The following is a 69,415-nucleotide window of genomic DNA, read 5'->3' on the forward strand; positions in this document are numbered from 1 at the left end:
CATTGAGGTAATGGACGGGTACCGAGTCCAGGAATTAACAGCCACTGGACAAGCACAGCTCATCTCACACCTGCCTCGCTGATGGCTTTGTGTGGCTGGGGGCACTGAGGATAACCCAAGGGAGACCAGGCGAGCTGCGGGAAAGGAAGGGCCCTTCGGAGGCCTGCAGCCCGTGCCTAGCCATCCAGAGGACTTGAGGCACTCAGAAGACTCAGTGCGCCCAGCTTTCCCACACCCAGCATTTCATCCTGCTTTCACAGAGTACTGTACAGCCCCTAGCATGCACTGGTGGTGTGCACTCTGACAACAAACGATTTGCTTGTGGTGTTTCTGAATCACTTCAGCAAGAGGAAGTGTCTTTATAACTGGGAAGAATGGGGCTTTGTGCTGACAGGACTCGTACCTGCGTAGAGCATCTCAGCCTGGAAAACACTGGTCTGGGCAGCCTAGGAGCATCTCAGCCTGGAAAACACTGGTCTGGGCAGCTGCAGACAGCAACAAAGCTGTAGCTTGTCTCCTCCATATCCAGCAGGTATCACCCTGGTGAGAGCGGAAGGCCAGGCAGGCACACATAAATGTGGGTTCCTCTAGTCTCAGGCTGATTTCTAACACTGGTGAAACCTAAATTGGCCAGATGAGCTGCAGAACTGGGGAAAGAGATTCATTTCATGAACTTCTCAAATATAACACAGGTCAGGTGTGGTTGTATATGCCTGAAATCCCAGCGCTGGGGAAAATGAGGCAGGAGGATTATGCATTGAAAGCTAACCCATCTCAGGAGAAGAGATACAAATGGTAAAGAAACACATGAGGAAATGTTCACCATCCCTTGTTGTGAAGAAAATATAAATAAAGACAACCCTGAGATACCACCTTACCCTAGTCAGAATGGCCCACATCCTAAAGTCAGCCAACGACAAATGCTGGAGGGGATGCGGAGAAAGGAACCCTATTACACTGCTGGTGGGAATGTACACTTATACAACCACAAAGCAGTCTGGAGGGTCCTCAGAAAGCTAAATATTGGCCTCCCTTATGACCCAGCCATACCACTTCTAGGCATCTATCCTGAACAACAGGAACCAGTATACAAGGACACATGCACCTGCAAGTTTATTGCAGCACTGTTCACAATAGCTAGGATATGGAAACAACCCAGATGTCCCACCACAGATGAATGGATCCAAAAATTGTGGTATTTATACACAATGGAATATTATGCAGCCATTAGAAAGGACAAAATAATGGCATTTGCAGGGAAATTGATGGAGCTAGAAGAAATCATGTTGAGCGAGGTAAGCCAAGAGCAAAGAGACAAATGGCACATAGTCTTCCTGTTAAGTGGATGTTAAATCCAAAATGTAAGGTGACACGACAAAATTAACAAGGCTTAAGAAACAAAGGATTTCCACTCATCTGGTCGAATCACTACTAAATAACCCCGTGCTGCTGATCACATATATGGCATATATGTGCACACCGGAGGGAAACCAGGAGGATGACACAGAACTAGAGGGAATCAGGGAAAAACATACAACAGCGGGACCCATCAGCTGCACTGGACATTGATCAAAATGAACTAAGCAACTCAATGGCAGCGATGGGAGGGAGAGAATGAGGGGGAAAGAGGGAACAGCTGACGTTATGTAAAACAAAAGAAATGTACATATCCCAATGCGGAAGAAATAACTGTATTGCAAAGCTCATAGAACTCATAAATGTTATAGACCACAATCGACTATTTGCCCCATGAAAGTTAGAATGTGTTTGTGACTTTAAGCATCACTATCCCACAATACTGTGATATTTGGGAAATTATGTAATCAATCACAATAAAGAATTAAAAAATGAATAAATCTAACCTAGGCTACATCGTGAGATGGCTGCAGACTCTATCTGCAGTTTCTGGCCTTGAGTCACTGAGTCCAGCTTTGCCTTCATTTCCTGAGGAAAGCAAATAGTGATAAAAATCCACTCGAGTAGCTCATAAGATGCATGGGGCTCCGGTCCTGACAGATCCTCTCTCCCCTGTGCCAGTGGTCAGAGTGAACAGTACATAAGCAAGAATCCAGACTGAGGGGTTTCCAGACACCTTGCTGTGCCTCTATTCCCCCCCCCGCCCCCACCTCAGCCGGGTCAGCTCTGATCCAGGCTCTGCACTCAGGCCTCTGCACAAATGGTTGTGTCTCCGAATGCAGGTGACACATTCGGCTGAATGCAGAGGTGAATTCGCCTGTGGGAGTTCGCACCACTAGAGGGCGCCACCTCTGGATCTGGTCCGGAGCCCAGGCTAAGGGCTTGAATAGCAGGGACAGCTGGGCTCAGAAGTGGTCCCTACAGGGGACGTGGCATCTGAAGCTGGAGACCAAGGTGGAGACACACGGCGGCCCTTAGCAACACTGCCAGGCCTCGGGCGCGTGCTCCTCTCCCCACAGCGGGCCAGCCTGACTATCTGACTGGCAAGGGCGAGGTGCGCAGTCTGCTGGATGGATTTGTCACCGGCACAGATGGTGCCAGATGGGCTGGGCAGCTGGCAGGTGTTCCAAGCAAGAGCCAGCTCAGGAAGCCAGACTACCCAGGAGCCCAGGCTTGCTTTCCATCATCCAAACAGACATGGAGGAGCCCTTGAGCTTTAGGCTGGGTGGGATGTCATGTAGGACCGGCAGACGCTGGCAGTGTGGTACTCATGCCCCACCCCACGGAGCTGGCTCACTCTCCAGTGAGGAAAGAACCCTAACCGGTCCCAGGGGAAGACAAGTGATCCTATTCCTCCAGGAATCTGTGTGTGTGTGTGTGTGTGTGTGTGTGTGTGTGTGTGTGTGATACTGGAGTTTGAACTCAAGGCCTCACACTTGCTAAGCAGATCCTCTACCACCGAGCCATGCCCCCTGGCCTTTTATCTTTTTGCTCTGGTTATTGTCCAGATTGGAGCTTCACTTCCTTCCCTGGGCATACGCCTGAGCTGCTATCTCCCTATTTCAGGCTTCCTGTCCATAGCTAGGATGACGAGCACACATCACTGTGCTCACCTATCCATTGAGAAGGGAGAGTCCTGATTGTTCTTCTGCCCAGGCTGGCCTCCAACTGTGAGCCTCCAAAACTCAGCCTCCCACGTACCTAAGATTACAGGCCTGAGCCATCCATGCCCTGCTTAATACCACCCTAATGTGAAGCCCACTTGGCAGCTGGGAAAATTCCAAGGTCAGAGATGCTCAGCTCATAGTTTAGGACTATTGGGTTGCAGAGCTGGGACCCCACATGAGCCTTTCCCTGAGGTGTACGAAGGTAGGAGAGAGCCTTCTGTGTGAAGGACCAGGCTGGTGCAAAGCTCCAGGGGCTGCTCGTTCTTATCTGCAGCCCACCCCTGATTTATTTGTGTTAGAAATGGTCAGGTGTTGCTAATGATTTTGAAGGCGCCCTCAGGTGTACCCCCAGCTCCCTCCTTTAGAGGCTCACCAGTAGAGGAAGGTAAGAGGCATGGCAAGGCCCCACCAGCTCATCAGGCAAAAACCTAGGTAGGATGAAGGCCAATGTCTACTGTGCTCTCCCTCCCTCCCACCCCACCCCCTCCTATCCGGGGCCACCGTGGCTCTGGTGAACATGTTGGGCAGCCTGTCCGTCGTCCTGAGCACCTGCTCCCTGCCCATCCCCAAATCACGGGGCTTGAGCAGCAAGTGGCCGAAGCCAGCTCACCTCCCTTGGAAAAGAATCGTGCTGGCAGTGATTGAGGAAGGAGACCTGGGCCGCCAGCAATGGGAGCCAGGGCAGTTCAGGGCCTGGGAAATAGAGATAGAAGCTGGGTCTCTCCAGCATGCCATGGGCATGAAGGAGCTGGTCCTAAACAGTCACCTGTCCTTGCTCAGCATGTACAAGGATCATTAGGGGAAACAGAAAATTCAGGGGGAAACACAGTTGGAATACCAGGACGTAGGTCCCAAGACTTGCAATACTCGGATTTTAAGCAATTCTTCCAAATTATAGAGACACATTAGAAATGTGCACTTAGGTGGTTTTGTGCTACGTAAATACAATAGTGAAGCCAGGTGCCAGTAGCTCATACCTACGATTTGAGCTTCTCAGGAGGCTGAGATCTGATGATCATAGTTCAAAGTCAGCTCAAGCTAGAAAAGTCCTTGTGACTTTGATCTCCAGTTAACCTCCAAAAACCTACACGTGGAGCTGTGGCTCATATAGCAGAGTATAAAAATCTAAGGTTCTGCGCAGGCCCTGAGCCTCCTTCATCCCACTCGCGTTGTAGAAAAGATGTATTAAAATATCTGGTAATCAGAGAATTAACTTTGCTTTCGGACACTATCCAACCCAGCTTTCTTTTATTTATTTATTTTTGGTCAGTTGTGGGGCTTGAACTCAGGGCCTGGGTGCTTCCCCTGAGCTCTTTTGCTCAAGGCTAACACTCTACCACTTTTAGCCATAGTGACACTTTCAGTTTTCTGGTGTGTGTGTGTGGGGGGGGGGTTATTGGAGATAAGAGTCTCATGGGCTTTCCTGCCCAGGCTGGCTTTGAACCACAATTCTCAGATCTCAGCCTCCTGAGTAGCTACGATTATAGGCATGAGCCACCAGTGCCTGGCAAGACACAGCTTTTTCGAACCCTCCCCAGAGTCACCCAATACATGCTGGTACCCCCCTCCCCACCAAGTCCTTCTTTACAGCTTCTTTCCAGATTTTTCCCCTACCCCCATGGGCTGTGTAGTGAAGAATACATCCTAATATTTACCCTACCGAAGGGCAGCCCCTCTTCCTGGAGAAGGGCACTGGCTCTACATACAGCTGGGAACAGCACCCTGGGGAATGGAGAGACCAGGCAAGCCCAAAGAGGTGGCATCTGGAACGGCAGCCGGAAGAGATTGGGATGGCAGAGGCTGCAGATGGGGGAGGGGATGTCACACTATTTCTCACTGTCTTTAATCTTTAAATTTGCATGCTTTAATGTGAAATGTAATTTCAGATACTGAATTATGGTGGTTGAGCGCGTCAGGGCTGACTAATTAATTAGTCAGATCTGTAAGTATTTGGCTTTGGGAGATCTATGGCCCTGATGCGTCATTGGCTTAAATCTCTGAGAAATATCTCTTGAAGAGCCTTGGGGCTGGGAGATCTATTTTAGGGGCTGGTTTGAAAAGTCGGCTGACTCTCCTCCCCTCTCCCCAAAGCAGTTCAGAGACCACATCTCCCTCTGAAGTATTCACTTCTTTAAGATCAGTGAGGATGCTCTCCTAGGAATCTATAACCCTCAAACACACACCACTTGTTCCATACCTCCCTCTGAGGCCATGGCAGACATTACTAATGGATTACCAAATTTCTTCCCATTGAATCTGGACGGGGCCTTAGGTTCCTTCTCCAGTGTCAATCAGTTGGAACTGGCATCTTTTTTCTTCCCTGGCATAAGCCCTCTCTTGCTTCCAGCAGAACAGAGAGAGAAGGAAGGGAGCCAGATTTTGATCCAGAAGTTAGGTCCTTGCTGCTTGCTCGCTGACAGCAACCTATCACTCTGCCTGTCTGTGTGTTCCTTTGTCCATTAGGTTGGTATTCCAGGATGAAAACTCATGAGAGACAATCGGGAGGAAAAGCTCTCTGTGTATCCTAGAGCTAGGGTCAATCACCCACAGATCGAGGTCTGCCAATGAGATGGGATTTCCCCGCAGGAGTACCCAGTGAGCCTGGGATCTTCTCCCTTCCTTCCCCTGTGGCTCTACTGCATAAGCCAAGTGTGTGCATTCAGGCTAGGCACCAGCCAGCTGTCACCCACACTTCCAGGCTTCAAGGGGCCAATGGGTCTGGTGGGGGGGTGTGTGTGAGAGAGAGAAGACCCGAGGGAGGGGGCGTCATTCCCCATGAATGAGCCTTCGTGTGTCTGTCTCCAGCCATCTCAAGGGTGGAGGGCGAGTCAGTGCAGGCAGGGGATTGGCTTCTCATCTCTTCCCTCCCTTTTCCTTCATGTCTGTTGCCAGCAAGCCCTGCTCAAATCCACACCAAATTCATTACAGAAAACTTTAAAAACGGCACATAGTGGAAGCAAACGCTAAGGCCACCCACAATCACCTCGCGTATAGGTGAACTCTGTGGTGTGCAAATACAGGTATATGTTTTTTACAAAGTTCAGCGGATCCCTCACATAGCTTTATTTTTCTTCCCTGACTAGCTGATGAGCGCTATTCTGTAGAAGAAACTATTTGATACTCCTTCCAGACTTTTTTGTTTGCCAGCCAAGGGGCTTGAACTCAGGATGTGAGCGCTGTCCCTCAGCTCTTTTGCACAAGGTTAAGGCCCTGCCACTTTGAGCCACAGTGCCACTTCTGGTTTTCTGGTGATTAATTGGAGATAAGAGTCTTATGGACTTTCCTACCTGGGCTATGTTTGGACGGTGATCCTCAGCTCTCAGCCTCCTGAGTGGCTGGGATTACAAGTGTGAGCTACTGGCACCCAGCTCCTTCCACATTCTTATGGGAAAAGATTTTAGTTATTAAGCTGGATGCCAGTGGCTCATGCCTATAATCCTAGCTATTCAGGAGGCTGAGATCTGAGGATCATGGTTCAAAGCTAGCCCAGGCAGGAAAGTCTACGAGACTCTTATCTCCAATTAACCATCAGAAAACCAGAAGTGGCGCTGTAGCTCAAGTGGTAGGATGCTAGCCTTGAGCTGAAGAGCTGAGGGACAGGGCCCAGACCCAGTGTTAAAGTCCCACAACCAAAAACAACAACAAAAAACTAAATTAAACATTTTAGTTATTTAATTACACATTACTCCCTAGCTTGGAGACTTTGGGTAGCAACACTGTATTGAACAAAGTCTTCGTGAAGCTAACGACTGTCCTACCCTGAGAGAGGCTCAGACTTAGACTTAGAGGCCCATAAGGCTTCATCCCAGTTGCTGATTGTCCTCTCCAAGTTCATTTCTATCTCTTCTTCCCCCATAGAGCAGTCAGCATTTCTCAGCCCAGCACCCCACCCCTTCAAGTGGCCAGCTGGAGAGCCCCAGGCATGGCTCTCTCTCCAGCTGCTGGCATTCTGCAGCTGGACCTCCAGATAAAAGTTCCATCTCTCCCTCCCATACTTACAACACCTTGAGAGTCTGTGGTCTGGCTAGGTCAGGGTTCCTGGGGTCCCTAGTACCCCGCCATCCACGACCACCACCCACTTCCCTTCCCCCACGCATGTCTCTTCCCAAGGCCTGCTGCTCACACCTCGTGGCGGGGCAGTGAGTTTCTGAGTTATAGCAAAGCTTATTTCCCTGTACAGCTCCCATGGAGTTAACAGATGTACGCACGTCTGAGGCATTCAGGCGGCAAGAGGCATTGGGGCCCGATCTTTCCCGTTTTGACAGTGTGTAATCGAGGTGAAGCCATAAATTTTATAAACAAGAAGAAACGATCCTTAGCAACATATGTCTGCTCGACCCTTCCAAGGTGATCGTAAATAAAGGCACCTGCTGGCCGGGGAGGGGCTGTGGCACTGCAGATGGCCACCAGGGCCTGAGCTTTGGGAGCAGACCCTGGGCATTGTTACCAGGGCCTCCGGTGTGGGGAGAGGTCACCTCGCACCCTCTCTCTCCTGGATCCTGAGACAGTGGGATGCCTGGGCGCCATTCATTCAGTCCGTTCCCAGAAGCACCTTTGTCCTGACTGGAACCTGACTGGTGCCTCCTGAGTCTGTAGTATACTCTTTTCCTCTCTGGGGGAACACGGCCTCCCCTCTTAGTTGTCCATGACACTTGAACCCCTTGTCTAGCCCAGGTGTTCACCCCAAGGGAATTTGAGGGTCAAGGGTCTTGTCTAAGCTCTGCTGTTGCCTACAGAAAGACCAGGACTCTGTCAGTCTCTATAAAGAGATGTGACGTCACCAGGTGCCTGTGGCTCACATCTGTAATCCCAGCTATTCAGGAGGCTGAGTACGGGTTCAAGCCGGACTGGGCAGGAAAGTCTATGAGCCTCTTCTCTCCAATTAAATCACAGAAAAACAACAACAACCTGGAAGCGGCGCTGTGGCTCAAGTGGTAGAGTGCTAGCCTTGACAGAAAGGACCCTAGGAGTGTGCCCAGGCCCAGAGCTCAAAAAGTTTAAAGGAAAAAAAAAAGAGAGAGAGAGCGAAAGAGCCAGGCGCCAGTGGCTCACGCCTGTCATCCTAGCTACTCAGGAGGCTGAGATCTGAGGTTGGCAGTTCAAAGCCAGCCTGGGCAGGAAAGTCTGTGAGACTCTTATCTCCAATAAACCACTCGAAAACAAAAACCAGAAGTGGTGCTGCGGCTCAAGCGGTAGAACGCTTGCCTTGAGCTGAAGAGCTCAGAGACAGCGCCCAAGCACAGAGTTCAAGCCCCACGTCCAACCAAAAAAAAAAAAAAAAATTAGGCCGGGCGCTGGTGGCTCACGCCTGTAATCCTAGCTACTCAGGAGGCTGAGATCTGAGGATCGCGGTTCAAAGCCAGCCCGGGCAGGAGAGACCGTGAGACTCCTATCTCCAATAAACCACCAGAAAACCGGAAGTGGCGCTGTAGCTCAAGTGGTAGAGCGCTCGCCTTGAGCTGAAGAGCTGAAGGACAGAGCCCAGACCCAGAGTTCAAGCCCCACTGCCGACCAAAAAAAAAAAAAAATTAAAAAAAGTAGAAAGAGATGTAATTTCCTTGAACAGTTGAAATACTATTTATGGGAGCAAATTCCAGGAAAGAGAATCATGGGTTTTGTTGGTGGTGATGGTGGTGTTTGTTTTTGCTTTGGGTGTGTTTTATTTCTTTTAGGGGGTGTAAAATGGGGGGCTACAGAAAGGGAGGGACAAAAGGTGAGCAAATGCATTTCTTTTTTAAATTTTTTGTCAGTCGTGGGTCTTGAACTCAGGGACTGAGAGCTGTCCCTGAGCTCATTTTGCTTAAGGCTGGTGCTCTACCACTTGAGCCACAGCTCCATTTCCAGCTTTTAGGTAATTAATTGCAGGTAAGCATCTCACAGACTTTCCTGCCCAGAGTGGCTTCCTCAGATCTCAGCCTCCTGAGTAGCTAGGATTATAGGCGTGAGCACAGGCACCCAGCTTTCTGCTTAGACTTTTCAGTCCCATCTTCTCTCAAAACAGAGAAGCCATGGGCCAAGGCAAATGAAAACTGCACCTTAGCTGGACTGCAAAGGTGAATTTATTTCTCTCTACAATCAAGACAGGACCAGCTTGTGCCTAGCACTGCCAGCAAAATGCTCAAGTCCTGTCACAGGGGAAAGATGAGCCACAAATCCTTCCAGGCACTGATTTATGTAGCATTCAGGTGGAATTTATTATACAAAGAATTTTATTCAATTAAACTTGAAATGCGTGTAGGTTCTTAAAGGTTCAGTGGCCATCTCTGGGACAGGGTGATCATAAAACTGGAAGGTGTCGGGGACGAGACGAGGGTGACATTGTCACTGACAGGAGATGCAGAACTGGGGACGTTTGTCATTGGGGGATGTTGTTCCAAGTTCGGGCTGTGGAAATTACTCAGTGAAAAATGCACATTAACAATAGCCATGAAGTATCAGTTAAGGGAAACTGGGCTGAGAAATGAGACAGCAGGATCTATTAGTGTCTGGTATTGTTTACCACAGCCTAGGTGGTGATTAAAATGCTGTCAAGGGCTGGGGATGTGGCTTAGTGGTAGAGTGCTTGCCTAGCATGCATAAAACCCTGGGTCCGATTCCTTAGTACCACATAAACAGGGAAAGCCGGAAGTGGCACCATGGCTCAAGTGGTAGAGTGGTTCAAAGTCAGCCCTGGCAGGAGAGTCCATGAGACTCTTATCTCCAATTAACCACCAAAAAGCTGTATGTGGAGCTGTAACTCAAGTGATAGAGCTCTAGCCTTGAGCAAAAGAAGCTCAGAGACAGTGGCCAGGCCCTGAGTTCAAGCCCCAGGACTAGCAAAAAAAAAAATGTTATTAAGAGATTGGGGGTGGGGAGGCCAGGAATCATGAGATCAAATCTCAGGCCAGCCCTTTCTGCCTCAGTTTCCCTACCTGCAGAATAGAGTCCCCTCCCCCTCCACAGCTGCTGTGGAGTTCTGATGAAATCGGGGCACACTTGGCACTGGGCCCTTCTGCAGTGCCGGCTGGCATCCCTGCTGGGGACACTCTCTTCCTGTCTGGGAGCTGACCTGGGCCAGGGCAGAGCAAAGGACACTCATTTTGGGTGGAGGGGGGAGTGCAAAAGGTATGAGGAATGTGAGACACTCAGTCCTCAAGTCGTCAAGATGAGATGCTTTCCTGCAGTATCTTCTACTTTTTCATGCCAATTTTCACGTCATTTTCAAGTTGAATTACACACACACACACACACACACACACACACACACACACACACACAAAGATCTATGTTTGCTACGCCCTGCGCCACCATTTACATAAACAACAGCTTGCTCTTTGTTTTGCAACCCTGTGTCCGCGTACAATGAATGATGGGTCCTGAGATTTCCTAGAGCTCATACGTACGTTGACTGCAGGATTTTATTCTATATTCCCACTTAGCTCAAGATACAGGCAGATGTGTTGGTCAGTGTATTTTGGGGAATACTTTTCCTTTTGCCTGGGGCTCTGCTCTGGCAGGGCAGAAGAGCAGCCCATCCTCTGTGCCGCCCATGCCAGCGCCGTTCTAACCAGGCCAGCAGCACAGAAACACCTGCCCTGCACCCGGAACCTGAATGCTGAGGTCCAGCCTGCCACAGCTCTGCAGGAAGGACTAGAAGGGTGTTGCACACAATCAGAGCCCATCTCTGATCTTTCCCATGGCGCTGTTGTTTACTGTGTCTAGCTTGCCCATCCCAGGGAGCCTTTGGGGGCTTCTGTGGCCACAACTGAGCAATGGCACTGGGCTATCTGCCTTCCTGGCTGGCCTGGAGAAACTACATAGCATTTAGGTACCTTGGGTTGCTCTTCCGGTTTCAGTCCTGCTGAGCCGGTCTGCCTAACACACCTCCTCCTTCTCACTACGGTGGTAGTGGACAAGGCCTCTTCCCAGGGCTTTTCCTCCCTGCTGGGCACCTGCGTCTCACTCTCTGTGCCCCAGAGCTGCAGACTTCCTAATAGACATGCTCTGCAGGGGAGATGGCGAGGACTGTGCCTGTGGCTGACACCTAACATTTGCTCATTTGCCAGCCGGGCATGATGAGCAGGGAGCCTGCTGCTCCGCGGGAGCTTGATACATAAATGATTGCTGAACAGGGATTGCCAGGTAGCTCAGCCCTGATGGCAGCGCGAGCCTGTCCTTCCCAAAGGTAGACTCCTTTGGTTCTTGGGGCAGCCTCTCTGCCCTTCGTAAATGTGTGTATTTCCAAGGACACAGCTGGTACTGGTAGTGGTGTTGGACTGCAGGACGGGGTGGCGGTGACAGTGGCAGATTGTCTGTGAGAGCCTGGCCGCACCTGTGACCTCACGTCTGCTGTCAACTGGCCTCCCTCTCCCCACAGCCTCCCTCCCGCCCCCGCCCCCACCCGTGAAAGGGGATTCTCCATGCTGCACCCCCACCTTGCAATCCCAGGCCAAGGCTGCTGAGAACTATGGCTCTGAAACATCCCTTCCCTGCCCTGTGGTGGTGATGGGTGGCTCACAGGTGACCCAACGGCCCAGTCCTGCCTGCTTCTCCTTTATAAACCTGACACTGAAAGCCCCACTGACACAAGTAAATCACGCTTACACTTCCAAGGGCTGCATTCCCATCAGAAACCCTTGAACAACCTGAGCTGGCAGCAGGAGGGGGTTCACTCCGGAATGCATTATCTCCCCTCCCCCCCAGACACACACACACATTCTTTCCCACTTTTATTCTTTCTTCTGCTCACCTCCCTTTCCTCTCAGCCATGGCATTGGTGTCTTCTGCAATACTGAGTTGACCCCAGTTCCACAGAGATGCGGGGCAGCCTGGGTAGATACAGGAAGACACAAGGCAGCCCGGGAAAATGCAAGGCAGCCTGGGAAGGCTGGGCAGAAACTTCCCTTGTGGGAAGGGACAGAGGATGAGGCGACCGGGGCCTGCACCCATGGGAGTGAGCTCTTCAGGCCCCAGGAGGGCAAAGAGCAAAGGTCACAGTGGTCACCATGCAGGGCCTGTGAAACCTGTGTCCACCATGGCCCAGTGAGTTAGACTTAGTCCCTCTTCTTGTATATTTTCTCTTGGTTGCCCTCCTTCATGGCTGCATATCTAGCTAGGGTGAAGAGGTAATCGCTGAGCCTGGAGATCAGAGGAGCAAAGAGAAAGATCTGAAATGAGTTAGGTCAGTGGTACCCGGGTCCTGCTTCTGTTAGCCTTTTAGGAGGAATTGTAAACCCCAAGCTCCAGGAGTCTGTGTGAGGAGAGGTGTCAGCAGGCTCGAAACCTTGACACTGTCTACATCCCTGAACTCTACCCACTAGATCCAGTAGCACCCCTCAACATCCTTGTGACAATCCAAAATGTGTACAGACACTACTGATGGCCTGGTAGAAGCGTGGGCCTGGAATATTATACTGCCCAGAACTAGTCCTCCTCCTTCCTCCTAGGAGGAAATTGCTCCACCTGCCCCCCAGGTGCTTGTATGACTCCCCCCAACCCCGAGACTGGCTCAGGAGGTCAGACTCCTGGTCACTATCGACATAGCTGGGAAAGCCTTCCTGAGGCGCCCAGGTGCCCTCCCCGAGGGCCTCGGCCTGCCACCCTGTCCTTGTGATTAGCATCGTCTCTGCTGGCTCTGCAGTGGTCTCCCGCCAGGCCTTCACCTCACAGGAAGAGGGCTCAGCTGCCTTCCCCGAGCCTGGCACAGTGCTAGGCACATGTCATACACCTATAAACACATGACAAGTAGGGGGTGATGGGGGGGGGCAGCCCTGGCACTGTTCCCCGGGCCTGTGGCACTGCTGTTAAGTTCCACTGCCACACTCCCACAAGTACCTGTTTAAGAACTTGGCCACGTTTGCATCAGTTTCCCCCGTCTGGACTAAAGGCACCACACTGAGAAAAAGAGGAAACACAGTCAGGCCAACTGTCCCAGCCAGTATTTCCCAACAGGCCGAGGATGGATGGTGTATGAGAGTGGGAGACGAGGGGAGCAGCCTGCTGAACTCCACAGGGCCTGGGGTTCTCCCTGGTGTGATGGAGTGGCCAGCCTCCGGCCTCCAGCCTCCCCAGGCGCTACCTGTCCTTAGCTGTGACTTAGAGCGGCTGTCGAGGGAGAGCTCGGGGGACCACGACAGCTCCTGTCTGCACACCGGAATCACAGACTGAATCTGCCAAGCACCAGCATGTGGCAAGGCCTTGCCGGGCCCTTCATGCGGGACGCTCTCAGAGCCCATGAGAAAATGATCCTCGGGACTGAGGCTCGGGCTTCTCATCCCCATCCAGGCTACACCACGGGCTGGTGGCCAGGGCAGGTGCCTGGCAGGCCTGCCCCATGGGCACCTCATTCCCCTCCATGCACTGGCGCTCTTCATGCAGAAGCAACGTTGCTGCCCATCGCCCTGCTCTGACAGTCTGCCCCAGGGTGGGGCTGGGGCACTGTCTGCCCCTTGGAGGGCTCAGCCCAGCCCTTTAGAGGGCCTTGGTCCTGCTGATGTGGATGACTTTGTAAACAAGCGATGTTTCATTCTTGTGAAGCCCAAGTTCCAAGAACCCAGGACATGCCTGAGGCTCTGTCTGGGCCTAAGAGCTTTGTGTGCAGGACAAAGCCTTCCTGCTACAGAAAACACTCAGGTTGGCTGGGTACTCTGCCATGGGTGACACAGGTGACTCCAGCCACAATGTCACCTCTGGGAGCCCTCTCTCTCTCTCTCTCCCTCCCTCTCTCTCTCTCACTTTTTGTCAGTCGTGGGGCTTGAACTCTGGGCCTGGGTGCTCTCCCTCAGCTCTTCAGCTCAAGGCAAGCGCTCTACCACTTGAGCCACAGCGCCACTTCTGGTTTTCTGAGTGGTTTATTGGAGATAAGAGTCTCATTGACTTTCCTGCCTGAGCTGGCTTTGCACAGCGATCCTCAGATCTCAGCCTCCTGTGTAGCTAGGACGACAGGCGTGAGCCACCAGCACCCGGCTTTGGGAGCCATCTCTTAACTCCTAGAAAGCGGGCCTCTGCTACATGGTCTTACCATCGCTCAGCACGGCGGCACACGGCCCGGCAGAAATGCAGGGCTGCGCTGCTCTTGCCTCCAGACTGAAAGAGAAGAAAGCAGGTGCTCATGCTGCACACAGGCTCCTAGAGACCCAGACCCCGCCCCACCACCGGGAGAGTGCTGTCCAGGGCCACTGCCAAGTACATGCACAGGGGGACTCTCCTCCATAGTGAGCAGCGCTGGGGAGGGGCAGGGGGCTGGTGCACAGCTCCTGTTCCTATTAAAGCTACAGGGTCCAGGGGTTCTGCCTATACACGGGGCCTGTACCCGCTTCCCTTCCCAGGGGAGGATGCTGGGATGACGTACGGGCAGGATAAAAGCTGTGAGAGGGGGCAGCTGGCTGGTGTACTTGTCGATCCACTGCTCCAGCTCTAGGATGCGGCTTGCCTCAAATGTCACCCGCTCTGAGGAGTCAGGACAAGGAAGCTGCCATGAGACCACGCCCACCACGCACAGGAAACGCCCACATCCTTCCTGCTGCCCCGCCCCCCCAACCCAAAGGCTTCTAGCTGCTGGGAGAGTTCCTTCCCTCCCACCCAAGTCAGCCCTGGGGCAGCACCAAAGAGGATGCCCCCACCCCGAGCCCTCTGCACCCCCCAGCAGGGTCAGAGGATTACTTAAGTGGGCCTCCCGAGCCGAGGAGTGCGGCGTGGCCAGGGCAGAGCCTACGTCCTGCAGGGTGCACTGGATCTGGGGAGCGAGAGTGAGAGTGAAGACTATGTGTGGCAGGGGTGGAAAGGGTGCAGTTCCCTACTGGGGGTGTCACTGAGCCCAGGCACTGCTGTCCTGTGAGAACGCCGTGTCTTCACGGCCCACCCAGCCCTGTGGAGGGCACCTGACATGGCTTTCTTGGGTCTGAGGGGGAGAAAAGGCCCCGAGGAACTTTCTCGACTCTGGCACCAGCTCCCTTACATCTGGGCCTTCCTTGTGAGCATTCTTCTCCTCTCGAAACCAACAGCCTTGATTTTCAAACTAGTTATGGCCAGATGTGATCATAAAGCACTGTAAAGTTCTGGAACTCAGACGCTCTGGATATCCTGGAAGGAGCTCCTGGAGCAGAATCGAGCTGGGCTCCCATATGGACTAATTCTATTCTATTCTATTTTATTTTTGTGCTCGTCCTAGGGCTTGAACTCTGGGCCTGGGCACTGTCCCTGAGCTTTTATGGTCAAGGCTAGCTCTCTACCACTTGAGTCACAGCTCCACTTGCAACTTTCTTGGTACTTTAGTGAAGATAGGAGTCTCACAGACTTTCTTGCCCAGGCTGGCTTCAAACAGTGATCCTTTTACCTCAGCCTCCTGAGTAGCTAGGTTTACAGGCGTGAGCCACCCCGTGCCTGTCTGGACCAGTTCTAGACCTGGGTCAGTGCATAAATGGATAGCTTGGGCATACTCCAAAGCATTCTGGGATGGCATCCCTGCAGAGACCCTGCTGCTTCCGGGACCCAGGCCCCTGAGAACAAGCAGGAGTCCTGTGGGCTGAGCTGCCTTTGGGCTCATTCTTTATGGAGGGGAGCTGCCTGTGCCTTGGGGGATGTTTAACCCTGATCTGCATGCATAGATGCCAGTAGCAAGCCCACCCCAGAGGGACAACACACACTGTCCCTCCATACTGCCCAAGATCCCTGGCTGATGACAGCTCTCTTTTACCCTCCCTTCACTTGGCAATGTCCTCAGCCTTCCCCCGTGAAGGATTACTTCTGATCGTCCGCCATGCTGCAGGTGAATGAACAGCTCACGAGGATGACCAGAGGAAGCCACAGTAAGATTACAGCTCAAGTTGTGGTCACCAGTCCCTAGGGATGAAAAACTCCATGGTGGGGTGAGACCATGCTACTTACATTCTCGAGCTCGTTGGCAAAGGCGTGGCCCTTTTCTGTGATCAGTTCCATGGCAAACCTATGAGGAAGAAGAAGAAAGCACAGGCTTCTAATCCAGGCTGTGAGACAAAAGGTCCAAGAGCAGTCACGGGTGTCCTTTTCTCGTAGGCCTGCCATCCGTCCCTGCTAGCAAACTGTGTACCTCTGCTATTGTCTGTCCTGAAAAAAATCTCACCTAGTCTAGCCACCTCTGAGACCTGACAGCACGGCATGAACGTTAGCTTGACAATGACAATAGCTAACATTACTATTTCTTGAGCAGACCCTGGAAGGAATGGGGTGGGGGTGGGGCAGACACACACACAGATTTATCTCATTAAATCCTCACAGGAACAGAGATGAGGCTGGGAAGGTGGCTCTGTGGTAAAGCGCTTGCCTAGCATGCATGAAGCCCTGGGTTTGATTTCTCAATACCACATACACAGAAAAAGCTGGAAGTGGTGCTGTAGCTCAAATGATAAGAGTGCTAGCCTTGAGCAAAAGAAACTAAGGGACAGTGCTTAGACCCTGAGTTCAAGCCCTGGGACTGGCACAAAAAAAAAAAAACAGAGATGAACTGTGTTACCATGACTGTCTGACAGAGTAGCAAACCGAGGTTCAGAGAGGCTGGGTGACTTGTCTGAAGTCACACAGTTCATAGGCAAGAGCATCAGAATTTGAACCCAGTTCATTCCCATACCCCTGGAACCACACAGTTCTTGGTGTGTGCTACCCCCTCCCACCTCACTGGCATCAGGCACTGCCTGGTGAGGTCTGAGCACAGGTCACTCCCTGGGGAGCTTTAAGTGCCAGGCTAAGCTGCTACCAAAGGTAGCAGCCTGGATCTCAGAGGGAAGGCCAAGTGGAACAGAGAAACCACCAGCCTGAGGCAGGCTGGCAGAAGAGCAGGAAATGCACCTTTGGTTTGGGAAGCCATGAGGTTTTGGAGCTGCTCATCATCATAACGTGCCCTGGCCTATCCTGACTAATTTTTGGAGTCACCCTTGTTAAACCTTTACTTATTTACAAGTTAATATATACTGGATGGCATACATATTCACCGGAAAAGTGAGAGGACCAGGGTCAGAGGGGAAGGCAGCACCCAGGACCATGGAGAGGGACACATGCTGGCTAGAGGGAGCGGGTAAGGCTAGAAGGGAGAGGTGCCTGTGGCCTGCAGCCCTGCCAAGCTGACAGCCTCTGCTTCTGGCCGTCCAACATGGACAACTTCCATTCACTGGTGCCCGATGGTTCAGGCTCAACCTCAAGGCCAATGCAATGTCCCTTACCCAATAGCTGAGCTTAACTCATCTGTAGTTCCCACAGCTTCAAATACTTGGTCGTCCTTGCGTCTCCTTTCTCCTGTAAAGGTGCTTGAAAACCCTGCAGAAAGGCATTTTGTTATTTTTTTTTTCCCTGATACATTGTGAAAGGAAGGAAGGAGGGAAGGAAGAAAGGAAGGAAGGTAGGTGGGTGTCAGGAACTATCAGAGTAGCTCAAGTAGTTACAGCACCTTCCTAGGAAGTACAAGGCCCTCAGTTCAACCCCCAGTAATGACAGCCCCCCAAACCCCCTTTCAACCTGAAGTATAACATAGAAAGTGCAATGATAAATGCACAAGCTTATGAGATGCATGGACTGAACACACCCCTGTGTTCTGCCTAACCCTAGGTTCAATCTCCAACATTCTCAAAATAAATGCTTACTAAGTGATCCCCTTTACCCCAAAAGAATCCTGTACAAACTAACCTGCTCAGAAAACAAAGTGTGGGGGCCGGGAATGTGGCTTAGTGGTAGAGTGCTTGCCTAGCATGCATAAAGCCCTGGGTTCAATTCCCCAGTACCATATGCACAGGAAAAGCTGGAAGTGGCACTGTGGTTCAAGTGGTAGAGTGCTAGCCTTGAGCAAAAGAAGCTCGCGGACAGTGCCCAAGATCTGAGTTCAAGCCCCAGGACTGGCAATAAAACAACAACAACAAAAACCAAAGCTGTGTGTAGGTTACACATACAGTCAGGATCCTTTTCAGTCTGGGTCATGGTTTGTGGTGCCTGGCACTGTCATGACAGGTCCTGGCCGGACACTCACAGGTAGGCTGTGGTTTTCTTTGAACACAATTTCATAGAAAACCATCAGAGGAGCTGCCCCGTGATAAATCAAGACCAAATGAAACAAGACCAGTGAGTCATCAGGCCTGAGTCCGACACACAGTTCCCTTCCTGCCTAGAGTGAGTAACTGCTGTGGCGTTACCCACTGTGGCTTCAGCAAGGGTCTTTCCTGCAATATACAGAATTAGCCCTGCTTTGGGGCAGTGTCCAAGCCACAGCAAAGCCCTGACTTCCCTGAATCCTGTAAGTCGGGCACCTTCCTACAGAGCCATTCCTGATTCAAGGCTGCGCAATTCAGGGATCCACAGCCAACGGTCCCAACCATGTCTGAGTGCAGATGTCCCTGGAGAGGACAAATAACACTTGTAATTTCTGTGTATGTTGTCTTTTGGTTATCATGGTAATCTATAAATGACTTGAAATTAACTCTTTTGTTTTGCAACAGGGTTTTGTTATGTAGTCCACAGTAGGTTTTTTTTATTTTGTTTTGTTGTGTTTGTTGTTGTTTTGTGCTGGTAGGGGGGCTTGATCGCAGGGCCTAAGTGCTGTCCCTTAGCTTTATTACACATGATTAGTGCTCGACCACTTGAGCCACACCTCCACTTCTGGCTTTTTGGTGCTTAACTAGAGATAAGGGTCTCACAACTTTCCTGCCCAGGCTGGGTTTGAACCACAATCCTCAGATCTCAACCTCCTGAGTAACTATGATTACAGGTGTGAGCCTATAATGTCTAACTTAGCTCAGGGTAGTTTTGAACTTACTAAATAGCCCAGGCTGGCCTGGAATTTGTGACCCTCATGCCTCTGCCTCAGGTGTTGAGATTATAGGTGTGTGCTACCCTACTTCTCCCATTTTTACTTTTTTTTCAGTGTACAGGTCAGTACCTTAATTATCCTCTGCAGATGTTTATACTTTTACTATGTATGTATCTATCAAAAAATATTGCCTAGTAGTGATCGGCATTATTTCCAAAAATGATATCATACTGCTGATATATTCTTCTGTGTCTTTTTCTGTACATTATGTACTGGTATTTTTTTAATTATCAGAGTAATATATGCTCATTATAAAAAGTAATTAATGTGTGTGTGTATGCACATATACAGTTTTGTTTTTTTTGTCAGTCATGGGGCCTGAACTCTGGGCCTGGCCGCTGTCCCTCAGCTCTTCAGCTCAAGGCTAGCGCTCTACCACTTGAGCCACAGTGCCACTTCCGGCTTTTTCTGCTTATGTGGTGCTGAGGAGTTGAACTCAGGGCTTCATGCATGCAAGGCAAGCACTCTACCACTGAGCCACCTTCCCAGCCCCCTACAGTTTTTTTTATCTAAATAGGTTCAGAAGATTTAGATTGTTCTGTAACTTTTTTTTTTTTGTCGGTCCTGGGGCTTGAACTCTGGGTCTGAGTGCTGTCCCTCAGCTCTTCAGCTTAAGGCGAGCGCTCTACCACTTGAGCTACAGCGCCACTTCCGGTTTTCTGGTGGTTTATTGGAGATAGGAGTCTCACGGTTTCTCCTGCCCAGGCTGGCTTTGAACCGAGATCCTCAGATCTTAGCCTCTTGAGTAGCTAGGATTACAGGCGTGAGCCACCAGCGCCCGGCTACTTTTTTTTTTTTTTTTTTGTCAGTCATGGGGCCTGAACTCTGGGCCTGGGCGCTGTCCCTCAGCTCTTCAGCTCAAGGCTAGCGCCCTACCAGTTGAGCAACAGCACCACTTCTGGCTCTTTTCTGCTTATGTGGTGCTGAGGAATCGAACCCAGGGCCTCATGCATGTGAAGCCAACTTCCCACTGAGCCAACTTCCCAGCCCTGTTCTGTAACTTGTTTTGTCTTCTTTTATGAGGGCACCCTTGCCCCAAGCATGCCAGGTAAGCAAGCCTCTACCACTGAGCTCTGAGCCACACTTACCCCAACCTACCTTCCTTTCCCTTCTTTCTTTCTTCCTCTTTCTTTTTTTTTAGCACTGGAATTGAATTTTCTACCACTTGAGCCATGTCCCCAACTCTTCATTCATTTTTCAGGAAGCCCTTGCTTTTGTTTAGAGCCAGCTTCACACCTCCATCTTCCTATCTCCACTTCCCAAGGAGCTGGGACTACAGGCATGAGTTGCCCCATCTGGGCTTGCAACTTGTTTTATCACTTAATATATTCTAGGCATTGTTCATTTCACCTTCCATTTTTGTGATGCATATTCAGACCCATCATATTGTCTCTAGTGTCTACAAGGAAGCTGGAAGAACTCTAAAATGATGTTTGTTTGTCACCTGCTTTTTTTTTAATTGCATTTTTCATCTGTCCCCACCCTACCTTTGTCTCCTGTTTTGGTGTAAATCTTGGGGATCTTGGGTGTCTTTGAAGAAGGCTGTGGCCTAAGGGGAAGCAGACATGAAGAGACAGTAAGTGGGGATGGCTTATGCAGGGGACCTCCATGAGTGGGTCTCAGCTTGCTGCTTGCAACCTTGATGGTGGCATTTACCCCACACTTCTTGGATGTTAATCTCTTGTTGACACTTTTCTTCTCCAAACCTTCTAGTTGCAAGTTGTCTGTAGGCAAACTCTGTGTCTTGCCCTCATGTCTATCTGCAGCGTAGCTGATGTTGAGCACTGGTCAATGTGAGTGCTCAATAAATATTTGCTGCAAGAAGAGATCAATCACTTCCCATAGCCCTTGCAACATAGTGTATTATAGGCATTCTCCCCTGGAATTAGCCCTGAAATTTTCCCATAACCACAAAGATAGGAGCTACCTCTAACTTCAGGACTGCTGTGACTCATCTTCTGAGGTCACCCAGGGAGGAAGAGGCAGTGCTGAAATTTATGACCAAAAATGTCCCACTTCAGACCCCAAACTGTGACCTCTTTCCTCCTCTAACTCTTACCTCTAAACCTTTCAACTGGGACTTTTTGTTGTTGGTGGTGGTGGTGGTTGTAGGGCTTGAACTCTGGGCCTGGGCAGTATCCCTAATCTCTTCAGCTTAAGGCAAGCACTCTGCCACTTGAGTCATAGCTCCACTTCCTCAATTCTGACTCTTTACCACCAAGTCAGGGCCAGAAAACGAGGCCACTTCCATTCTACAAGGCTTTGAGTGCATTCAGCAATTAAAAACAACAACAATAACAACAAAACCAGAAACAGAAACAAAACAAAAACTGACCTAGGCTCTGGCAACTCACACCTGTAATCCTAGCTCCTTAGGAGGCTGAGATCTAAGGATCGCATTAGAAATACAGTCCAGGCAGAAAAGTCCCTGTGAGGCTCTTATGTCCAATTAACCACTCAAAAACTGGAAATGGAACTGTGGCTCAAAGTGGTAGAGTGCTAGCCTTGATCAAAGGAGCTAAGCAACAGCACCCAAGCCCTGAGTTCAAGCCCCATGCTGGACAAAAACAAAACAACAACAAAAACCACCCAAATGGAAAAATACAGGATTTGAATACTGGCATTTTTACCAAAAAAAGTTTTAATTTTTAAATGCTGTGGTACTGAGGTTTGAACCAGAGCCTTGTAATTGCTACGATGGGGCTAGTGGTTTTAACCATTGAGCCCAGCTTTTTGCTGGTTATTTTGGAGATGAAATCTTGCAGACTTCTGCCCAACTGGTCTTAAACAGTAGTCCTCTCCATAGTAGCCTCCTAAATAGCTAGGATTATAGTTGTGAGCCACCAACACCTATTAAAACTTATTTACAGTGCTGGGCATTATCCACAACCCCCTCCCCGGGGCCTGCTAGGCAAATGCTCTGTCACTGAGCAACATCTCCCTCCCCCCCCAAAAAAAAGGTAACATCCCCTTGTCCTCCAACTCACCCCCCCTCCAAATTGGCATTTCCAAATAGCAACCTATAACTTGAATAAATAGCTCTAAATGGTCATGTGACATTGCAAAGTTAATTCAAAGAGTTAAATTAAGGGGTACAAAATATATGGACTCGTTATTAATTCAGGGTAGACTACAGGGCTTGAGGTGTGAGGCCCAAGTTCCAGAGAAGATGCCGTAAACCTTCTTTCCATCACGTTGGAGTATGTGTGAATAGCATCCACTGTTCTGGGGAAGGGTTACTATTTAGAGCCCGAGTCGCAGGCTCCCCTGTCCCGCAGAGGCTGTGCCCTGCCCGGACTGCGCGTGTGCAAATAAAATCCTGGTCTCCGGCTTCCACGATGCCCGCGGTGACGTCAGAGCACAGAGGGGACGTCACCAGTGTGACAGTACCGGAACTCACGGCAGGTGTTCTCCAGTTCCCTCCCGGCCACATACTCACCCGTCCCCGTCTTCCTCGCCCTGAGGGGCGCGGCTCCGGAAACGGGGACATAGTAACCTACTAGCGCCAAGGTACCCGCGCAGGCCAAGGCGGCCCCCCAGGCCCCACACAGCCATGCGATGGGCGGCGCGTCGGGGATTGACCCCGCGGGGCCTCCGTCTAAGACCCCAGCGTGGCTCCACCCTCCATTGGCCGCGCCACCGCTCCGTTCTCCTTTTCCATTGGTTCGTGGCTCTCGCACCAGGGCGGGACACTCCCAGAGACTTGTTTACCATTGGCTCAAGGGAGGGGGTGGGAAAAATAATTCCCTGACGGCTTTTCTGCGATGCCTACTGGCCAATACTTCGGCCAATCGGGAAAGAGATTCCCGGCTCGCGGGCTCTGATTGGCTAGACGGAAGGACCAGGTTTCCTCCCACAGGGCATGGGAGCCGGGGCATGGTGGAGCCCGCGCACAGTACGAGCTCGGGTTTCGGCGCGGAGGGCTGGCTGCGGCGGCAGGTGAGGGGCCTGGCTGGTGGGACGGGGTGGCGCGTGGTCCAAGACGCAGGACGACTCCGGGTCAAGGCTTCCGGGCTTCTCTGACTTAGTTTCCTCAGCCCTGGGGATGCGTCCTGTGGGGGGTCGGGGACCTCAAACCTGACAGATCCTGAAGAAGCCGGGGTCACAGTCGTCTGAAACTTGGGGGTCGAAAATCTTGCATTATTGATAAGAATGTAAAATGCACACACTCCCCAACCCGCAGAGCCAGGAGTCGGTGGCTCACGCCTGTCATCCTAGCCACTCAGGAGGCTGAATTCTGAGGATCGAGGTTCGAAGCCAGTCTGGGCAGGAAAGTCCGTGAGACTCGTATCTCCAATTAACCACTAGAAAACCGGAAGTGAGCCTGTGGTACAACGTGGCAGAGCCATGGCCTTGAACAACAACAAAGCTCAAGGACAGCACTCAGGCCATAAGTTCAAGCCCCAGGGCTGACACAGAAAAAGTGTGCAAAATAGATGTTATCAGATGGCTCCTCAGCCCTGTTTATAGCTACGACACATTGGAAACAGCTCCAGTGTCCAGTAAATAGTTCTTTCTGGTCCCTGGTTTCATGTAAACCTCTCCCTCCCCGATTCCTCTCACTATCAAACACAAGGCCTTGATGTCCCTAAGCAAGGACTTAACTGTTAAGCTACACATCCAACCTCCAGGTAAACTTCTGCTTCTACTAACGGTGGTTATAAAAAGCAGAAACCAATAGTAGACCCAGTATTAACCAAGTGATTTACAATGTGCCAGATAATGCTGTTTTTCTTGCATTCATTTAACCTTCCTAACAATCCATTACTATAGGGAACTACATAATGTGTGGGAAAACAGGCCCATGGCCATTCAGTTGAAGAATATGAACCCAGATCTTTCTCATTTATCCAGTTGGCTGTCATACTGAGCTCATACTGAGCACACTGCCTTTCTGGTACATAGCAAATGTGAGGTGGGAGACGCTTGAGCTGGGATTTGTCTAGGATCTTCTTACGTTGGTGTTCACATCTAGTGACCTTTGTTCCTCATTCTGGTTTTCTCTTTCAGGATTCCCAAAAGCCATGTTGTCAGAAGATTTGCTGGTGTCTGCTCCTGGGAAAGTCATCCTTCATGGAGAACATGCTGTGGTGCATGGCAAGGTAAAAAGCCTCTAGGACCTTCAAGGATTGGGTACTCCTCCCTAACACTAATCTTGCAAGAAGATACATCCGGAGGAGTAATCAAGGCAAAATGCCCCATCTCCCCAGCCATTCAACGAAAGATGTCTCTACCAATGAAGAACTACTCCGGCCTCACTCATTGAGATAGCAAAAAGATGAAAGCCCTACACATGGAATAAAATCACCTAGGTGGAACGAAAATGGGTTTGCAGAATGAGATCTAGGACATTTGATGTTTGTTTATTTTTGTGCTAGTACTGAGGCTTGAACTCAGGGCCTGGGCTCTGTTCCTAAGCTCTTTTGTTCAAGGCTAGTGCACTACTACTTGAGCCATTTTGCAGCTTTTTGCTGGATATATTTGGAGGAGATAAGAGTCTCATAAACTTTCTTGTCTCAACTGGATGCTCAGATCTCGGCCTCCTGAGTAGCTAGGATTACAAGCATGAGCTACAGGTACATGGCTTCACTCAGTGTTTTAGAAGTTACAATGATGCCAGCAAAAGAGGCTGACATATTCATTATCTTAATCCTAAAGCCACAGAAGATACATCCTTTTGTTATCCTGTTTTACAAATAGCCTACAGAAGCTGTGGTTTAGGAGAGAACTAGTAACTTGACCAAGCTCTCTGCACTTTGGTAGAGCTAGGAGTGAGCCCAAGTCTGTTCCAGCTTAAGTTCATGCTTTTTCCACTTCACCTCAGCTGCCTTCTTTGTATTCTTCATTCAGATTCTGTTTTGACAATGTAACAGTGAAAAGCATGGTCTTGAGAGACATTGGCCTGAGTAGAAGCATTCGCCCTCACTCTGGCTGACTGCCTTCACCCTTTCTACAGGTAGCACTGGCAGCTGCCTTGAACTTGAGAACGTTCCTGCGGCTTCAACCACAGAGCAATGGGAAAGTCAGCCTCAGTTTACCCAACATTGGTATCAAACAGGCCTGGGATGTGTCCAGGCTTCAGTTGATGGACACAAGCTTTTTAGGTAAGTTCTGGGAGGAGAAAAGAGGTGTAGAAGGAGCCTGGGCCCTGAAGAAATGGAGGCACAGGGCAGCTGGGTTATTTTGAGTGGTCCCCAAGGAAGACAGAAGCCAGCTATTTCAGGGAGAGGGCAAGGTGTTCTATCCTGACTATGAAATTTCATATTGTGTTTTAATTTTAAACTGTGAAACTGCATTAGGTCTCTGTCAACCATTGTCGACAGATCATCAGGGCCTCTTGTTAGGTATGATATGGCCAGGGATCAGGGGCTCACAACTACGATCCTAGCTACTTAGGAGCTAAGATCTGAGGATTGTAATTCAAAGCCAGCCTAGGAAGGAAAAAAAATCTGTGAGACTCTTATTTCCAATAAACTACCAAAAAAAAGCCAGAAGTGGAGCTTTGGCTCAAATAGTAGAGTGCTAACCTTGAGCAAGAACAGCTCAGAGAAAGCTGAGATCAAGAACCAAGACCAGCACAAACAAACAAAAATGCATGCACACTGATGTTTTAAGCCTGAATAAATGCATAATAAAAGTTTGGCGGCATAGACATCAAACTGACTGTGGTAATTCATTCCTCTTGGCAGATCCCAGAGCTGGGGAATAGACAAAAAGTCTTACCCTCTTGAATGCCATGGCTTTTAGCAAGGAAAATGAATGCACTGACATTTTACATAGTTAGAAATTTTGGGCTAGGAATGTGGCTTAGTGGTAGAGTGTTTGCCTAGCATGCATGAAGTCCCAGGTTTGATTCCTCAGTACCACATAAACAGGAAATGGCAGAAGAGGCTCTGTGGCTCAAGTGGTAAAGTGCTAGCCTTGAGGAAAAGAAGTTCAAGGACAGTGCCCAGGCCCTGAGTTCAAGCCCCAGGACTGGCAAAAAAGAAAGAGAAAGAAAGAAAGAAAGAAAGAAAGAAAGAAAGAAAGAAAGAAAGAAAGAAAGAAAGAAAGAAAGAAAATAAAATTATTAGCTGGGCACTGGTGGCTCATGCCTGTCATCCTAGCTACTCAGGAGACAGATCTGGGCTCTTCAGGCAGCCCAGGGAAAAAAATTGGTGAGACTCCATCTCTAATTAACCAACAAAAACTAGCTGGAGGAGTGGCTCAAATGGCAGAGTGCCATTTGGTGTTAATCCTTCTGGACTGTTTTCTGCAAGTAGATAGAGTGGTTAAGCTAGGATGATCCCTTGCTCTTTTAAGATCATACAAGTGTTTTTTCTTCCATGAGTCAGGACTGTCCATGTCTGTTTGGGGTTTGGGCCTCTGGACTACTCCTGCTGGCATAGAAGAGCAGGCCGGTGATCTTCAGGCAGCCAAGTCTCGAGTGCCCCAGAGCTGGGGGGCAGGGAGATTCTCCACAATCTGCTGTCCCTGTCTAGGCTGATGCCTTATTAAGGGCCTCAGCATTCCTCAGCAGGCCTGGGGCAAGTGTGAGCAAGTTCTAGAGAGAACATTCAAACATCATCTGAGCTTCAGACACCTGCCTCTCCCTGAAGATTAAATAGAGGTGGCAGTCTTCAGGCTGAGAGGATAGCCCAGGAGTAGAAATCTGGCTTTTATTCCCAGTTTGGGGAGTTCAGAAAAAAAATCTTCATTTTATGTATTTATTTTTTGTTTATATGGTACCAAGGAATCGAACCTAGGGCTTCATGCATGCTGGACAAGCACTCCACCACCAAGCCATATTCTCAGCCTGAAAGTCTTTGCTTTAGAGTGACTGTCTTCAACCTGTCACACCTTGGGATCGCCTGGCGAGGGTTTTATTGTTTTTAACTGATGCAGATGGATTCCTACCCCTCTCCTGTTGACCGTGGTGGGGCTGAGAGGGACGAAACGTGTGTGTATTTTGAAAGGAGTTGCCTGGTGATTCCAGGGACTGCGGCAAGCAAGAGCCAGCCAGGGCACCTGACATTGCCTCTGGCTGTGCTAAGCGCCCTCCCACGCCCTCCACTGTGACCACAAAGTTCACTGAGAACCAGCTGCTGCTTTCATTAAGTAGACTGGGGCCAAAGTCAGGCAGCCATGAGCATTCTTGACTCTCTGGTGTCCTGGTAGGCCCTGTGAACAGGAGCATGCTGCCTGGCTGAGGGTTGCTGTAAGGGGTCTAGTAGGATCGATTAGGTGGCAGGACGTAATAAGGCTTGATCATCTGCTTCTGGTAGGTGATAAAAGGAACTTGAGGCTTCTGGGTACAGGTTGTCTCCTAGGTTGTGAGCACTTACCCTCCCTTCCTAACCACGGAGAATTAGGCCGGGCTGAGGGCCAAGTGTGAGTACTAAAGAATTCTCCAGCCTTCCCTGGAAATTCTCAGATCCAAAGCCCATTCCGTCTCCATCATGGAGCTCGGTGATGGCTTGGTTTTCCTTACAATTCAGTGGTTTGGCCATCTTGAATGTAAGTTACCTTTCAAACACTCAATACCCATTTCTGAACATCCAGTAAATGCCCTGATGTTTCCTAATGCATCTACACCCAGCTCCACTTCTCTGTGTCTGATGGACTTGACCTGCGGCTCAGGGAGTGATCTGTAAAGGGAAGCTAGGCCAACTTGCTTAGCGTCCTCCAGGCCCCAGGGGAAAGAGGCCTAGGCCCTTACATGTTACTGAGGAAACCTACTGCCTGGTTTTTCTCTCCTGCAATATTTCTCTCCCCCTGCTTGCAATTGTTTGTTCCTTTGTGTCTTTCGCTAGCAGTATTGCAGATGGAGCCCAAGGTCCGTGCATACTAACTAGGCAAGTGCTCTACCACTGGGGCTGCACCTCCAGCTCTTTTGTTTTTATTTTGTTTTGCTGACCAAATTCCATAACTCCATAATCCTCCTGCCTCTCCCTGGCCTGGTAGCTAGGATTAGAGGCCGGGCGCTGGGGTGAGAGGCCTTCACCACCGCACCTGGCTTGGTTCATTGTCTGGTTTTATACCTTGGAAGGTGAAACCAGGCCTCTGAGGAATGGAGCTGGCATTCACTTCATGGAGGGCGAGGGAGTTTAAATCACTATGAATTGTGCCCTTACTATGGCCAGGAGCTGTGCTGAGAATTGCACACATTTAACTTTATCTTCATGGCAGCCCCGTGAAGAAGTGCTGTTACTCTTGTTGAGCCAAGAAACAAGTTTAGAGAGGGTGGGCCACAGGCTCAGGCCACGTGAGCAGCAAAGTGGCACAAACCCAAGTGTGCCCACTGACCGTGTAGACTTGGCTGTGGAGCTTGGACCGGAAGTTGACATCCATCCACATTGCGATTCCATTGCCTGCTCGTTCTGTGTTCTGTGTTTGATCACCCCCATGTATGCTTGTTTGCCTGTGTGACAGAGCAAGGTGACTTCATAGCACCCTCTCCGGAGCAAATGGAGAAGCTAAAGGAGGCAGCGGGCGTCCCTGAGGACCACAGCACCACCGAGCTCCTGGCCCTGCTGGCCTTCCTGTACTTATATCTGGCCATCTGCCGGAAGCAGAGGTGGGTGTGTGGTCTACAGGAGCAGAGGGAGGGATACCCCCCCATCACTGCTGCTGGGGCCCCCTAAATTCTCTAGTGTCCTCATTGTGTGCCAGGCAACCTGGGAGAGAAGACCCTGGAGGCTGTTCAGCCAGGGAGCCAGAATTGCTGGGCATCAGCCAGCACTGACATCCAAACCCCACACCTCCTCCTCTGCTTGCTTCAGTTCAGTGGCACAAAAAAAGCCACGTTCTATCCACAGATCCACGGGTGGCTGCTCCCTGGCATGGCTGTAGTATCTGCATCTCACTCCTAAAGAGTTCTAAGAGAGAGAGAGAAAATCTTCAAGTCTGCCTGAGCACTAGTGACTCATGCCTGTAATCCTAGCTACTTAGGAGGCTGAGATCTGAGGATCACAGTTCATAGCCAGCCCAGGCAGAAATGTCTGTGATACTCCATCTCCAATTAACCAGCAAAAAAAGCTTCACTGGAGATGTGGCTCAAGTTACAAGTGATACAAGTTTAAGCCTGTTACTAGAATGGGGATAAAGAAATCAGGATAGTATGGGAGATTATATACATACACACACACACACTATACACACACACACACTATACATACACACACACGCACGCACACACACACACACGCCACTCCTGGGGCTTGAAACTCAGGAGCGGGGCATGTCCCCTGAACAATTTTTTTGCTTATGGCTGGTGGTTTCCACCACTTGAGCCACAGCTCCACTTCCAGCTTTTTTGGCTGTAATCTTCAGATCTCAGCCTCCTGAGTAGCTAGAATTATAGATGTGAGGCACTGGTGCCTGGGAGCTGTGTGTGTTTTGAAAAAGGCACACTCGCTATCGTCATTTTTAGAATGTGAGAATAGTTGGAAAAAATAGGACAAACCTTATTTCAAATGACCTACCCTGAAGTTTGACAGGGTTCACTTAGGGGGAAATATACAGGAGACCATATGACCTTGAACTTCCTAGGATGAGTTTGCAGATGCTGGGAACACTGATGGGAACACACACCTGGCAAATATCACTAGAAGAGGAGCTGCTAGGGCAGCCAGGAATGACCCTCCCTTGGACGGTATAGCAAAGTATCTTAGTGGAAGTGGTGTTTGATAAGAGTCCTGAAAGATGGGTAGGGGGTTGTCTGGTTGTCCAAGGTCATCTAGGCCTAAAGGCAGCCAGTGCTAGGAAGAAAATGTAGGGCAGCAGGCCAGATGTTAGAAGAGAGGTTGATGGTCCGCCCAGAGCTTTCAGGAAGCACTAGGGCTGTCAGTGGAGGGATTTCAAGGAACCCGTGCCCAGTTCTCATGGTCTGATTGAAGTTCCTGCCATCCTCAAGGGATGGCTTTGGAGTTCACAGAACTGTGACAGATCCTCTGAGCTACTGCCCCTGTCCGCCCTGTCCAGTCCTGGTCCCGGGCTTCCATGCTCGCGCCTCCCCGGCCTTGGAGAGTTATGCTCTATGCCCTGTTGTGTTTCAGGGTTCTGCCAAGCCTGGACATTGTGGTGTGGTCGGAGTTGCCCACTGGGGCAGGTTTGGGCTCCAGTGCTGCCTACTCGGTGTGTATGGCAGCTGCCCTTCTGACGGCATGTGAGGAGATCTCAAACCCGCTGAGGGACGGAGAACGCGTCGGCAGGTAATCATTGTCCTTCCTGGATATGAGAATTCTCTTGCTTGGGACCTCACCACCCCCCCCCCCCCACTGTCAGGTGAGGGTTATTACAGCGGCCATGAAGAAGCTGAGGCTGAGAAGCATCATGGTTGGTGCAGGCTGCACAGCTAGTGTTGGCCGTGTGGGATTCGAACCCAGAGCCAAGCCCTTCCTCTCCTGAGAGCATTCACTTCTTTGCCACCTTCTTCTCGCTCCCGATCCTTGGCTGACTGGGTTCAAGGGCCAGCCTTGTGGTAGGAAGCACTTGAGTCGGATAGAGATGGCAGCAAGTGAAATGGACTCTCCTGGCTTTACAGCGTTTGGCCACGACACTCCTGTGGCCCCTCTGCCTGGCAATGAGCTTGCCTCCTATGGAGTTGTGCCAGATGTTAAGTGTTGCCGGGCCCTGGTGGCTCACACCTGTAATCCTAGCTACTCAGGAGGCTGAGACCTGAGGATCATGGGTCAAAGGCTGTGAGACTCTCTATCTCCAATAAACCACCAGAAAAAAAAAAGTGGTGTGGTGGCTCAAAGTGGTAGAGCACTAGCTTGGAGCAGAAGAGCTCAGGGACAGCATCCAGGCCCCGAGTTCAAGCCCCATGACCAATAACAATAACAACAACAAAAAGGAACAACGTCATGTTCTCTGCCTGAGCTTGCTTTGAATTGAGTTTCCCTCCTCCAGCACGGAAGCCCTGTGGTTTTCTGTTTGCTTGGCCCTACTAGGTGTCCACTGGCATGTCTGTCACATTCAGTAATTCCTTTCCTCATGTGTAAGTTGAAGCATGGTCAAGACCCAAGCTGCCTTGATTCCACCCTGGAGCCCCGCAGACCAGAGACCGCTTGTGTTTCTGCCGTGTAAGGCCAGGACTTGGCAGGGGTGAGGTGCAGGCTGCTCTCGGTCCTAGCATAAAACACAACTCTTCATTCTCCGTTGTTCTTGCTGGGGTTGTGGGCCTGTGCCCTTTGACCTCAGGCCTCCACCAGGCGGAGTCCGCACCTGCTGGCCTCCACTCACCACCGTGATAAAGCCTTGTTTGTTTCCTGTCTCCAGGTGGGCCGAGGTGGATCTGGAGTTAATTAACAAGTGGGCCTTTCAGGGGGAGAGAGTGATCCACGGGAACCCCTCCGGGGTGGACAATGCGGTCAGCACCTGGGGTAGGGCTGAATTTCTCCTTTGTCTTCTTTTCCGAAATCTTAGTTCATTGTGTACACTGCCCTGTTGGCTGGGGACAAGTAGAACCAGCAGATGCTGAGCAAAAGAGCATTTTCCTGGCTGGGGAGAGGAAGAGAGATCGAGGCTCTGTTTCAGCCTCGGTGACTCCTTCCCCTGGGGTGGTGGGGGAGGAGGGAAAATTCTGGGGATCAAAGCCTTGGGGAGAACTCCTGGGGGAGTCAGTCTAGCTGTAGCCTCCCCTCTGGGTGGGGGGGCAGGACCCGGACCCCCAACCTCAACCTGGGGCCTGGTGGAATGCAATTGGGCTGCCCGTAGGGTGGGAAGGGAGCCGGGAACCGGGCCCGGCGAGAGCCTTGGTGCCTCCCGGGCATTTCACAGGTGAGGCTGGGACGGACACTCAAGTTGTCCATCCTGTTCCGACTCCAGCACACATCCACCGTCTCTCCCAGGAGGCCAGCATCACCTTCCACCCAGCTCTGACTACTTGCTTTTCCCTTCAGGAGGAGCGCTACACTACCAGCAAGGGAAGATGGCGGCCTTGCAGAGGTATCTCGGCTCTGCCCTCCCTTCCAGGGCCAGTGCTGTGCCTTCTCCAAGTCACACCTGCGCCCAGTGGTTCTGGGGGGGTTTAGGGGGAAGATGGGGTCCCCCTCCCAGCTGGGACTGCTCTCCTTCCTTCCCTCCCCTTTTCTCTGAGATGAGAGGGGAAAGTGGTGCGCCGCCGTCCCCTCAGAGCAGATGGTCTGCTCAGCCGTTTAGGCGGCCATGTTTCTCTTCATTAGGAAACATGAGCTGCAGTTGTCCGCTGTCCCTATGGACGCATCTTAGGGCCCAGGGACGCCTAGATGCCTCTTAAATGTTTCTCAGAGCTCCTGGTGGGGGCGGGTCAGAGAGAAGGACAGAGAGGCCACTGGGCCACCACAGGCATGAGGGCGTGCAAGGCTGAGACCAGGCTGGAGCTCACTTGTGGGGACATTTGCCAACTGTCCTCCTGCTGATGTGTCTCTCCACTCTTCCCCAGGGAGTTGCTGGAATGACGCACATGCGTATTGACTTTCAGCATCCTCTGTTCCGTTCGCACCACCGTGGAGAGGTCGGGGGTGGGATTAAATCTATGGGGAGCTGGGGGCCCAGGGCCATTTTGGCTATTTCAGGTCAGGCGATGGTTTGCCCCAGGGTGCCTCACCTGGCTGGGGTCTCTCAGTGTCTGGAAGATGCCTTCATCGCCCATGATGGTCTTCCTGGATAGGCCGAAGGTCCTGGACCACAGCCTTTGCCCAGTGGGTTAAATCCTTGGGCCCCGGTTTTGCTCACCCCTCCTTATCCATTGCCTAAAGCTGTGGTGACTTTCTATCAAACTGTGGGCTTCCACAAGCTAAGCCTGCCCTTCTGGAGTTCTGTAGCCAGGACTCCACCTCTGCTTGTTGACCTTTGCATCTAGATCATTCTTTGGGGTGAGACAGGTAACTGTCCCAATATCTCGCTATTCACTAGTTCCCAGTAGTACCCTTGGGTTGTGACAACCAAAAATGACCCCTCAAACTGGGTAGCATGGCTCAAACCTCCACTCCTAGCTACCTGGAAGATGGAAATCAGGGGAGTAAAAGTTTGAGGCCAGCCCTGGTATAAAAATCATGAGAGTCTGCCGGGCACTGGTGGCTCACGCCTGTAATCCTAGCTACTCAGGAGGCTGAGATCTGAGGATCGCGGTTCAAAGCCAGCCCGGGCAGGAGAGACCGTGAGACTCCTATCTCCAATAAACCACCAGAAAACCGGAAGTGGCGCTGTAGCTCAAGTGGTAGAGCGCTCGCTCACCTTGAGCTGAAGAGCTGAGGGACAGCGCCCAGGCCCGGAGTTCAAGCCCCATGACAGACAAAAAAAAAAAAAAAATCATGAGAGTCCATCTCACGCAATGGCTGGGTATAGTGGTGAGTACCTGCTATCCCAGCCCTGGGGGAAACGCAAGTCCCTACCCGCAAAAATAACCAGTGCAGGGGCTGGGAAGGTGGCTCAGTGGTAGAGTGCTTGCCTTGCGTGCATGAGGCCCTGGGTTCAATTCCTCAGCACCACATAAGCAGAAAAAAGCTGGAAGTGGTGCTGTGGCTCAAGTGGTAGAGCACTAGCCTTGAGCTGAAGAGCTGAGGGACAGCGCCCAGGCCCAGAGTTCGGGCCCCACGACTGGCAAAAAAAAAAAAAAAGAAAAATAACCAGTGCAAAATGAAGGTGTGTCTCAATGGTAGTGTGCATCTCTGCCTTGCGAGTGTGAGGCCCTGGGTTCAATCCTCAGCACTGGGGGAGGAAGGGGAAATAATCTCCTGACATCCCCTTGTGTCCCCTGCAGGGACAGCCAGCTTTGATGCCAACCCCTACTCTACCCAGGAAGGAAGTAGAGCATTTAGGAGCAGGGAGCTACTTCCTCAGGCCATCTGCCCCAGACACAAGCAGGGGCAAGGAGGGCAGAAGGCTCAGAAGGGGGCCTGTGCCTGGCCTGTTGGCAGCGATAGAGCTGTGGAGATGGTGGAACAGGCTGTCAGGACTCTAGAGCTGGGGTGGATGGCAGTGAGGGCATCACATGTCTACCTGCACTTGTGGGCCACCCTGCATTGCTTTCCTCCAGGATCTCAGGCACAGCTCCAAGCCTTGGGCCAGGCCCTGCACGTGGAGGCCAGCTCCAAGTGGGCAGAGTACAGGGAATCAGAAGAGGAGCAAGGGAGCGGCTATGGTAGTCTGTGGTAGGGCCTAAGGGCCTGAATTTGAGACCAGCCCAGTCGGTGGTGAGGCTTGAACCTGGGCCTAGGCGCTGTCCCTGAGCTCTTCAGCTCAAGGCTAGCACTCTACCACTTGAGCCACAGCGCCACTTCCAGTTTTCTGGTAGTTAATTGGAGATAAGAGTCTTACACTTTTCTGCCTGAGCTGGCTTTGAACCATGATCCGAAGATCTCAGCCTCCTGAGTAGCTAGGATTACAGGTGTGAGCCATCAGTGTCTGGCTTCACTTCCGGCTTTTTGGTGGTTAATTGGAGATAAAAGTATCACAGACTTTCCTGCCCAGGCTGGCTTCAGACTGTGATTCTCTGATCTCAGCCTCCTGAATAGCTAGGATGACAAGTGTGAGCCACCAGAAGCTGGCTTTATATTTCTGTTTCTCTTGTGCTGGGGATGAAATCCAGGATCTAGCTCATACTCGGCAAGCACTCTACCACTGAGCCACTAGCCCTCCACAAAAATTACTGAGCATCTGTTATGTGGGCAACTCAGCAGGGAATGAAAGTTCTGGAGCTGGGCATGGATGGCTCACACCTATGGTCCTAGCTACTCAAGAGGCTGGGATCTGAGGATTGTGATTTGAAGCCAACCTGGGCAGGAAAGTCCATGAGGTCCTATCTCCAATTAACCACCAAACAGCCAGACATGTTGCTATGGTTTACATGGTAGAATGCCAGCCTTGATCCAAAAGCTCAGGGACACTGTCCAAGCCCTGAGTTCAAGCCCCAGTACTGGCACCAAAAAAAAAAAAAAAAGTTCTGCCTTTGTGATGTTCATTTCCCTGGGGCAGACAGCCAACAAACAAAACCATGCTTAGAGCTTATAGGAACTAGAGCAGAGTGAGGGGCTGGAAAGGGAGGAGGCGAGCTGATCTAATGCAATACTCAGATTCCGGTGATGTAATTAAAGCAAAGACCAGAAGGAAAGAAAGGAATGGGCCGTGCAGCTGTGGAGGTGGGACAGAGAATCTGAAATGCAAGTGCAAAGGTCCTGAAGCGTGAGTAGGCCTGGCGTGCAGCCACAGCAGGTAGGAGGCCAGGGCCACAGAGGGCCGTGTGCACCCAGGGAGGGAGGAGGTGAGCTGACACTGGAGTGGCCAGGCCCAGATCAGAAGCACCTCCAGGGCAGAGCCTCCAGTGGAAGCCACTGTATGCCACGAGCCCTAGGTTGGGTGGGGCCAGCTGCAGGTCTATTAGCAGGGAACAAGCCTGGACAGGAAGCACCCCCTTTGAGGTGGGATCAGAGCAGGGCGACCTTTGCAGTGGGCGCCACCGTGAGCAGATGGCGGTTCTCTGGGAGGCCTGGCGCTGCCTTAATCCCACGGATGGCTTAAAGAGGAGCCCTGTCCCCCCGGCGCCCCCACCCCCAAACCAGGCACGGTGCTGCTGCATTCAGAAAGCACATTGTTTATGAAGTAGATCGAGATGGGGGCCTCCCAGAACGCTGCCCCCAAAGGCTTGTCTTTTACAAAGGAAGAGAAAAGCCAAATAGAATGTTCATCTTTTGTAAAGTGAAAAGAGAGAGAGCGAGCGTGGGCCTCCTAGGCCGAGAATCGATATTAATTTCATGGGCTTATGGGCGGGGAGATAAAGCAGGTTTCTGGCAGCCTTTTCCAGCCCTGTTGCACTTTACCATGTCGAACTGTGAAGAGCAGGAGAATGGAGGTGTCAGGAGGTCGCGCCTCCAGCTGTCTGAGGCCCGAGTGCATCCAGCATCGCCACCCTCTGGAAGGCAGGGCCAGGGCAGAAGGGGTGGCGTGTGTCCCCAGAGACAGCTCCGCGCAAGGACAGTTGGGGTGGTGGCTTTAGGAAGGATTCAGGCAGGCGGGAGGTGACGGCTAGTCTCCTGCCTCTCCTCTTCCCCAGGGTAGCTGAGAGGCCATGGACTCCTCTGGCCACAGCAGGGTTGACGCCCCCCTTGCAGGTGCCCCCCAGGAAAGCCACCCTAACCCACATATTCTGAAGTCCAACAGAGGCCTCCCCAGAGTTTACCCCTCTCAGAGCATTTCAGATTTTGGGTTTTTTTTTTTTTCCACCTGATTTAGGGATGCGCGACTCATCGTGTCTGTGCAGATAATAATTCCCAAATCTGATCAACCCATGATCCTCCACCCTTCTGCTCCCCCAGCACCTCAGACCGGGGGCGCCCCTATGGGCCCCCACCAGCGGCTGGGCGTCTCTCTCCTGACACCCTCTGCGACAGTGGTCCATATACCCTGCCAGCGCCAGGATCTGCGCACACCGTCAGCACCCTGCCTGTTAGGACTGCGTTTGTCCAGGAGAGTAGTTCTGACTTTTCCTGAATTCTCAGCTTGCGCATCACAGGAGAGAAAAGCCTCCCGGGACCTTCTCCCTTTTCTGCTCCTGTTCCCTGGGTGCCAGGCTGGCTGGCTTCCCTTATGTGTGGCTAGATGAATATTAATGGAGTATGACACCTCCCAATCTGATGTCACCTCCTGGGGTTTCTACTTTGTCCACTCTGGCAGGGTGGGTGAAGTCTCAGGTCACCTCCCCCCCCCCCACGCCTGACCTCCCTCCTCCTCCTCCTCCTCCTCCCTGCAGACCCCCTGTTCTCCAGATCCTGCTGACTAACACCAAAGTTCCACGCAGCACCAAATCCCTCGTGGCTGGCGTCAGGAGCAGGCTGATGAAGGTGCTCTTGGGTGGGCTTGAGGGTGGGTGTAGGTATGGGGTACCCCTCGCTCCCCCACACAACTGGGGGCAGCTATCCAGAATCTGCCTGCCCCCGGGGGCCCAGACCTCACAGCCTGACCTGCTTTCCTTCCTTCCCACACAGTTCCCAGAGATCGTGGGCCCCCTCCTCACCTCCATAGACGCCATCTCCCTGGAGTGTGAGCGCGTGCTGGGAGAGATGGCCGTGGCCCCAGCCCCAGAGCAGTACCTCGTGTTGGAGGTAAGGTGCTCTGCAGAGCCTCCCAGAGGCCTACGTGGAAAGGCCAGGCCCTGCCTCTGGCTGGCACAACGACTCCTCTGGCATTGGGTGTGGCATTGGGTGTTTAAGGTTTGGGGGAAAAGCTCCCTAATGAGCAGAAGTTGTGACTAAATCAACCCTTCCAGGAGATTGACACTGGCCCCGCCCACCTGGGAAGTGGGCGTGTGCCCCGCTTTACAGCTGTCAAAGCAGAGGCCGGGAGAATGGCTTCCTCCCCTCCTTTACCCAGCCAGACAGCGCCTGCGCCAGGGGCCTACTGCCTGAGCCGTTCATTGCTTTACTCAGCAGATCTTTACTGAGCACCTACTGTGTGCTGGGTGGATGCAGGGCTTCGGTTTCTCTGCCTACAACTCCCTGGCTTTGCATTCCTTGCCTGTGGACACCTCCCCCCCTCGCCTTCCATCCCCCCCACAGGGGACAGGAAATTAATAATGATAGAGAGTTGCCTGCACACCCCCGTCGAGCCGGGAGAACGCTGGGGAAACAGCGCCGTTGATTATACAGCCCGGATATTTTTGGCAGTGGCAGCCGCTGAAATGCACAGCTCGGCTCTTGGACAGCTTTGCACTCCAAACCAGCGAGCTGTTCTCCCGTGTCACAACCTGTCATCTGATCCTCGACAGATCTGGGATCAGAATGTGACAGGTGTCTGGCCCCGCCGGGGCGGCGTGACACCTGGCGCTCCGACACAGAGCGAGGCCCCCCAGAAGTTTCTCACCCAGGCAGGCTGGGGAGCGGCACCTCGAGCTGCCACCAGGCCATCACGCCTGTCTGCTCATTTGTCACAAGTGCCAGGGGCCTGCGGTGGGCTCACCAACCTGCCTGGTGGGCGCCAGGCAGGGAAGCACGCGGTGGGTCTCAGCAGAGGAGCAGCGGTGATTGGCAGCAGCAGCGCCTGCGCAGGCGTCTGGGCCCCATGCCCCGGAGCGGAGCCCCAGGCTCGGCTGCAGGCCGTGAGGAGGTGGGTGGAGGCGGCCAGGTAGACCGCAGTCCCTCAAGACCAGGTCTTCCCCAGGCCCACAACCACGTCCTTAATTTCTCATAGGCTAGGCTCTCAGGGCCCAGCTCACCGTGTATGTGGTGAATTTAAAAGTACCAGGTGGATCCTAGGAGAGCAGAAATTGTATTGCACATAATGGAAGAAATCTCAACAAATATGTAGCTATCACCTACTCACTGGAGGTATAACCTCATTTATTTATTTAGTTATTTATTGGTCAGTCATGGGGCCTGAACTCTGGGCCTGGGCGCTGTCCCTGAGCTCTTCAGCTCCAGGCGAGCGCTCTACCACTTGAGCCACAGCGCCACTTCTGGTTTTCTGGTGGCTATTTGGCGGGCTTTCCTGCCAGGGCTGGCCTTGAACCACGATCCTCAGATCTCAGCCTCCTGAGGAGCTAGGATGACAGGCGTGAGCTACCAACACCTGGCTTGACCATGTTCTTATTCTGAAAAGCAGTCCTCCCCTCCCCCCACCTCAGCTATAAGGTAGGCTTTTTTTCCTCTAGCAAGTGACAGAAACCAGAGATAATGGCTTCAGGAAGAGCTTGACGCAGCAGTTGGAGTAATGTGGATGGCGACCTCTCTCTCATGCAATCTCTGAACATGTAGAGAGACTCTTGGCGGGTAACCTGCATCACCTGTATCTGAAGTTAACTGGTTTTAACCGTTTCCATTGAAAGAGGCTCAGAAAAAGCCAGTTAGGCCCTGGCTGGGCCACGTGGGTCATGTGTCCATCCCTGCTGACCAGCCACAAAGCCAGCAGCTCCTTGGCTAGGGAAAGAATGAAGTAGCGGCCGCCACAGCAGGAGGGTGAATTCAGCCCCATCCTGGCCCCCATGGGAAGCAGAGGGACAGTGTCATTTCAAGGAGTGGGACAGCTGATTCAGGTGCATACAGCAGACCCATTGGGGGGAGGGTTAGTTAGGGATGTTGGCCCCAGGCAGACCACGCGTGGGAACAGAGCGCACCTTCTGCAGGAGCTCATCGACATGAACCAGCACCACCTGAACGCCCTGGGCGTGGGCCACGCCTCCCTGGACCAGCTCTGCCAGGCGACAGCGGCACGGGGGCTGCACAGCAAGCTCACGGGCGCAGGTGGCGGCGGCTGTGGCATCACTCTTCTGAAGCCAGGTACCCTGGGGCTTGGGCTGCTGACCAGCCTGGACTCCCAAAGGAGGGTCCACTGGGAGAATTCCCTGGCAGGGGAGGGAGGAAGCCTGCAAGCGAGTCTTAGCTGGGCTGTGTGGACTTGGGATGAGTTATTAGCCTCTCTGTGTTCCTCTTTGGTTAAAAACAAAAACAAGCTTGCAAGACGGTTGCCTACATGGAAGGAGGAAAGGGGATTGGTATTTAGAGAGCGTGGATCTGTCGTGGTGGCTGTCCCTGGCACCATCCACGCGGGCCTCAGCCCCGCTCTCGGGCAGGGCGAGATGAACGTGGCTGGGGTGGTGCAGAGCTCTTAGGGCTGCAGGCCTGGGCTGCAGCCAGGCCAGCGTGGAAGGAAGGTCTGGGCCCTGGGTCTTCTTCCCCAGTGGCATAAGCTGACGGCTCTAGGGTGACAGCCTCACCTCACCTTCTAGGTGTGGAGCCGGCCACGGTGGAAGCCACCAAGCAGGCCCTGACCGGCTTTGGCTTCGATTGCTGGGAGACCAGTCTTGGTGCTCCAGGGGTCTCCGTCCACTCGGCCGCCTCCCTGGACGTCCCTGTGCAGCAAGCCCTGGGCTGCCTCTGACACGGGCCTGTGGCTGCAGAGATTTTTCTGGGGCTGGAGTTGGCCAGTGGCCCCCAGCTCAGCCCTCGGCAGGCCTTCCACTCTTCGTACTGGCCTTCCTGCAGGCCGTGGGAGACACATCTGCACTCTGCTAGGCAGCAGGGCCTAGCAGGGGCTCAGGAATCTACTACCCAGGCCTGGCCTTCATCTGCGAGCTGTCTGGCCCCAGGGCTAGCCATGTGGACGCAGGGCTGGAGCCGGGCCCCCAAGCCGTGTGCCTGCTTTCTGGATCTGGCTCTCTACTGCCCCCTGGCCTCCGGGGCTGGAGTCTTCCACCTCCTCCAGAAGCAGCCTTGTTCCCCTTCCTCCCATCCCACGTTCTATGGGTCGGAGTCGTTCAGCACAGCTTGTGGCCTGCCCTCCTGGGTAGCAAGCTGGGCTCAGGGGCTGTGCCAGGCCGAAAGATTGGCTGAGTGAAGGCAGGGCAGACCTGCCATCTTCTCGTGTGTACTTGAGGGTTTGCCAGGCAAGATGGTGGTGGAGAATAAAAAGAAGTGCACATGTCTACCTGCAGCCCCTTCTGTCCCTCCTTTTGCCAGTGGCTTCCTCTGTGCAGTTCTTCAGCGCTGAAGGGAATAAGGGGGCTTTGGGTCCCTTTCTGGGTCTTGGTTTGAAGTATGTTTCCCAGCACAGCTCCTGAGCGACCCCCTCTTCTGCAGGAGGCTAGGGATGAAGGTAGGGCTGGGCTGAGCCCTTAGGATTTGGTGCAGGTAGCTCAGTGAACATCTGCCCTTGGCCACTAGGGGGCAGCTGATGCCTTTCCCAGCATCCTCTTGAGGAGGGGCTGAGCTCCACTGCCTGGGGTCACTGCCTGGAATCGGAGGGCAACTGGACCTCCAACCCAGCAGCAGTGGTGGGGATCCCTGCTCTTCTCCATCTCAGGACACAAAGGCCATATCACACATAATACCCAGCACTCTTGTGGCCAGGTACTAAGCACTAGGCTTACTTTTTTTTTTTTTTTCTGGTTCTGGGGCTTGAACTCAGGGCCTGGGCGTTGACCCTGAGCTCTTCAGCTCAAGGCGAGCGCTCTACCACTTGAGCCACAGCGCCACTTCCGGTTTTCTGGTGGTTCATTGGAGATAAGAATCTCATGGACTTTCCTTCCCGGACTGGTTTTGAACCTTGATCCTCAGATTTCAGCCTCCTGCATAGCTGGGATGACAGGTATAAGCTACCAGAGCCCCACTGGACTCACCTTTAATCTATACTCACAGTCAGTGTCTAATTGCTAATCTCACGCCCATGTTACAGATGAGGGGCTCATTGAGGCTGAGTAACTTGTACAAGGCCACACAGCTAATACTGAACCTGCCCAGCCTCAGTATTTCCTCTGGGATTGGATGTACTTGGTCAGGGGAGGAGGGCCCAAGCCTGGATAGGAGCTGGAGCTGAGGGAGCATCCTGATTGGTCATGGTGATGATTGACAGCTGGCTCCCAGCCTGTGGAGATGGGAGTTTTGGATCTTCCCCAGGCTCCACCCTGGAATACCAGTCCCTACCCAGGATGCTCTGCTGGCTCTGGCGTGGCAGGGCTCCGTAGCCAGGTAGCTCCATAAAGCTCCCGGGTAGCCAGGGCTGAGGAGACCAAGCGAGGGGACACAAGGTGGCCTCTGCATGCCAGCACAGGCTCCACTTCCGCTCTGACACCCCCTGACCGACCACGTGATCTTGGACAAGTCTGTTCACCTTTCTGGATGACCAGACTCATCTAGAAACTGAGAAAACTACCCCCTTTTACTGAGGCCTTGTGGCAATAGAACGTAAGAATATACACAAAGCGTCGATGCCGTGCCTAGCACGCAGTAAGCACTTCATAAATGCTCACCCCTGTAACTTGTGCTGAAAGACCAGGCGGCGTCTCTCTGCTCAGAAATGGCAGTGTAGTGCACAGTGCTGATGGAAAGTGCCAGACTCGCCCCACGCCCTGAGGTGGCGCCCCTCCAGGAGAAATATCACCAGTGCCAGCTAGCTTGGCTTCTTCCTGGCTTTCCCCCCAGATCCAGCACCCATCCTGTGCGCTCTGCCAGCCAGAGGATGGTCCCAAGTGACCATGGGAAGCCATTCCTGTCCCTGCAGCACACAGTAGCTCCCACAATCCCCCTCGGCCTTGAGTTCCCCTGCCTGCCCCTGATCCTGGGGTGGGGGTGGGGAGTATCCCACTCAGGATACAGGCCACAAATACTGGGGTGGCGGCAGTCGGTGGCTGCTGTGTCTGAACCCCCGTTCCTCCTCTCAGAGGCCTTTTCCCCTCTGAGAATATGGCCCATGGCCCAACTGGGCAGGAGCACCAGGCCATGTGGGGAAGAGCAGGACTTCCCATCTTCCTACCTGCCCCAGTGGGCTGAGGAGAGCACTCTGCAGGGGTTGCTGTGTGAGGTAGGGGTGCAGCATTCCCTCTCTGGGCCTTGGGCTCCTCAGTTGTTTCTGAGGCTATTGCTGAGGAACTCTCACTGCACTGCACAGGGTCCCAAACTCTAAACTGGGGCGGGGGGGGGGGGGGGGGGAGACAGAGGATGATCTAAATCAGGCTGGGGAAGGAGGAAGCGGGCTGGTGATGTGTGTGTGTGTGACTATCCAGGTTCTTTGTAGTCTCTTGGTTATCAGGGATAGGACCCAGAGACTCACTTAGGATGCGATGGTCAGCCATCTCCCCGCTCAGCCACACCCGTAGGCCTCTCTCTCTCAGCTTTTGAAGAGATTTCAGAAGCCTGGGTGCTTTGATCAAATTGCGTGTTTAAATACTGTGCAACAATACAGAAAATCCAATTTCAAAAGCCAGGCTGCAAATGGAAACTGTCCCCAGGGTGGGGCGAAGGCTGGCTGTGGGGTGGGTACGATGGGGAGGTGCCCCCCCCACCCCTCGGAACCTGGGTACCCGGAGCACCGTGAAGCGGGGCGGGCGGGGTGGCGGGCGGCAGGGACGCCAGCGGCCTGGTGCAGAGCTCAACCCCACGAGGCACAGATGGTATTTTTTTCCCCCTTTTATCGGCGTCAGCATTGGTTTCTTTCTGCTCTGATGAATAGATTCTAAAGAGGCAGTGACATTATTCGAGATAACAGAGAGAGCAGAAAAAGGGTCAGCCAGGGAGAGAAAATGGCAGCGCCAGCAAATAAAGGGGAGGCCCAAGGAGGGGGTGACGCACCCTGACTCAGGTGTCCCCCTCTGTAGTGACTCCCGCCCAGCCCTGCGCTTCCTCAGCGGGGCAAGAATGCAGCGTGGCCCGGGCCCGGGGGGGGGGGGGGGGGGGAGGGCGGGGGGAGGCCCGGCCCCTGGGGGGCGGGAGGCCCGGCCAGCTGTGCCAGGCCGCTTGCCCCTCCTGGCTTCTGGGCGCAGCAGCCGCCCATTCCGCCTTTTCAATTCAATTCAATTAGGCCTCCCCGCTCCAAGCTTGTCTCCTCTGATATCCAGCCTAACTGATGGGGGATTAGTACTGTTTGTATTGCACGCACACTCTCCTCTGCTAAACCACCAGCAGGGCCCAGGGACCTGGGTTATTTATGGAGCTGGCCGCAGTGCTATCCCTCCGGGGCCTGCTTCTTTTTCTTTGGGGGGAAGGGGGAGCTGGGGATCCTGTTCTTTGCTGCCTTCCCCCCTTGGTGCAGCCTGAGCCCAGACAGAGCTGAGCTTGGATCCCAGCTCTATCCCCACCCCCCAACCTCACTGGCTGTGTGATGTTGGGCCAGCAAAATCGCCTCTCTGAACCTCAGTTTCTTCATCTGGGAAATGGAGATGGGTAACCAGCTGGGTGGTTGTACTGGGAGGGGGGGTCCTGAGCGAGGTAACTGGTGTAAGGTTTTTACACTGGCACGCTGAAAGAAAACTGTTATTCGTTCCTCCGAGTGGCCATCACCGACTCACCTTGTAAGCCTTTCTCCCTTGGCTCTGTCTCCAACCCCAGCCATCCTCTGTTGATCTGTTACATTGCCCAGCTCCCCGGGGAAGCCTCGCCCACTTCCAGCACAGAGCCTGGCACGTGATCACAGTTTGCCCTTCATCAGAATGAATGAAGTGGTAAATGAAGAAATGAATGAACAAGTAGGAAGGGGAACAGGAAGTGAGTCTCTGGCCTGCTGTGTGGCTGGCTGCTGGGATTCCCACCCCCCTCCCACTCCTCCAGGGCTCCCAAAGGAGTTTCCGGGCCTTTGGATAGGGTTGGGTCGTGGTCAGGAGGGGTGGGTGAGTCAGGTGTGGTGGTGCATGCCTTTAATCCCAGCTACTGGAGAGGCAGAGACAGAATTTGAAGGCAGCCTGGACAAGGTTAATAAGACTTTATCATTTAAAAACAAACCAAAAAGGCTAAGGACAGGATAGAAGCAGCAGAGCATTTGCCAAGGAAAATTCAAGGTCCCAGGTTCAATCCTCAACACCTCACTCATTCCTACTCTGCCTTTGCCCAAGGGGGAAGAAGGGTATTTGTGGACCTTTCCCCTCCTGGTGATTCCCTTGGGGGATGAGCTAGATGGTCCGGGAAATGTCATTTGGGAGTAGAGCTGGTGCTGCCAGCATTCGCCTGCCCCCCTTTTCCTCACTCCAGCTCCCCAAGCCTGGTGGGGAGCTGGCCCAGGGCATGCAACTCTGGAGATTCACCATGCTGAGTGCAGTAGGAACCAACCGGCACTTAACCGGTGCCTCATCCAATGTCGGCTCGGCTCTTGGGCATTGCTCCATTCTCCAGGAGACTAGATGGAGGCTCACAGCAGGGGTCGGGGGAGAGGGAGGAGGAGGCTTGTGATGGTTGGACGGGGCAATGGCATTAAAGTCACAAGAATGATCCAGACCCGGTAGTACACGCCTGTAATCCCAGCCACGTGGAGACACATACAAAGGAGGATTGCCAGGCTGGCCTCAGTGCAGGACCTTCTTCAGAAACCAGACAGAAGAAAAAAGGGCGGGAGTCATAGCTCAAGTGGTAGAGAGGCTGTCTAAAAAGCTCAAAGTGCCGGGCGCGGTGACTCACACCTGTAATCCTACCTACTCAGGAGGCTGAGATCTGAGGATCTAGGTTCAAAGCCAGCCCAAGCAGTAAAGTCAGTGAGACTCTTATCGCCAATAAACTACCAAAAAAAGAGAGCCAGAAGTGGACCTGTGGCTCAGGGACAGCACTTAGTCCCTGAGTTCAAGCCTTAGGACAAACCTCTACCCCCCCACACAAAAAAAAGGGTGAGTTCAGGAGTAAAAGTAGTTCACATTTGAGTTCAGGTATACCCACCAACCAGCTAGAAACAGGCAACAAGATTTCCTTGGGTCGCAGTTTCTTTCTCTGTTCAGTGGGACAAGAAAAGATACCCAGGCAAAGCCAGGCAACAGTGGCTACTCAGGAGGCTGAAAGCTGAGGATCACAGTCCAAACCCAGCTCAGGCAGGAAAGGCCATGAGACTCTTACCTCAAATAAACTACTCAGAAAAAGCCGGAAATGGTGCTGTGGCTCAAATGGTAGAGCACTAGCCTTGAGCACAAAGAGGCTCAGGGACAGCACCTGGGCCCTGGGTTCAAGCCCCAGGAGAGGCACAGAAAAAGAAAGAAAAAGATACCTAGGTAAGATCAAAGGGCCACACATTTGCACACCCATGGCCTGGTGTACCAAACAACACTCCAAACCCCTTCATCGTACAGAGGAGGAAACTGAGGCCCAGCGAGGGGAAGAGAATTGGCTGAACCACCCTTTCAAGTAGTGACTTGAATCTTGGCCTCTGGACTCCTGGCTGTCATTGTCATCTGAGTCCCCAGAGACCTCGCCCTCCCTTACCACCGGTGTCTCGGATCCCCCGTGGGTTTTGGAGTCAGAGCCACAGGGCCCCGCCCCCCCCCCCCCCAGTCGGGAATGCCACGCTCCCTCTCCCTGGCCCACTGAAGGTTTGAAAGTTAAAGTATTACCGTCGGTTTTGTTGTTGCCTAACTACGACAGACAAATTGAGAACCAGTTGTCAAAATGTCAGCGCACAACAAATCAACATGCGAAACGAGTCGTAGCGCTCTGCGGTGTATAATTAAACAAAAAAATCCCTTTTAGAAATTTCAGCGCGCGTTGGTTCCACTTTATATTTGTCTGTGTGATTAATAAAGGCAGCTAATTTTCAGACTTTAAAAACAGCTAGAAAATAGCTCCTAATTACATATTAGGTTCCTAGCGGCCCCCGCTGAGCTCCGCCGGCATCGGTGGGCCGAAGAATTTGGCAGTGCCTTAATTGCATTCTGAGCATCATCTAATTTTAGTTAAATGTAATGTAATCAGCAGCAGATGTCTGAAATAAAATATGAATTATGAATATGATGAAATTTCATTCTTGAATAAAAAAGTAATTTGCTATTTAGTTCATTAAAGTCTTAGAGGTTTATCAGAGGCAGGTAGAGGGAGCCTGGGGAGGTGACGGATAAAATGATGGCTGGGAGACAGAGACACCCTTGAAAGATGGGGAAATTTCCTCCAGACATGCCCAGTTAGGATCCATGGCCGTGGGACTGGGGAGGGGCGGGGCCTCGAGGGGGTCCTGAGTCCACCCGGCCCATAATTCCCTGCAGCGCTTCAAAGCAGAGCCAGAGTTGGGGGGGGGGGGTGGGAGGGGTAAAGGGACTTGAGAAGCTTCCAGAAGCTCTGAGCTCTGTGCCACCCAGCACTTGTGCCCACCCAGGCATGGGGCAGGCTCTGGCAGGGATCTGACCTCTTCTTCTCACTGTCAGATGGGCCTTAGCCTCAGTTTCCCTTTCCATAAAACTGGGGCTCCTCAGCGCACCTCACGACCCACCTGGAATATCGGGAAAGCCCTTAGTGTTGTGTCACCTGGTTCCGTTTCTGTCGACATCAAGCCAGTGTTCACACATCTCCCTCTTCACACCTCTAATAATTTCCTGCAATTACCTGGAAAAGATTAATTAGTGAAGTGCACCGTATTGACTGGAGGCTGCCCCAGCGATCGATAATGGGAGAGTCTCCAGGGGGCCCAGAGAAAGGAACTGAACTGGAAAATGAGGGAGGAGGCTCTGCTGAGCTCACTGTACAGAAGGAAGGACGGGAAGGAAGGACCGGCCAGTTGCCTGACTAGATTGGACCCAGTTTTACAGAAGTCTCAGAACCTTGGGCAAAAGCAAGATTGTATCTGAAAATAAAGAGGTGTGAAAATAAATAAAGTGGTCACCTCCTAGGAAGCACAGGTACTGAGTTCAAACCCTGGTACCACCAAAATCAAAATACACATGCTTACACACACACACCACAATTGAGCCAGGTGCTGGTGGCTCGCACTTATAATCCTAGCTACTCGGGAGGCTGAGATCTGGGATCATGGTTCAGAGCCAGTCCGGGCAGGAAATTCCGTGAGATTAACCACCAGAATACTAGAAGTGGTGCTGTGGCTCAAGTGGTAGAACGCTTGCCTTGAGCTGAAGAGCTTAGTTCAAGCCCAGAGTTCAAGCCCCACGAATGACCCCCCCCCAAAGAAAAAGCCAGCAGAGGTAGGAAAGTCCATGAGACTCTTATCTCTAATTAACCACTGGAAGTAGAGCTGAAGTTCAGAGTGCTAGAGCACTAGCCCTGAGCAAAAGAGTTCTGGGATATTGCCCAGGCCCTGAGGTCAAACCCCAAGACTGTGTATGCCTAAGGGAAGGGTGTTAACATGACAGCCCGGGAGATGGGCAGAGAAGGGTTCAAATCCAGACACCCCCTGCTCCCTGCACTGCCAGCTGGTCTCACCTCTCTGGACCTCAATGTCTTCCTCTGAAAATGGTGTCATCCAGAGTGGGTAGAGGAAGATGGAACCCCCCACATCCAGTTTGTGTTCTCCCCCGGCCTGGGGAGTTAAGAGTTAGAGTTAAGTGTTTAAGAGTTTAGTGAAAGTGAGTTGTGTGTACTTGGGTGCAAATGAGCCAGAGCGGTGGGGTCGTTAGGGTCTGGAGAGAGCAGCGGGTGAGGTTACCCATGCTCAGTGGGGTCTAGCGCCCCTGGGAAGGGGTACCACAGGCTGTGATGAACCCCTGAACCTGGTAGAGCAAGGCAGAGGAGAGACCTCAAATTCCCCCCTCACACACACACACCCCTGCGGGACCATCTGCCCGGAATTCAAGGGGCAATGAATCCCCAGATAACCGCTTAGGAGCTCAGTTTGCTGGGGTGCAGAACTGGGCCGGGAAAGGAGAAAGGTGACTCCTCCCAGCCAGCCCCAATAAGTTTCTTACCAAAGGATGGGGTACAGAGTATGTGGGAGAGTCCTCTCTGGGGCTCCATGGGGGCCCCTGGGAGAAGAGTCCTGAGCCAGTGCCCCTGAGCAGTGTCGGAGCATGAGGCTGGTGTGCCAGCACCCAGCCTGCCCGCTCCATCCGGGGCGGGGCAGCTGCCGCTGTCTGGCGTGAAGGAGGCCTTCTCAGGGGAGTCCCCAGCACCCCCACTGAGGTGTGGAGGTTTGGACATTACTGCTCCCTGCCCTCCGCACCCTCTTCCACAGTAATCTGTTCATCGGGGAGAAGGTGGCTCGAAGCACGCGCTGTACCTGCCCCAGGCTCTGACCCAAACAACTGAGAATCATTTGTCCTGCCACCAAAAGAAAAAGGTCTGTGCAGCTCCAGGCTTTGGGGAGACACAGATAACTGGCTCCAAGCTAGTTTCTAGAAAGTTCACAGAATATGAATAGAGAGTGGTCTGGACTTTTATCAGTAGCACCCATCAGAAAAAAAAAAGAACTCACCCTGGACACCATGGCTCACACCTGCAATCCTAGCTACTCAGGAGGCTGAGATCTGAGATTCGCAGTTTAAAGCCAGTCTGGGCAAGAAAAGTCCATGAGACTCTCATCTCCCCTTAGCCTCCAAAAAGCTGAACGTTGGTGCCGTGGCTCAAGTGGTAGAGCTCTAGCCTTGAACACACACACAAAAAGCTCAGGAACAGCACCCAGGCCCTGAGTTCAAGCTCCAATACCAGCAAAAGAAAAGAGAACTCACACCCAATCTTCTCAACCCAGGATTATCTTAAGATGGAGTCTTAGTGTGCAAAATCCAGTGTGTAAGCAGCCCTGGGCTCCAGCAGGGCCAGCAGGGGTCTGGGCAGATAAGATGCTGGGGTGCCTGCCCCCTCTCTCCCCTGCCCTGCCCTTCCCCTCCCAGGATCACCTCCTCCCACCGCTTCACCTCCCAGCAGGACCTGGGGGCGCCTGCCTGCTGTCCCCTGGCCACTCCCAGGCCCGGGTCAGCTGCCTGTCCCTGCTCTATTCATCAAGGACATGACAGCTGAAATTCATTTGAAGATGAAGAAAGTGCCCGCTAATCCGTTCTGCAAGACATTGATAGACTAGCAGCTCCGGGAGAATTGCACAGCAGTAATGAAATTAGGCTAAAACTGCTGGCGGATTGCAGATAATTGCCCTTGTCTGTCACGAGGAATAACATCTCCCAAATCCAACACAATGATTGTTCAAGTTGCAGGAATTTCTTTTCTTTTCTTTAAAAAAAAAAAAAAAGCAAGACAGGCAAAGCCAATCTAGGGCTCAGAGCCTTTGCTGGGTCAGCAGCCCGGGGTGTGGGGGAGAGGCCCCGGATCTACCGCCTGCCTCCCCTCCCCTGCCTGGCCCCAGCTGCAGGGGGAAGAGGCTGAACTCCAGTCCCAAGACATTTCTCCCTAGGGTCCTTCCCTAAGCTTAGGTTTACCATCAGATGTCCCCCCACATTCACCCTTGACAGTGTGTTCCCAACTGGTAAAACCCTGGGGGAAAGTGGGGAGCAGGGAAATCTTGGGGGGCCCCAGGCTGCCCCAATGACAGTTCTGTAGTTTCGATAAGGCAGAAGAGAGATCACAGGGCCATGTGAAGTTGCATTGGCTGCGGCCCAGGGCTGGTGGCTCACGCCCATCATCCTAGCTACTCAGGAGGCTGAGATCTGAAGGTCGTAGTTCAGAGCCAGCCCAGGCAGGAACATCAGTAAACTACTGAGAAAAAGCAGGAAGCGGTGCTGTGGCTCAAATGGTAGAGTGCTAGCCTTGAACACAAAGAGCCTTGGGGATAGTGCCCAGGCTGTGAGTTCAAGCCCCAGGAGAGGCACATATTAAAACAAAAAAAGTTGCCAGGTGCCGGTGACTCACGCCTGTAATTCTAGCTACTCTAGTTCAAAGCCAGCCTGGGCAGGAAAGTCCATGAGACTCATCTCCAATAAACCACTAGAAAACTGGAAGTGGCACTGTGGCTCAAGTGGTAGAGTGCTAGTCTTTTTTTTTTTTTTTTTTTTTGCCGGTTGTGGGGCTTGAACTCTGGGCCTGGGCGCTGTCCCTGAGCTCTTCAACTCAAGGTGAGTGCTCTACCACTTGAGCCACAGCACCACTTCTGGCTTTTTCTGCTTATGTGGTGCTGAGGAATCGAACCCAGGGCCTCATGCATGCAAGGCAAGCACTCTACCACTGAGCCATCTTCCCAGCCCCTAGAGTGCTAGTCTTGATCTGAAGAGCTCAAGGACAGCGTCCAGGCCCAGAGTTCAAGCCCCGTGACAACAAAAAAGAAAATTGCCTTGGTGTGGACAATTATTCTTCATAGAAGAGGAGGCAGTATGGGGGAGGGGTGGCTAAAGCATGCCCTCCACCCCCAGACACAGCTAGTGCTACCCAAAGGTCTGGGTTCTCAGAGAAGGGACCTTTTCTGGAGTGCAGGTCTGCTCAGCCGGGAGCAAGCGTTCAATGTCACCAGCAGCACGTTGGCTGTCAGCCTGATGGATCTTTCACGGGTTAGCAGCATCGCCTGTGTGATGTCATTGTTTTCGGATGATGTCAGAGAACATTTGAATGTGACCGTTGTGCTGTGTCCACATGTCAGCAGGCCTGCAATTGGAATGTCAACATCCCCGACTATCAGTATAAAACTTAGAAGCTGTCAAGAGACTTCGGGGATTGGTCCACCCTTCATTTGACTTAGGCAACAGCAGCCCAGAGAGGTGAAGTGATTGAGTCAAGGCCACACAGCAAGAAGCAGCCTATGTGTAAGCTTCATCGATCACAGTTCGAGAACTTTGCTACTTTTTTTTTTTTTTTTCCTCTCCTCCAGATCACCTCTCAGGGTATTTTGTTCCTGAAGTTGTTCCCATGTTTAGGGATTTAGAACAGAGATTCCAGAACCCATGGCCTGCTAGCTAAAGGGTAGTGGTATTAATCAGATGCCATTGACGGAGTCATAGTTTCTATAACCTTCCCTATATCAAGTGGGATCTGATGAGGTTTAGGATGTGGAGTCAGGGGCTGGCATGAGGTGAAGGTGTCAAGAAGATAACAGAGTGGACTGGAAGGCCCAAAGGGGACCTTCCAGGGAGAGCCTCACTGTAGTGTATTCAGGAAGTCTCCAACAAGAAGCTGGTATCTGGGCAGCGTCCTGAAGGAATGGGTTTTGGTTAGCAGCCTGGGCTGGGGCTGGGGGACAGCAATAGTGGAACCATTTCTTAGGGCCCCTTTACCCACCAGAGAACATCCTCCTCTTCCCACAATCCCTCACGGCTCCAGGTGGGCCTCCCTGCATCACAGATCTCAAAAGTGGGGTCCAGGGCTAGGAACATGGCTCAGTGGTTAGAGTGCTTGCCTAGCAGACAGAAAGCCCTGGGTTGGATTCCTCAGCACCACATACACAGGAAAAGCTGGAAGTGGCGCTGTGGCTCAAGTGGTAGAGTGCTAGCCTTGAGTAAAAGAAGCTCAGGGACAGTGCCCAGGCCCTGGGTTCAAGTCCTAGGACTGGCTAAGAAAAAAAAAAGTGAGGTTTATACATCTCTGAGCGGGGTCCAGAAGACCCTTTCAGAGTGTCTGTGAGGTAAAAGCGTTTTCAAGATACTGCTAAGACGTTACTTCTTTCTTTTTCTTCCCCCTCTGTGTGGATATTGGTAACACTAATGCGAAGGTAGTGGATGAATAAAGAAAGCTACTGGCCCTGGTCAAGCCAAGTGTCAGGGTGCATGCCTGTAATCCCAGCACTAGCAAGCAGAAACAAGAGGCGCGCAAGTTCAAGGCCAGCCTAGGCTACGTGATGAGCTGCAGTCTAAATAAAAAAAGACTGCTGGCCTTGCAGCATGAACAAAGGCCTCAAACTAAAAAGGTCTCCCTTGTCCTCCCCAACTCTATGTTCATTCTCTCTCTCTCTCTCTCTCTCTCTCTCTCTCTCTCTCTCTCTCTCTCTCTGTCACACGCACTCTCTCTTTTTCTATCTCTGTTAAAAAGCCACCTTTGCAGCCAGGCACTGGTGTTTCACAGCTATAATCCTGTCTACTCAGGAGGCTAATATCTGAGGATCATGGTTCAAAGCCAGCCCAGGCAAGAAAGTCCGAGAGACTTTAATCTCCAATTAGCCACCCAAAAACCGGAAGTGGCGCTGTGGATCAGGTGGTAGAACGCTAGGTACAGAGAGGCTCAGGGACAGAGCTCAGGCCCTGAATGCAAACCCTAGGTCCAGCAAAAAAAAAAAAAATTAAAGGGAAAAAAGCCACCTTTGCTCCAGCTCCCTCGGTGAGAAGTAAAACGTGATTAATCTTTTTTTTTTTTTAATTTTTTTTTATTGTAAAGATACTATACAGAGGGTTACAGTTACATGAGTGAGGTAATGAGTACACTTCCACTTCCTCTTGAACATTGTTACCCCCTCCATTGTTTTCCCCCTACCATCCCCTCCCTCCCTCCCTTCCCCAAGGTTCTTTTTTTTTTTTTTTTGATTGTGATTAAGTGATTACTTAATTTCCGGAAATTCACAGTATTGTGGAATAATGATGCTCATTTAAAGTCACAAGTTCATTCTAACTTTCCTGGAGCAAATTGTCTATCACAGTCTGTAATATATAACGGTGCTCATATGTTATATACCATATATGTGATCAGCAGCATGGGGATATTTAGTAGTGGTTCAACCAGATGAGTGGGAGTTCTTTGTTTCTTAAGTCCTGTTAGTTTTGTCATATCACCTAACATTTTGGATTCATCATCCACTTATCAGGGAGACCATGTACTGTTTGTCTCTTCGTTCTTGGCTTACCTCGCTCAACATGATTCCTTCTAGCTCCATCCATTTTCCTGCAAATGCCATTATTTTGTCATTTCTAATGGCTGCATAATATTCCATTGTGTATAGATACCACAATTTTTGAATCCATTCATCTGTGGTGGGGCATCTAGGTTGTTTCCATATCCTAGCTATTGCGAACAGTGCTGCAATAAACATGGAGGTGCACGTGTCCTTGTATATTGGTTCCTGTTGTTCAGGGTAGATGCCTAGAAGTGGTATGACTGGGTCGTAAGGGAGGTCAATCTTTAGCTTTCTAAGGACCCTCCAGACTGCTTTCCAAAGTGGTTGTATGAGTGTACATTCCCACCAGCAGTGTAATAGCGTTCCTCATTCTCCACATCCCCTCCAGCATTTGTCGTTGGCTGATTTGTGGATGTGGGACATTCTGACTGGGGTAAGGTGGTATCTCAGGGTTGTCTTTATTTGCATTTCCTTCACCAAAACGTGATTAATCTTTAAAGATCTCAACCTCCTAGGGAACAGCTTTTAAATATTCTATGAGAGAAAAATGGTTAGTGCTGTTGTGGCTGGAGAAAAGCGGGGTTCGATCATCTGAGTCACAATCTGCAAATGGCCGTCACGGTTTGTGACCAACACGATGTCTACGCCCAAAGAATGGCCAACTAGCAAACGAGAGCTTCCCGCCTGGGGATATTTTAAATAGATGGATATTTTAAATGAACACAGTCAGTCGCGTGTTGCCTGCCGGTGTGTGTTGCCAGTGAGCGATCACTTTTGACTTTTAAGGCAAAACAAGAACTTTGGAAAAGTGGTATCTGCCACCAGAAACACTTTGCTGACATTGTTGCTAAGAATATTAGCCATGTGGATTTTCTATTTTGGACCATGAATGGGGCTGGCTTTTCGAAGAGCTGCCCATGTCTGGAAACTAGTATTTTTCTGATGACCAATACGTTATGTTACAAAAAGTGTAAAAGTGAAATTCAAGACAGGCGCTAGTGGCTCTCGCCTATAATCCTAGCTATTCAGGAGGCTGAGATCTGAGGATTGCAGTTCAAAGCCAGCCCAGGCAGGAAAAGTCCGTGAGACTCTTTTTTTTTTTTTATTTTTGGTCGGCCGTGGGGCTTGAACTCTGGGCCTGGGCGCTGTCCCTCAGCTCTTCAGCTCAAGGCGAGCGCTCTACCACTTGAGCTACAGCGCCACTTCCGGTTTTCTGGTGGTTTATTGGAGATAAGAGTCTCATGGACTTTCCTGCCCGGGCTGGCTTTGAACCACGATCCTCAGATCTCAGCCTCCTGAGTAGCTAGGATTACAGACATGAGCCACCAGCGCCAGGCGTCCGTGAGACTCTTATCTCCAATAGAAAACCAGACGTGGCACTGTGGCTCAAGTGATAGAGTGCTTGCTTTGAGTTGAATTGCTGAAGGGCAGTGTCCAGGCCCAGAGTTCAAGCCCCACGAGTGAAAAAAAAAGAAAACAAAACAAACAAAGTGATGTTTAGCAGGCAAAACAGATCTCTGGGTTTTCACTGAGCACAGGTTAGAGGAAGTTAATGAATGTGGGTCGCAAAGTGTATGTTGTAACTAGCTATTAGGAAACCCATCATGTGTAACTTGTTCTAATCACTTGAAAAATACAGAAGCCAGCTGATCCAGGCACAGGTGGCTCATGCCTGTGATCCTAGCTACTCAGAAGTCTGAGATCTGAGGATCTCCATTCAAAGCTAGACCAGGGAGGAAAGTCCATGAGACTCTTATCTGCAATGAACCAGCAGAAAACCGCAAGTGGTGCTGTGGCTCAAAGTGGTAGAGCGCTAGCCTTGAGCAAAAGAGCTCAGGGACAGCGTTGTAGGCCCTGAGTTCAAGCCCCATAACTGACTGAAAAGAAGAAGAAAAAGGAGGAGGAAGAGGAGAAGGAGGAGGAATAGGGAGAATAAGAACCAATAGAGAACCTACCCAGCTGCGTGCTATAAAGCCAGATGTGGGAGGGACTGGAAAAGATGCCAGCCAATGAATGAACCCTATGTCTCACTGGTAGAAACAGGCTTCTAAGATACAGAGCTGGGCCTGAGACCAAACTCCTTTGGTTCGTAGGCCACAATCACTGACCTTCTAGAATCTGATGGGCAAAGGTCTTCTCCTGTTTCCCGTCTCAGCCTGGGAGAGGTGTTGTGGGCAGGAAGCCAGACCCTGACCCCTGGCCCTCTTGTCCTCCTGCCCCGGGGTGAATGGAAGCCTGGTGCTGGTGGGGTGATGTTTTTTGGTACTAGCTGGGGGGTGGGTGGCGGCCGGGTGAAGAAGTGCACCAGCCCTAGCCGGTAATGCCTCACGCGCCAGGTCTGGCACGGGTAATTTACTGCCACCGACAATAACATATTTCACTTCCCGTCGCCTCGATGAAGATTAGTTGTGTTTGAAAGTGGCTGAGTACACAGTCAATTCCGCTTAAACGTTTACAGTCAGCTGGGCACAGATAATGCCCCCCTGGAAACATGTCCGCGCCCCCTGCGGCGTAGGGTGGGGCTGGGAGAGGGGGCAGGAAGAGGCTGCAGCTGCCGTCGGCAGCCAGGGAGAGATTCGCAAGGGGGAGGGGCTGCGCTGAGATCGGGGCCTCTTTCCACCCCACTTTTCAGATGGTCTTTTAAAATCATTCCTTGGATGCAAACAACTTCCTTGGTCGGCCAAGGGCACCCGAATAAGCTGTGCAGTTACCAGAGTCCAATGTCCTGATTGCATTTGATCTCAATAATGTCCCCAAAGAAAGGATTCATCTTCATTTCCAAAAGAAAAGCAACCTAAGCTTGATGACATTCAATAGCTTTCCCGATGGTCATACTGTTGGGTATCAGGTGGGGGCAGGATTTGAACCCAGATCTGCATCTTGGATGGTTTCCTGATGGCCCTGATTCTGCCACCTTGCGCCCTAAGCTGGGTTGAGCTGGGCTGGGCTGAGCTGGGCTGGGGGGATCCCTTGCTCAATCCAATATCAGCTTCAGAGCTCTTGGAAACATTCTAAACTCACATCCCCTGAATGCCTCCATTCCAGTCAACCAAAGGCCCCCTGCATTCCAGCTTGGACCCCTGATTTCTACTGGGGTCCCATGGGAGGGCTAGGAGGCCCCCTAAGCCTGATTGGAGGCTGGCTGGCTGGATAGATGATGGATGGATGGGTGGGTGGATGGATGGGTGGGTGGGTGCATGGATGGGTGGATGGATGGGTGGGTGGATGGATGGATGGGTGGATGGATGGGTGGGTGGGTGGATGGATGGGTGGAGGGATGGACGGATGGGTGGATGGGTAGATAGCTGATAAATTAAAAAGATAGATAATAAAGGAAGGATGGATGCAAGAATAAACAAATGGATGGATGAAAGGAAGAGAAGATGGAGGGTGAGAGGAAGGAAGGAAAAAGGAAGGAAAGCCAAGGGGAATTTGAGTGTGTGGATGAGTAGATGGAGAAAAGGAAGGATGATGGACTGGCAGGGGGAGACGGATGGGGAAAGGTGAGCTGAGGGTGGGGGTAGCTAGTGAAAGGAGGGCTGGCAGCCCTGAGTGTGTCTGTGTGCAGGGCCTGACTCAGTGGGCCCAGCGAAGATCAGCAGGTGTGAACAGGAGCCTCCATAGACTGAGTGGGAAGCCAGGCAGTGCAGGGAGAGACATGGGGAGCTGCTGTGCAGTGGACTAAGGGAGGAGTGTGTGTGTGTGTGTGTGTGTATGTGAGAGAGAGAGACAGAGAGACAGAGACAGACGGATGGACGGATGGATGGACGGACTGACTGGCTGGCACCGTTACCTCTCCTAGGTTCAGCAGAGACCAATCTCAGGTTGGTTAAGATCCCAGAAGCGAGGCTGGCGCTGCCCCCTCTCCTGAGGGGCCTCCTTGCCCTTGGCATGCTCGTGTGAGGAGGGAGGCCCGCAGGTGTCACTCAGAGGCTGCCTTGGGAACAAGCCTCCATTTGTGTCCCTTTCCTGTCTGCCACAGGAGTCAAAGGCCCTGACGGCCGCTCGGCCACGATGTCTATAATTAAGGCGTCAGCGTATCACTTACCCTTTCAGTGGCAGAGCCACTGCTGGGGGAGAAACACTTCCATGGGAACTGCAGCAGACCCCACTTCCAAATAAAGTCACACTGCCAGGTGCTGGTGGCTCACGCCTGTAATCCTAGCTACTCAGGAGGCTGAGATCTGAGAATCGCAGTTTGAAGCTAGCCTGAGCAGGAAAATCCATATGACTTTTAACGCCAATTAACCACCAAAAAGCTGTACATGTAGCTGTGGCTTGAGTGGAAGAACACTAGCTTTGAACACAAATGCTCCGGGGTGGTACCAAGGTTACGATTTCAAGTCGTAGGACTGGCATACACGCACACAGGGGCACACACACACACACACACACACACACACACACACACACACACACAAACACACACACACACACGGGAGGGAGGAAGTATTAGTGCCTACATTCCCAGCTACTCAGGAGGTAGAGACAGGAAAATCACAAGTTATAGTCCAGGCAACGTTAGCAAGACCTTGTCTACAATGAAATCAAAGGCTGGAATATAGCTCAGTGGTAGATCACTTGCTTAGTGTTTGTGATGCCCTACATTCAATTCTCAGGACCAGAAATAAATACATGTGGAAGAGAAGTAAAGTCAGAGAAAGATTATGTGACCAAAGGTCACAGTCTTTGGGGTCTATAGAAGAAGGAATGTGAGTGTCCATAGCCAGAGATGGCAGGAAGTAGGGACTCCTTAGGGCCTTGGGATAGGACGTGAGTCTGAATTTTGATGTCATTGAGCCCCCTAAGCCCCACTTGGGGCTTCTGATCCCCAGAAAACAAGTTTGTGTTGTTTGAAATCACTGGCTTACATTGCAATAGAAAGCATATACAAATAGCGAGCTCAGATTTTACTTTTCATTTTTCACTTTTGATTTTTGTCAGTCATGAGGCTTGAACTCAGGTCCTGGGCACTGTCCCTGAGCTCATCTGCTCAAGCCTAGTGCTCAACCACATTGGCCACAGCACCACTTCTGGTTTTCTAGTGGTTCACTGGAGATAAGAGTCTCATGGGGACTTTTCTGCCCAAGCTGGCTTTGAAACTGTGATCCTCAGATCTCAGCCTTCTGAATAGCTAAGGTAACAGGTATGAGCCACCGGTGCCCAACCTTTTTCTTTTTTTTTTTTAAACAAAGCCAGAGTTCCCTCTTTGCAGAGAACTAACGATGACACACTTGTGGGTAATGGATGGAAGGCCCCTTGGGAAAGGGGGACCCTGCCTTCACCAACCATATCTCTGCTTTGGTATAGGTCCCCTGGATCTGCGGTGGTTAATTTTGTGCATAAATTGACTGGGCTAAGGGATGCCCAGTTTGCTGGTGTTTTGGAAGGCTTCTGAGGGAAGTCAGCATTGGCATTATGCATCTTCCCTCCCCCTCTACCCCCTCCACCAGGGGTAAAAATAAAAACAAAATCAGGGGAAGGGTGAATTCTCTCCATCTCTTCCTGTCTTTCAACATCAGTAGTTCTTGTTTCTTGGACCTTAAACTCTGATTGAAGCCAGGCACCGGTGGCTCACGCCTACAATCCTAGCAACTCAGGAGGCTGAGATCTCAGGAATGTGGTTCAAAGCCAGCCCAGGTAGAAAAGTCCCTGTGAGAATCTCATCTCCAAATAACCTCTCAAAAACCAGAAGTGGAGCTGTGGCTCAAGTGGTAAAGCGCTAGCCTTGAGCAAAAGAAGCTCAGACCCAGAGTTCAAAACCCACAACTGACAAAAAAAAAAATCAAAGCAAGTCAGACTGAATGACACCCTTAGGTTCTCTTGGTAGATTGTGAGGTTTTCCTGTCTCCAGGATCACGTGGACTAATTCCATACTGAACCTCTAGATAGACAGATAGATTGATAGATAGATAGATAGATAGATAGATAGATCTATAGATCAATCAATAGAGGAGAGATAGATCTATAGATCAATCAATAGATGACAGATAGATAGATAGGTCTATAGATCAATCAATAGATGACAGATAAATAGATAGAACTATAGATCAATCAATAGAGGAGAGATAGATCTATAGATCAATCAATAGATGACAGATAAATAGATAGATAGAACTATAGATTAATCAATAGAGGAGAGATAGATCTATAGATCAATCAATAGATGACAGATAGATCTATAGATCAATCAATAGATGACAGATCTACAGATCAATCAATAGATGAGAGATAGATCTATAGATCAATCAATAGATGACAGATAGATAGATAGATAGATGGATGGATGAGAGATAGATCTATAGATGATAGTTGAGTGACAGAGATCTCCCAATATGTTTGGTTCCGTTTCTCTGAAGAACCCTACTTTTCCATCTCACGCTTAGCCACCCTGCACGTCCTGCCAGCTGCCCTGGTTTCTAGCGTCAGGTCCCAGGGTCCTAGGTTCAGCTGGTCCCCCAACCTCTCCTGCCCGAGCTGACCCCCTGCTGGCCCCCAGCCCTGACTTGCTGCCTCCTCAGGAAGGAAGGAGGCCCGAGGTGGCTTCAAACTGAAGTCCTCCCGATCTCTACCTCCTGAGAGGTGGGATCGCTCCTCTCTTCATCCCGGTCATCCATGTGAGATTCTGAGTCTAGAGGTCCTCCGGTGTGACAGCACACTGACCCCCTGCCCCGGCGGGAGGGGGGGTGCACGGCGCAGCGTCCGCCTGTGAGGGTGGCCCCGCGCGGGGGGCCGCTCCCTCCTCGGGGGCTGCTGCCACGGAGCAGCCGCTGTGCTGGTAAAGTCTTTATCAGGAATGGGGCCTAATGCATTCATATCAAACAATAGCGCCTCATACATCATCCCTGCCAGAGCCCACCTCCACGAGGACAAGCACACTCCATTACCCTGACGGGAGCAGGCCGTGTGCAAAACAGATAACAGGGCCCAGCTGCCCAGGGGCGCATAGAGTAGAGAGTTGTCACAGGGCTCTCAAGAGCACCAAAGGGATCCTCGGAAGCTGCCACATGGGCAGGAGGGACATGAGATAGTGGAGACTGCAACCTGGAAAAGTGTACACAGGATGCTGGTGGAAAGCCTGGCTGTGCATCCTTTGGAAAGTGACCTGATGTCTCTGAGCCTCCTTATCCCCATTTGCAAAAGGAAGGAGGTTAAGAATAGTGCTTCCAGGGGCTGGGAAGGTGGCTCAGTGGTAGAGTGCTTGCCTTGCATGCATGAGGCCCTGGGTTCCATTCCTCAGCACCACATACACAGAAAAAGCCAGAAGTGGCGCTGTGGCTCAAGCGGCAGAGCACTTGCTTTGAGCTGAAGAGCTGAGGAACAGCACCCAGGCCCAGAGTTCAGGCCCCACGACCGACAAAAAATAATAATAAAAAAGAAATGTACTCTTTTTGTTGTTGTTGTTGGTGGTGGTGGGGTTTGAACTCATGGCCTGGGCACTGTCCCTGAGCTTTTTTTGCTCAAGGCTAGTGCTCTATCACTTTGAGCTACAGCACTACTTCCTGTTTTCTTGTGATTGATTGGAGATAAGACTTTTTTACCAGGCTGGCATTGAACCGCTTTCCTCAGATCTCAGCCTCCTTAGGGGCTGGGATCCCAGGCATGAGCCACCAGCACCTGGCTAAGAAATGAATTCTCTAACTGATTTATGTAACTGTAATCCTTTTGTATATCACCTTTATAATAGCAATAAAGAAATTCTTTCAAAGAATTCCTCCTTACTGTGGGGTTGTTAGAAGGCCTAAAGAGAGAAATTTGGGTTAAAAAAAAAAGAGGAAGGGAGGGAGGGAAGGAGGCAGGAAGGAAGGAAGGAAGGAAGGAAGGAAGGAAGGAAGGAAGGAAGGAAGGGAGGAAGGAAGGAAGGAAAGAAGGGAGGGAGGAAGGAAGGAAGGAAGGGAGGGAGGGAGGGAGGGAGGGAGCAAGCATGCAAGCCAGCTTGATGTCTGGGGAAGCCAACATGCTATAAGCAGCAGGAGTGACCAGGGCCCAGTTTACTCCAGTCTGCACCTTTTCAGGAAAGTTCTACAGCCATTCTCACTCACCTGCCAACTCCCCTCAGGCACACAGAGACAGCCCCATCCCCTTTGAACTGCCTGCTCCCCAAGGCAGACCCTGGGAAGAGGATCTGAGGAGACAGCTGGAAAAGAGGGTGTTAGAAAGCGGAGTGTGTCAGCAGGCCCCGGGTGCCGCTGGCCAGGGGACTCTTGAAACACATTTCAAGGGGTCCATTCACTCCACGCGCCTTCCTGCAGACAGCAGCCATTTATCTGGGTGGCATTGGCAGTCAACTTCCGGGGAAGGGGGGCAAGGAGGGGCAGAGACTGGGGCCATATGTGGGGAGGGGGCGGTCAGGGGCTCCCTGGGAATTTCCCAGAGGCCTCGGTGTTGGGGTGAGCTCAGTAAAGGCAGTGGGAAGAGGACACCCCCCTTTTCCCCAGGGGAAGCAGGAGATCTGGGATACCCTGGTTGAATTCCTTAGGGCAGAGAAGGGGGAAGGGAACTGCAGCTTTGTCCACTGGGTGGCCAGTTATTCATCAAGAACACAGCCGCCCACTGGGCACCTGGGACTCTAGCCCGCAGTCCTAGCTACTCAAGAGGTGGAGAACTGAAGAGCTTGCTTTGAAGTCAGCCCAGACAGACAAATCCAAGGACCCTTATCTAGACATAACCAGTACAAGGTCAGAAGTAGAGGTGTGGTTCAAGTAGTAGAGCACCAGCCTTGAGCAAACAAGCTAAGCAAGAGCTCAAGGCCCTAAATTCAAATACTCTCTGTCCCTGTCTCTCTGTCTCTGTCTCTCTGTCTCTGTCTCTCTGTCTCTGTCTCTCTGTCTCTCTCTCTCTCTCTCACACACACACTAACATAGTCCATAAGACTCTCTGCAGAAGTAGGTCAAATAATCAAGCAGCCTACAGTAAAACCAGCATTAGCCTGGGCACCAGTGGCTCACGCCTGTAATCCTAGCTACTCAGGAAGCTGTGATCTGTGGATTGAGGTTTGAAGCCAACCTGGGCAAGAAAGTCTGTGAGACTCTTATCTTCCATTAACTACCAAAAAAAACCCTCCAAACAAACAAACAAAAACAAAACTCACAGGCCGGGGGGGTGGGGGGGGAGGGTAAAGCTCAGTGCTGGGCACTGGTGGCTCACGTCTGCAATCCTAGCTACTCAGGATGCTGAGATGTGAGGATCATGGGTCCAAGCCAACCCAAGCCCCCTTGAGACTCTTAGCTCCAATTAACCACTCAAACACCAGGAGTGGAGCCGTGGCCCAAAGCACTAGAGTGCTAGCCTTGAGCAAAAGAAGCTCAGGGACAGCACCCAGGCCCTGAGTTCAAGCCCCAGGACCAACACCAAAAACAAGCAAGCAGAAATTAAAAAAAAAATACTCATTAGCTGTGTGGCCTGGGGCACAAGCTGTCATCTCTCTGGTCCTGTCTGTCAAAGGAGGATGATAATGACGCCCCGCAGGGCTGATTGAACACTGACTCTCCCAGTTGGGGACCGGGGCTGAAGGAGGGGGCTGAGCTCCCGGCCCCCCGCCGCCCCCCAGCCCTCCCCCAGGGAGCAGGACCAGGACGTACGCAGAGGGTTGGCACAGGAAAATGTGTCACTGCCTTGCTCCGGTGCGCCACGTCAGGAAACCCCAGGAGCCAGGTGATACGATTTCCCTGGGGCTGCACCTGCGCGTGGAGACGCAGCCATGACTCAGGGCTGGCATCCGGCTCCCGGGCCCGCAGGGGCGCACCAGCAACACGTGCAGACAGAGGGGTGAGCGGAGCTCAGAGTCGCCAGGGCCTCAGAGGCCAGCGTCGGGGTGCAGGGGGGGAAACTGAGGCCTGCATAGAGGATCGCTCTTGGGTGACTTGCCAGCCGATGCTTCCTGTGATCATTTGGCGGCCACCTCCGGCCTACCGCAGGGGCGTGGGGGCATCTCCAGGGCCTAACAGGTCCCCCGCTTGTCGGGCAGGAGGCTTCAAGGCCTGCGGGCCTCTGGACTGAGGCTCCAGGACTCGTCCACGGGCACGTGCCTTGTTCCAGTACTGCTGCCACCTAGTACAGCCACTTCCTGTGTGTCCTTGGCCAAGCAGCTTAGCCTCTCTGGGCCTAGTTCATCACCTGTAAAGTAGGAATGTAGGAGCTGGCCAGGTTGAATGAGAAATGGTGTAGAATGAGCCCTGTGTTTTCCCTTTCCTTTGAGGATGTAGCTCAGTCTGGCCTCCACTCAGGGTCCTCTTGCGTCGGTCCTCCAAGTGCTGGAATGACAGAGAAGAATCACCACACCCAACTACCCAGTTTATAATGTCTTTTTTTTTTTTTTAATGGAATTTACATCTGGCCTCATTTCAAAAGGGCTTCGGAGTGACTTACAAATATATGCCAAGCCGGGCGCTGGTGGCTCACGCCTGTAATCCTAGCTACTCAGGAGGCTGAGATCTGAGGATCGCGGTTCAAAGCCAGCCCGGGCAGGAGAGACTGTGAGACTCCTATCTCCAATAAACCACCAGAAAACCGGAAGTGGCGCTGTAGCTCAAGTGGTAGAGCGCTCACCTTGAGCTGAAGAGCTGAGGGACTGCGCCCAGGCCCAGAGTTCAAGCCCCACGACCGACCAAAAAAAAAAAAAAAACAAATATATGCCATATTCACGGCTGGGAAGGTGGCTCAGTGGTAGAGTGCTTTCCTTGCATGCATGAAGCCCTGGGTTCAATTCCTCAGTACCACCTAAGCAGAAAAGCCAGAAGTGGTGCTGTGACTCACGTGGTAGAGCACTAGCCTTGAGCTGAAGAGCTGAGGGACAGCGCCCAGGCCCAGAGTTCAGGCCCCACAATCAACCAATATATACATATATGCCATGATTCAAGCAAGAAATATCTAGATGAGGGGACTCACACAGTAGTGTGGAGGGTTAAGGTATACTCATTCTAGGCTCAGAGTTTCCTGGTAGCCAAAGCAAGAAGAGAACTGTACATTTCTCCATGTAACACTAGAGACCAAGGGAACTGGGCTTGTCTTAGCAAGGGGTGTGAGGAAGACGGCCTTAAATCCAAGCACTGTAGCTGAAGGCCAACAATAGGAGCCCAGGCTCCTAGCCTTAGCCGTGAACTTAGCGGGCCTCCCCTCTCTGAGACAGTCCCCCCCCATCTCCCACCCCCCCCCCCCCCCGTGAAATGGAAAAGGAGTTCCCTACTCCACGGATTGTTTTGAAGATCCCTGGAGCTCTTCTTCCAAGTGCCTGGTATGCAGTAAGCACTCAATAAATGACTTGCTGTTCTTCCAACCATCTTTTCTCCCAAGCCACCTCTCCAGGGTTTCTGAGGGCCCCACCCCCTCGTCCCCCAGTTGTCCTTGAAAACCCTTTGCTTTTTCTTTCTCAGCCACAGAGAAGCCAGGGCCCTGCACCCAGGGAGGAGAAATTGAATAATTGATGCAATTTGAATAACACCAGGATTTGTGATGATACTGAAATGTAAAGATAAGAAAGGGTGTGAGCCTGCGCTGATAGCGGAACAGGAGAGCTGTTAATGGGCACTTAGGGCCTGGCATGGGCGCCCACTGGGAGCTAGATCTAGCCCCAGAGACATTCAGGAGAGAAGACATGCCCGGGTGGGTGTGGGGGGCTCGGCCTGGGAAACCTCCACCGGATGCAGAGAAAAACCATATTCATAAATAAGGCGGAAATTTCTCCCGACTCAGCAAGCGCTTCGCTGTGAGAGGAGCGGGTAATTATTTAAATATCAAATCTCTGCTCATTAGAATCCCAAATCATATCTGAGGAAACTGATTGCTCTGAGCAGGACTGAGCGGAGGTCTGGGCTGGGGAGGGGGGAAGAGGAGGTGGGGAAGGCGGGAGAGGAAGGGGATCAAAAGTGAGCCTCGGGCTCACGCCTGTGATCCTAGCTACTCAGGAGGCTGAGATCTGAGGATCGTGGTTCAAAGCCAGCCCAGAAAACAGAAATGGCGCTGTGACTCAAAGTGGTAGAGCACTGGCCTTGAACGAAACCGCTCAGGGACAGCGCCCAAGCCCTGAGTTCAAGCCCCACCACCGACCAAAAAAAAAAAAAAAAATCCAAAAAGTGATATAGACCTGGGTTCAAATCCACTATCTGATGCTTCCTGATGGGGCTCATGTTACCTTTCCTCTCTGAGCCTCAGTTTACCCAGCTGACAATTCAGAACTCTAAGAGGGTTGGTCGTAGACTGGGGACCCCCTGGATTCACGGCTGCAGCCGAGATGCCTCGTCCACTGCGATACAGGACCAAGAATGGTCTCTCCCCCTCCCCCTCCCCTTCTGCCTCTCCCCTGCCCCCCTCCCGGCCACAGGACCTAAGAGATTGGAGTCCCAGAGAGCCCAAGAGGTTTGATAAAGCTGGCACGCAGAGAGGGTGCCAAATACCTCAGCATCCTGAATTCTTATCATCATCTGAGCGGCATTCAAGCTTGATGTGGCCCCACCATCCCCCTGCCCTCCCTCCCCCCAATACTGGGTGTCTAGAGGTCTCCAGGAAGGCCCACCATAAGCACCAAAGTGTTACTGTGTCTGTGGCCAAGAGTCACCCGGCCATGGGTCGGTAGCAATTCGATTATGGGAGAAGATGTGGGCTGGCTGGCGCCCCCTCGCAAGGCCACGGCCCCCAGACACAGGCAGGCCGGGGAGGCCTGGGCCGGAGCTCAGCGGAGACCGGAGATTCCCAAAGGTGTCTGCCATGCGCACTGAGGAGCTCTTGCTATCAAGGTAGGTTCTGCGGTAAACACCAGCCTGAACGCACATCTGGCCCATGCAAAGGCCCCAGGCCCAGCCATCCGGGAAAGATGATGCTACAGCCCAAAGCTGCTGCTGTTGTTTATATGTTTTGGTACCACGGCTTGCACTCAGGGCCTCGTGTTCACCCTTCGTTTTCAATAAGAGTCTCTCAAATATGTCTGCTGGACTGACTTCACTGAGATCTTGAGATCTCAGTGTCCCGTGTAGCTGGGATTCCAGGCAGGAGCTACCAGCGCCAGGCTACTGGGAGACCAAGGTTTGAAGCTGCATCAGCCTGTAGCTCCTGGCTATAGGCAAGATGCCCCTAAATTCAGCCAGCAGCGCCTCTCAGCACCCCCCTCCTGCCGCACCACCACCCAGAGGTGAGCTTCGGCCTCCCTGGGGAGCCTGGGACCGTCCCAGGCCTAGCCAGCTAGGCTGACGATCACCCCACCGCAGCCCCGTGGCCCAGCACCAGTGCCACTTCCCATGGCTTCAACGAGGATATCAGGCAGCCGCTTGTCAGGCCTGGGGAGCTAGTCGCAGGGCCCTCTGCTTGACGAAGGTCACCCCAAGTAGACATTGAAATGTTCGCTCTCTGAAGATTTCAGAGCAGCTACAACAGCTGTAGGCAGAGTCACGGAATAGCAGCTGGGTGATTGCTGGTGTCTGACTCATGAGAGGTCCTGCATTGCTGTGTGGCCCTTATCCAATCCCTGGCCCTCTCTGGGCCTCATTCCTTCCTGTCTCTGAGTAGTATTGCTGGGTGAATATCCTGGGCCCTGGCACACAGTAGGTGATGAGTGAAATGTTTGACCGTGTTCATCTGACTTCTCCTTGCGAAGGTGAGAAACCCCTGACCCTGCCTAGCCTAGCAAAGCAGACAGGACTGCGCCCTGGAGATACATTTGAGAGAAGAATCTGTCAAGACCCCTGCTTCCTGGTGAAAGGAGAGGGGCTTGGGCAGGCAGCCCAGCCTCAGTTTCCCTGTACATAGTTGGGAACAGGAATATTCACTTAGAGGGGCTTCCGGGAGGAACAGGTGGGGCTCGGAGCACGGCACATAATAGGTGTTCAATAAATGAGCTTTCTCCTCCACATCCCCCCGTGACCCAAAAACCCAGGCTCAGGCCCCCCTCTCCCCCACCAGGGGAGGATGACCCCAGGGACTCTCCTCAGCAGGAACTTGCTCCAAATAGATGTTTCCCCCATTTCTTTTCTTTCTTTTTTGCACACGGTGCCAGCCTCTCTTGGGACAGGGGAAGAAAATGCCAGTGTCAGCACAGCGTGGCCCAGCCAGGCCCCGCTGCTCTTTATTAATTAACCGCCAGATGTTCGCTTTGCATCTTTTATCAGAGGAGCTTTGTCACCGGGACCTTGTATGGCAGGCCATTAGGGAGGCACAGGAAAGCATCCCTGGGGAACCCTGGCCCTGTCAGGGAGCGGGGTGGGGGGGCAGATGTCCTCCCGGCCTCTCCCCCTCCAGGACAGCACCCCCTGCCTTGGCCCAGGACACGCACGCACCCCACCCGCACCGGAGAATCTCCATGGAGGAGCCCGGGGCAGCCGATTCCCCTCCCCGCCCCAGGTCTCCTGGGGAGCCAGCCACAACCCGTAAGCCCAAATAAGCAACATTATGACAAATTGGGATCTGTGTCGAGGAGGAAAAAAATGACAAGGTTTCAACAGAGAGCCAAGAGCTGGCAGAGAACCTAATTTAGATGGAACAGGTTCCCCGGGGAGGTGACATTTAAGTGGAGTCATGAAAAAGGACCCAGGGGCAGAAGTTCCAGGCAGAGGGCAGGGCAAGGGCAAAGGCCCTGGGGCACACACAAGCTGGGCACGGCTAAGGAACTGAGAAAGGATCTTGGAGGCTGGAGTGAGTGGAGGAGGCAGCCATCAGTGGGGGGGAGGGGGGAGGATGGGGATGGGAGGGGTTCAGACTGGAAGGGGTGGGGTGGGACGGGGGGGGGGTGTCTGTAGCAGACTGGAAAGCCACTGCTGGCTTCTAAGCAAGAGGCTGGGGAATTAATGTCTTTCTAGAGGGTGGGAAACAGATTGGTGAGAACTGGTCCATCTGCACGTCGAGTACTGGGCAATGGCTGGACATGGAGGTGGTATTTATGGGGCATTTACAAGATGCTGGGCGGTGCCTGATCATAGGGGAGCCTCTGACAGGGGGGGCTGTGGCTGACACAGGAGCCCGGGATCCCCAAGGTCGATCTGGAAGCATCCATCCGCACGGACATGGCACCCTCAGCCAGGTCTGCGTGCACGCATGCCTGCGGAGATCACTTCTCAGTGCGGTTCACCTGCGGATTTGCATATAATAAATATCACTCACACCCCGGAAGTGCGTGTGCTCACGCTTACCTTCGAGTTGGGGGGGGCGTGGAAAGGAGGGCTCATGTCTTATTTATGAGAAATAAACCAGAGCACAAGCTAGCATCATCAACGCGTATTTAATCTGGCTCTTACTTACCCTTTTGACTCTAATCATGAAAGGTCTGACAGTGGCTGTGTGTGTGTGTGTGTGTGTGTGTGTGTGTTCTGAAGCCAGGCGCTGATGGCTCACACCTGTAAATGCTAGCTACTCAGGAGGCCGAGATGTGTGAATCACAGTTTGCAGCCAGCCGGTGAGACTCTTACCTGCCACTTAACTACCCCAAAAGCTGAAAGTGGAGCTGTGGCTCCAGTGGGTAGAGCCCTCACCCTGAAAGCCAGGTTCTACCCTGGAAACCAAAGTCATCTGTTCCTCAAGCATCTACCATCTCCTGCCCGACCTCATCTTGCCTCAGGGCCTTTGCACTTACTAGTCCTTCCTCCAGGATTCCATCCAGCTGGTCCCCATGTTCCCTGGGCTTGAGAGCCTTAGGCTGAGTTGAAGGCCCTGTAGCCACCCCCCACCCCCACCCCGCCTCAAGTTACTCAAGCATCTCTGATGACATCCTTCACCCCGAGGAGAAGATTCTCTGTTCTAGGAAGCAGTAGCAGCTTCTGTGGGTGTTTGTTGAATGAATAAGTGAGCACAGCATTCCAGAAAAGGTTTCTTAGAAGAGACGAAAGAGGCCAGTTGAAGGTGTTGGGCAAGGCAGTCTTTTCTGTTTCCCAAATAACGAATCTTCTGCATCGACCTTGACCTGTGCTGTGGCCTGGCCCCAAGGCCTGCTGGGGTGTACACCCAGTGGACACCCAGGGCCCCCCACAGCATCCTGCCCACGCCACTAAATGGATGTCGGCCCTGAGCAGCAAGCTCCTGTGTGCTATTGATTTTTCATAACTGAGACTGACAGACAAGGTGAGCAGTTCACTTTTATGAATCCTTGTTAACGATGCGGCAAGAGATATTTCACTTTAAGTGAGCTCATCCTGTTGAAAAAGGAAGAAAGGGAAGGAAGAAAAAAAAGAACAGAAGATGTAAAAGTATTTCACTGCAGAGAGCAGCTGAAGGCTCTGAGCCAGGCCTCTGAGGAGAGAGCGGGGGGGGGGGGGCCTTGGACACCCCCATGGGGTCAGGGCCGGCCTGGGCACCTCCCTCCCCCACACCAGTGGGCAGAGCAGCTAATGCAGCCTGTGGCTTGGCTCTGTGTACCCTGATGGGTGAAGAGAGCCAGGTGCAGTGGCTCATACCTGTAATCTAGCTACTTTGGAAGATATTAGGAGGATTATAGTTTGGGGCCAACGTGGGCTGAATTGTAAGACCTTCTCAATTCCATAGCAGTTCACGCTGGTCATTCTAGCTACAATGGGAAGCCTAAAATAGGCGGATCAAGGGCCAGACGCACACCCAGGCACAGAAGCAGCAAGGCCTTATTTTAGCAGTCATTATCATCCCCGCCCCCACAATAAAAAAGAACCGGATGGAATGGAAGCCAGGCACTGGTGGCTCACACCTGTCATCCTAGTTACTCAGGAGGCTGAGATCTGAGGATCGTGGTTCAAAGCCAGCCTGG

General features: G+C 52.1%; 2 protein-coding genes across 4 annotated transcripts; one reads left to right on the top strand and one right to left on the bottom strand.

The window, feature by feature from the left end:
- Window positions 1-11,744: 11,744 nt before the first annotated feature.
- LOC138808521 (corrinoid adenosyltransferase MMAB) lies at window positions 11,745-22,476 on the bottom strand. Its single transcript, XM_069994804.1, has 9 exons — window positions 22,328-22,476; window positions 20,376-20,437; window positions 17,255-17,348; window positions 15,948-16,005; window positions 14,724-14,796; window positions 14,413-14,510; window positions 14,083-14,147; window positions 12,897-12,956; window positions 11,745-12,200 (listed from the first exon to the last, which is right to left on the bottom strand). Exons 1-9 carry the CDS (start codon window positions 22,441-22,443, stop codon window positions 12,116-12,118), a joined length of 711 nt encoding a protein of 236 aa, XP_069850905.1. The 5' UTR covers window positions 22,444-22,476; the 3' UTR covers window positions 11,745-12,115.
- A 260-nt stretch (window positions 22,477-22,736) lies between these two features.
- Window positions 22,737-40,272, top strand: LOC138808442 (mevalonate kinase-like). 3 transcript variants are annotated; one of them, XM_069994681.1, is made up of 11 exons: window positions 22,747-22,827; window positions 23,899-23,990; window positions 24,845-24,992; window positions 28,300-28,444; window positions 29,925-30,080; window positions 31,150-31,253; window positions 31,773-31,818; window positions 36,599-36,689; window positions 36,834-36,950; window positions 38,966-39,119; window positions 39,569-40,272. In XM_069994681.1, exons 2-11 carry the CDS (start codon window positions 23,913-23,915, stop codon window positions 39,718-39,720), a joined length of 1,191 nt encoding a protein of 396 aa, XP_069850782.1. In that variant the 5' UTR covers window positions 22,747-22,827; window positions 23,899-23,912; the 3' UTR covers window positions 39,721-40,272. The 3 variants fall into 3 exon arrangements, with proteins under 3 accessions (XP_069850783.1, XP_069850782.1, XP_069850784.1); XM_069994682.1 differs by lacking the exon at window positions 24,845-24,992 and having other exon boundaries at window positions 22,737-22,827; XM_069994683.1 differs by lacking the exons at window positions 31,150-31,253; window positions 31,773-31,818.
- Window positions 40,273-69,415: the final 29,143 nt, after the last annotated feature.

This window comes from Dipodomys merriami, unplaced genomic scaffold, assembly GCF_024711535.1.
Source record: "Dipodomys merriami isolate MVZ:Mamm:240054 unplaced genomic scaffold, mDipMer1.0.p SCAF_45, whole genome shotgun sequence".
Classification (NCBI taxonomy): domain Eukaryota; kingdom Metazoa; phylum Chordata; class Mammalia; order Rodentia; family Heteromyidae; genus Dipodomys; species Dipodomys merriami.

What these genes read in the sequence shown, in the direction of transcription:
- LOC138808521 (XM_069994804.1), bottom strand. Translation starts at nt 22,443, where the DNA reads ATGGCTGTGTGGGGCCTGGGGGGCCGCCTTGGCCTGCGCGGGTACCTT. An exon ending in TCACAGCTTTTATCCTGCCC is followed by an intron (nt 14,148 to 14,412) that starts GTACGTCATCCC and finishes CTTCTCTTTCAG; the next exon opens with TCTGGAGGCAAGAGCAGCGC. An exon ending in TGCCGCCGTGCTGAGCGATG is followed by an intron (nt 12,957 to 14,082) that starts GTAAGACCATGT and finishes TCTTTTTCTCAG; the next exon opens with TGTGGTGCCTTTAGTCCAGA.
- LOC138808442 (XM_069994681.1), top strand. Translation starts at nt 23,913, where the DNA reads ATGTTGTCAGAAGATTTGCTGGTGTCTGCTCCTGGGAAAGTCATCCTT. An exon ending in GCCATCTGCCGGAAGCAGAG is followed by an intron (nt 28,445 to 29,924) that starts GTGGGTGTGTGG and finishes GTTGTGTTTCAG; the next exon opens with GGTTCTGCCAAGCCTGGACA. An exon ending in AGCAGTACCTCGTGTTGGAG is followed by an intron (nt 36,951 to 38,965) that starts GTAAGGTGCTCT and finishes CACCTTCTGCAG; the next exon opens with GAGCTCATCGACATGAACCA.